Consider the following 72,089-nt stretch of genomic DNA (forward strand, 5'->3'; position numbering starts at 1 on the left):
GAGAGTTTATTATTTCCCTCACAGATCTGCAATTCCCAAAGTGCTTTAACAATCAATCCCTCTTCCCAGGGAACTATGGGAATTGTAGCTCTGGGAGGGGGGGAAAGGGTCTCCTAACACCCCTAACAAGCTACAGCTCCTATAATTCTTTGGGGGAAGCCATGACCTACCCTACCCTACCCTACCCTACCCAGACCCTGAGATAATCTTCTGAGGCCCTCCTTCGTGGGCCTCCTCCTCGAAAGATCCGGAGGGTGGCAACATGAGAATGGGCAAAAGGTCCGGAACTGTGTTGATTCCCCATATCTCTGCAGGCTGGATGTGGGGAGTTTTGTTTCAATATAAAGTATCTTGTTTTGCCCATAGTACAGACGTTTGCGGTCAACTGAGTAGAGTGATGGTGGAAAATTTAATGCAGTAGCAATGCTGCCTTTGAATGCTGTGGAAAGAGGAACTCATTCAGTAATTCAGTGGCCAAACCTCAGGAATGTTTCCTTTTAGAACCTGGCTATTACTCTGTCCTGGACACTCAGCAGAACAGCCTGAAAGTAGCAAGGGATGAATTCGTGCTCCTCTTGAGCTTATTGGAAAAATGGTTCTTGGGCACCAAACACCAATTGTAATATCAAATCACCAATTACATGTTCAAGCCACTGTCAATAATGGCATTTAATTGCATGCTGTGATATTAAATTAAATCCACATGGTAAAATATGCATTTGAGATTGATTCATTTATTACATAAATACATTAGCTGGCTACTTAAAATTGATTAGCAAGGTTTCAGTTCAGTGTAGGAAATTGCTCTGCTAATCCAAGCACTTCACTCTGTATTTTCCTGTTGTATAAAATACCTCACATAATGCTCCTAAAACAAATGTGCTTTAGTCTCTGAATAGAGCTGTACCAAAAGTTCATCCGTTTCATTTTTCAGGGCTAAAGTATTGATTGGAGGGAAGAATATTTCTTCAGTATTCCTCAGAATTTCCTCAACCTTTTCAAATTATGAGCATGTCCACCTTATTCACTGTAATTGCTTACCTGATATGCGGCTTCTGCAGCACTATTTGTTGACGGGTGGGGTGGAATAGCTCTTATTCTCTCCGGGGAGAATCATATTGACTATTGTAACCAATTAAGGATAAAGAGAAGCCAGTTTTTCTGGCTGTTGAATTCTAGGTCACATTCGCACCGTACATTTAAAGCACTTATGATACGGGGCTTCATGGTTTCCCCAAAGAATTACGAGAGCTGTGGTTTCTCAAGGGTGCTGAGAGTTGTTAGTAGTAGGCTCCTGTTCCCATCACACAACTACAGCTTGCGGAGTGGTGGTTTGCAGAAAGAATCCCTCTGCATAGGAAACTCTGCAAATTTTAGCTCTGTTAGGGGAAGAGGGGTCTCCTTAGAGCATGATAAGACTCACTGGAATAAATGGAATTCAGGCTGATCAAGACTAGCTTAAGTTCTATTGATTTCCGTGGGTCTGGTCTAATTATAAACTGAGTTTGAGTCCAAATCTCTGTTACCCAAGTACAGTGGTACCTTGGGTTACAGATGCTTCAGGTTACAGACTCTAACCCAGAAATAGTACCTCTGGTTAAGAACTGGTTAAGAACCGTGGGTCTGGTCTAATTATAAACTGAGTTTGAGTCCAAATCTCTGTTACCCAAGTACAGTGGTACCTTGGGTTACAGATGCTTCAGGTTACAGACTCTAACCCAGAAATAGTACCTCTGGTTAAGAACTTTGCTTCAGGATGACAACAGAAGTCGCACAGCAGCAGGGTGGTGGCAGCAGGAGGCCCCATTAGCTAAAGTGGTGCTTCAGGTTAAGAACAGTTTCAGGTTAAGAATGGACCTCCAGAATGAATTAAGTTCTTAACCCGAGGTACCACTGTATGTATATGCATACCCTTTGATCTAACACATCAAGATTCTTTTGGTGTGGTGTTTTACCACTATGCACACACACTACTGCATGCCATACAGTCATACCAAGCTTGCTTCTTTATCAGTGTAAACTGGTGCACACTTGCATCAACAATACACCCTAGATTTTTGATGCAACCATGGGTGCAATCACATTAAGATTGCATGTGTGTGCATGTCTGCATGCAGTGTTTCCAATTTCCTCATAATTAACATAGAGTGGATGAAATATCGGAAGGGACCAAAAGTTGCACACGCTGTACATACACAGCACTGTGTGCAACCATTATGGGAAACTGGGCAATCAAAAAATACAGGATGAAATTCAGATAAGGACAACTTTTGATGCATCCCTTGGAACACATATTGAACAGCAATTTCTCATGATGTTAATCAGTATTGATTCCAGGGCATTGTTTTTATCTGATTCCAGAGCATGTATTTACCCTTCAGGAAGGATCACAGCTCAGTGGCAAAGCATCTGCTATCCATGCAGAAGGTTCCAGATTGAATCCTCGCTGCCCTCAGGCATTCTAAAAACAGGGAGCCACTGCAGAAAAGGCCCATTTTCATGTTGCTACCCTCTGGACCTCATGTGAAGGAGGTACATGAAGAAGCAATACTGATTTAGATAGACCAATGCCCTCTGTCATTCTAAGGCAGTTCTTGGAGTGGTTTCACCATCAAACCCTCTTCCCAGAGAATTCTGGGAATTGTAGCTCTGAAAAGGAAATAGTGGCTCTGAAAAGGAAACGGGTTGCGTTTTGCCGCTTCCGCACATGTGTGTGATGTCATTTTGAGCGTCTGCACATGTGTGAGCGGCGAAACCCTGAAGTAACGCGCTCTGTTACTTCCGGGTTGCTGCGGAGCGCAACCCGAATGCACTCAACCTGAAGCACATTCAACCCGAGGTATGACTGTAACTCTCAGCACTCTTCACAGCCTAAAGTTTCCCTAATTCTTTGGGGATTATATAAAGTTGTATGATACTGCCTTAAATGTATGGTGGAGAGGGGGTAAGAGTCAAGAAACCCAGATACGTGACCTGCTTTTAATGGCTTCTCCCAAGTATATATGGGAAGTATTCAGGGTTTATTATTTTTGTGAGGGGTTGTTTAGTTTCTACCATTTTTTACTGCAAGCAAAAGAAACCAGCTTGTGGTAATGGAAGGTGTAAAAGTTTAAAATCCCTAATTTTATCTGTCAAGCCATAAGTAGCATTCCTATTGATTTAGTCCAGCCCCACAGCAGTGGATTCTCTTTGCTTCCTTTTTATGGTGTTTTGCTGGTTTCAGAGATTTGTGAAGCTCTAAAACGAGAGTTTTATTTTCTACTGTATGGTGTTGTTCTGCTGCATTATTAAAAGCCCAAGTTGAACGTGTTGTGTTTGGTGTGTGTAGCAGCACCTGCCAGAGTCCTTAAGGAGGTTTCGAAGGCTGTTCATCATTGTATATTCAGCACTGCTGACGGCACACATGTTTCCTTGCAACAGTTACTGGTGGGGAATAATACTGGAAAATAAGCATTCGCTAAGCTATCTAGCCGGGCGATACTTTGAAATCAAAACTTTTTAATGGTCCTCTCAAAAATCTCAGCAACTTTGAAAATATTGCTATTAAATGATAACCAGTCTTATCATTTCTGTTCAACCAGCAGCCTGCTCTGCACATGATGACAAAAAACTTGTCCAAGCTGGTAGAATGATTCATTTTAAACCCGGTACATACATCTTCTTAGATTTGAAGAGCTGAGGAGACAAACATCCAAGGGAAAGGTCAGATAAGCCACATGGCTGTTTTTCATATAGAGATCTTTTTGACATGGCCCTAGGTGGGGAAACAGGGAGTGAATTTGGACAATCTGATGACTGTTATTATTTATTTGTTTATTGAAAGGTTGAAATAATGGGCAACCACTGACTTGGTTTCTGAATTTTAGATATGCTGCCTGTCACTGTTCCTCAAAAGGTGGCCCTTTCTGTTGACTGCCATTTCTTTTCTATCTCCAAGTGACTTTGATGGATCCATTTCTAGCTATGTCCCCTTTTTAATGCTTTTCATTTGTGCATCTGTACACATGTATAGAATAATCAGGAGGGTGGAGGAGGGCATAGCTGGAACCAGATCTGTGATATTTCTAGACTCAGTGTTAGATTCTGATTTGAAAGATTGGGTGTACCAATCGGAAAAAAACATGGTTCAGATTGAGGTAGATGACATTAAGGCTCACTACGCATATGTAGCTCAATTGAAACCCAGTTACTCTTGCCATGGCCTGATGATTATCAGCTTGTGGAATAAGGAGGTGGACTTTTTCACTAGCAGCACTGGTCTTGCACAACGTACACAGAAAATATATGAAAAACCCCATCTGAATTGACCTTTGCCTGGCTTTTGAAGATGCACCTATTTATACATACATTCCCTTGATCTTTCATCCTGCTGCATTAACAGGATTTTCTTTCTGTGTGTATTAATTATCCATGCTGATATTTTAATGTCTATCCAATCAGTTTTTATACTTTTGTAAGCTGCTTAGAATTCTACTTTGGCCTCAAGTGGTATATAACTCAATCAATAAAAAAACTGTCAGCGAGTTTCAGCATTTGCCTTTCAGAATTGTATCACATTTTTTTATTTATATTCACAGTTCGTAATACAGCCTCTTTGCTGTCATTATTTCAAAAAGCTAGTATCCTACATGAACTTATTTGGGAATAAATGCTATTGATTTTAATAAGGCATTTACTCTCTCTCTCTCTCTCTCTCTCTCTCTCTCTCTCTCTCTCTGTGTGTGTGTGTGTATGTAAGCAATATTGTAGCCAAAATCATGCTAATTTGCTTCGAGTTTCTTTCTTTTTTTACCTAGATTTGTAGAATTTGAAGTAATTTGGATGAATAAGTTTCAGCCTGTGGGTTGAAAACTCTGTGAATACTGAATACTGAATAGTTATTCAATAAATAATCTGTAGTAATTCATACACATAACAGGTAGGGTTGCCATATTTCAAAAAGTAAAAATACAGACACTTTTTTTTGGCAAAGTTGTTGAGCTTTATTTTTAGTTTTGCCCAAAGTCGAAACTGCCGACATGGGTTGCTATACGTCTGGATTTTTTCCAGACATTTTGTCGATTTTCGTGTTTCAGTGTTTCCCGGCCAGATACTGCTTCTGATGGCCAAATCCAAGCTGTATCTGGGAAATTCCGGATGTATGGCAACCCCGTAGTAATACAGAGATTCAACTGTGGTGTTACTAATGGCATCCTTGATTAATGAGGGAAATCAATAATTCCTCAAAATAGATCCAGAAATTTGACTCTCAGCCTGAAAAGAAGGAGGCCATGAGAGCAGTTATGCATTGGATGTATGTGAAACTAGACTAGGAGGCACAAAAAACCTACCCTCATTTGCCTTCAGTCACTGTTGGTCATTTGATCAACCTCTGGTTTATTCCCACAGTTGTTCCTGCACAACAGGACAAGTCCAGTGTTCTTCCACATGGATCATTTCACATAATGTTACAGTAAGAATTCATTTTAGGCAGTGATCAGAGCCGGATGTAGGTATGATGAGACACTAAGCTATTGAAGGTAATAGGGCCCTTTATATGACCAGCTGTCCTTTGTCAACAACAAATTGTAGCTGTTTTTCGTGTTGAATATATGCTATATGGTGATTTATGGACCTAATAGATATCTAAAGCCATTTGCACATAACAAAATATGTATTTTATCAAAGTAACTGTTGAACTGAAATACAATTAAGAAAACATATATTAATAGTGAAATACAATTAAGAAGTTTATTAATGTTGAAATAATTATTAAGCTCTAACTGTATGTAGGTTTTATTTGTTTTTTATCTTATATTTTGGAAATGTACATACAGGGGTTTTTTCCCTTTAATTTTTTTGGGGGGCCCCAAGAGAGTGGGGCCCTAAGCTATAGGTTGTTTAGTTTATACATAAATCCGGCACTGGCAGTGATTGAAAATAAACCATGCACTAAAGAAACAAGAAGCTACTGGCTGCTCTTATTTGATGGTTTTTCATGTATAGGCCTTTCAGGAGCATCCTTTAAAATATATTAATTAATAATAAATAAAGAATTGATTGATTTACAGCCTAAGTGCTCATCAGTATGACAGGTGTATTTACTTGCTGAGAGAGAGAGAGAGAGAGAGAGAGAGAGAGAGAGAGAGAGAGAGAGATGTAACATCCATTAGAGATAGCCACTTCACTGTAGGAATAAATTTTACACTTTTCAAAATCATGTTTAAGTTTGTACACATTTTTATATGCATTCCAGCTAATTGCCACACATTTTTTTTTGCATGATTTAGTCATCCACTTGTGCTTTTGCAAGCAGTTCCCCCTAATGAAACACATGTTTGTACATTACTTTCATAAACAGAAGCATTTTTGTGTGTACTTTTTTCCTGATATATGCTTCTTTGTATGCATTTTCACTTGGAGAATGCCATTGTAAAACTGAAGAAATGTGATTTTCTAAGGACAACATATTGGTTCAGGAAGCGTTATTTAAGTGGGTATTTGTTTTCATTAAACGAAATAAAAATCTCCCTCATCCCTACTCATAGCTAAGTGGAGCCTTCACCATCAAAAGAGAGGCTGAGTATTTGTTAAAATAAGGTGAAGCCTGGCTGCATTCACACAGCACTTTATTCTGTTTCCCTGGCATTTCTCTATCAATTAATTTATGCAATATATATGAGTTTTTGCATGATATGAAAGCCACATCTGGAAACGTAGTAGCAAGTTTAGTGCTTATGTTATTTGCTTCCAGAAAGAAATCCATTTGCAAATAACACAGACATTAGTGCTAAACTTGCCCTATATTCTGCTATATTTCTGGAAGTGGCTTTTGCATCAAGTTCAAAGTTCAAATATAATGCAGAAATCAACAGGGCAACATTGGGAAAGGAATGAACTGCCATGTGAATGCAGCCTTTGACAAAATATGCCGCAATATTCTTTAGAATAGTCCTTATGTGCATGAATCTCATTGTCATTTCATCATTTTATGAGCTCTGTTGATGGTGATATGCAAGCTCAACTCCAGCCTGGGTGAGAAGGGGGGCAGGTTGGGGGAGGTCCCTAACCAAATCCTAGTGATAGTACAAAAGCAGTGTATATTAATCAAGACCCAAATTGTGATAGACATATATTAGGGAGAAAATGCAGGCTAGACTCAAGAGTGCTATAGAGCATATCAATTTTATAGCATAAGTTTATATAAATAAATGAAGCAGCTCTTTCTAAATTGTGGGAGACATATGGATATTTTACATAAACACACAAATTTAACGCTGCTAAGGAGGAAGAAATGGTGGTGTGCCAAGAAAATAAAGAGTATGAACTACTTACTGTACAAAAGCAACGCTGGGTTTGATGCCTTCCTTCTTTGGACACATGTTGCCCCATGGTAATTGACACCGTGCTTGTCAAAAGCGTCTTTTAACTTGCTGGTTCTCAAAGAGAAGCAACCTTCAAGAGAAGCATTCTTTGTTCTCCTGTTCAGTTGAGTTACTAAAATGCATTGTAAATGACCCACTGAATTCCAAAAAGTTACTTACAAAATAACTTAAAAGGAGCAAAGTAATCGGAACTGGGTTTTCAGAAACAAAACGGTACAGCCCTCTTAGGACAACAGTCCAGAGTGGAGGTAAGGGGGGTGGTCACACGGGCATGTTTTCAATGTATGCAGAAAATTGACACGTCTACAAGAAAGCTGAGCATAAGAGCATAAGAACAGCAGGACTGGATCATGCCAGTGGCCCATCTAGTCCAGCATCCTGTTCTAATACTGGACAACCAGATGCCTATGGGAAGTTCACAAACAGGATCTGAGGGAAAGAGAATGCTCCCTTAATGCAGTTTCAAGCAACTGGTAATCAGAAGCATACTGTTTCGGACTGTGGGTAATGGGGGGGGGGGCGGGTTATGTAGACAAGGGGGAAAGCAGTGCTATTTGTTCTAGAAAAAGATGTGCCAGAACTGACTATGAATGCCTCCCTTCAGAGGCGTAGCAAGCTCAGGTGGTACCCGGTGTGGAAATTATTTTGTCACCCCCTCCCCCCACATTGACAGCTTGGGGTAGGCTTGGGAGTCATGGGCAGGCACTGAATGTCCGCCCCCCTTCCTATGCCTCTGCGCCCCCACCCCCACAACTCCCAAGTACCCTGAGCCGTCGGGGGAAGGGGAGAGCTATGCCACTTTGCTGGGGCGCTGGCAAAGCTGTGCAGCTCGTCCTCTTGGGAGCCACAGTTTCCGTCCGGCCTCCTCCCTCACTCCCCAGCTCGCTGTAAAGCGGCAAAGCAGGAGCCGCTTACAGTGAGCCAGGGAGGGAGGCAGGCTGGGGAGGGGCGGCTCGCCATAAGCGGCTCCTGCTTTGCTGCTTTACAGCGAGCCGGGAAGGGAGGGAGGGGGAGCGTGCGACACTGCGCATGCATTGTACGTAGCGGTTTGCTGCTGGCGCCGCTCGAATGCCATACGGACGGTGGTGGGATCCTCTGCTCGCAGCTGCAACTGTGAACAGAGGATCCAGCACATGTGGCTGCAGCAGTGTGATAGCTACTTGCACTACCGCGCCAGGGCCAGAGCCGGGGCCGGGGCTGGGGCCGGGGCCGGGGCAGCAGGGCAAGCACCCCACAGGGTGCCTTCTTGTCACCCTCCCAGACATGGAACCCAGGGCAAACCGCCCCACCCCCACCCCCACCTTGTGACACCACTGCCTCCCTCATTCTCTTATAAAGGTAAGGGTAAAGGACCCCTGGACGGTTAAGTCCAGTCAAAGGCTACTATGGGGTTGTGGCACTCATCTTACTTTCAGGCCGAGGGAACCGGCGTTTGTCCACAGACAGCTTTCCGGGTCATGTGGCCAGCATAACTAAATCTTCCCGCCGCAGTGGTACCTATTTATCTGCTTGCACTGCTGTTTGGGCGCTCATCCCATCGCAGGGATTCGAACCGCTGACATTCTGATTGGCAAGCCCAAGAGGCTCAGTGGTTTAGACCACAGCACCATCTGCATCTTATAATGGCAATGGTATCTACCTGAGATGTGCCAGAACTGAGTTCCAGTGAATTCCAGCTGAAAAAAAGCCCAGGAGGGAAATATACACATGCATAATTTGAGTAGTTACATAGTTTGAGGAAGGTGCATGGTCCCCATCCAAATCTGGTGTAGTGTGGCTCTTAATCTTTGCCATGTACTCTTTAGGTAGCCTTATTTATGTCACCACTGTCAGCCTCACTCACATCTCTGTAATATTAGTGTAATAATGATGGTAATAGTGATTTATGGTATAGAATTGCTGCAAGGATTGCTGAACTAATGTATGTAAAGGGCTTTGAGTACTCAGTGGGGCACTGTATGAATGTTAAACATTATTATTAACATTTCCCCTTTTTAAATATGCAAATATATCTTAAGGTATTGAGCACCATAGCCTCTCACCTTATCACTGCTTTTAGAATGTATTCATGTTCATCGAAAGAACTAAATTACTGAGAGGAATGAATTTGGAAACCTCAGCAGTGTTCCTGCCACCATTTGTAGTCCACTGATGTGAAATTTCTCCTGCACAGGAGGGGAGTGAGGAGTCTGTTGACCCAGCTGAAAGCTGGAGGACCTCAACAGCATTCTGGTGGAAAAGGTTACGTGGAAAATGTCTAATGTTGTCAATTGCATCCAGATGAGTTTAGACCCTTGCCAGCAAGAGGTTTTTGAAAGGGGTAAAAGCAGTGACAGCTGAACTCTGGTTTTATGTGGCCATTAGCACTTGGTATAATGACATGCCTCACTCTCTCTTCATTATGAAACGGAGCATGGTTTACCACAGTAGAGTGGATATTACCAAATTAGATGAACTAAGCTCCAATCACGTTTTCAGCAAATACTGGCATATCATTAGAAGAAGCTAGATGTGGAATATGTTTATACAAGAACATTTCTTCCAGTGTGTGAGCTGCTTCTAGAGGAAAAGTCGTGCCAACATGACTGACGGGTTGTATTCAAAGTAGTGTTAAGGTGGAATACTCCATCCTTGCGTGATGGAATGTTCTCTCTCTCTCTCTCTCTCTCTCTCTCTCTCTCGTTTTAGGGTTCTCCCAACCCTCTGGACAGTGTAAGGGGCACATGGGGGGAATCAAGGGGGGTATATTAGTTGAATACCATACAATGAGATCTATTGTTACTTAGGAATATGGTGGAAGCAACTGAGGGTCAACTGATGCGTCCTATTGAAGTCAATGGGATAAAACTAGATTAACAACAAGACAGTAAACAATATTTGTTGTTGATGTTGGCATCTGTCTGTCTCAAGAGACAGTGGAGCGCACCTCTGGAGGTGAAGTCAAACTGCTGGAGAATCACAGCACCTGCTGTGGCTGCAGAAACCTGTAACTCATAACAACTGCCTCCTGCATTATTTTTGCTGTGTTAGCAGCACTGAAGTGACCTCTCTGGGGCACAAACCTTGACTGTGTGCATGGAGGTCCTGGGCTGTCCAGACAACCTCACTGATGTGATCCAAAGGAAAGCAGAATAATACATTTGACACTAGCTTAGCTGCAGCAGTTGCTTGAAGGAGGCATACAAGTCACTATTCAACCACTCCGGATTTGTGTAGGTTTACTCTTTAGCCCTTCTAAGGATGTCAGTTGAAGCATCCTAATATTTTAAATCTAAAGATGCAAATAATTCAAAGGAATGTTCTTATCATTTGGATGTGGCATTCTGTTTTCTACAACCTTGGACTCTATCAGTGCAATATCATCTTCTCTGACTTGGTCAACCTGGAGGAGATAAATGGGGAACTGGATCAAATGCAATCTGCTTAGGGTTTTCTTAAACCCTTTGAAGACCAGACCTAAAGGAGGAGGTGAGAGGAGAAACTGAAGACAGTCAGACAATCAAAATGCTTCCCAGATGATTAAAAAAAAATATGATTGCAGGCATCAAGTCAAAACTGTTGTGAGAAGGAGCAAAAACAACGTAAAGAAGACTGATGGCTACACAAGGCTAAATGAGAAACAGGCTGGGATTTTTAAAAATATGCATGTGTAAGTGAAGGAGTCCACCCTTTAATGTTAAGAACCAGGACAAGGGTTGCCATTAACATATTTTATGGGTTGAAGGTGAGTGAGATAAAAAGAGGCAGTGAGAGAGAGAATGCCCAGGTCCCGGTTAGAGATCACATCTCTTAGTGAGAATGCCATTCAGACTTGAAAAGCAAACCATCTTTCTGAAGTTTAGGGGTGGTGACTGATAGCTAAGATATTCTTTATGCCTTCAGAATACTGAATGGATATAATACAGTGTTGAGGCAAGTGCCAGCAAATATCCTCTCAGTATCTGTTAACCTTGACTTAAGACATCTTTATAACAGCAAAAAAGGGAATGTTTATCAATTGCTCATTTGCTCTTAATTTCATATTGTGTCACAACAAAGTATGAGTCTACTTGTGATGTTTTAGTTAATTTCTTTTCACGAGTAGTTCCCTTTTCTCACACATATAATATTTGATGTACAATGGGATATTTTTTCCTTCCTAGGGAAGGAAGATTCCATCTTAGGAAGCCCTACCTGTAGTCTGAAATTGTACAATCAGGTTTACCACCTCACTGAGCACTAGCACTAAGTTCAGGGAAGTGATGTAGGGAGGGCACAGAATGAAGGGGACCACCAGCTTCTGTGTAATGAAGAAAGAAAAGAAAATCTGACCAGGAAAGCACAAATTCTGAACACCTACCATATTTTAGCATCTATTACTTTATTGCATTTGTGGTAGGTGCTTCCCAAGTTACTATGAGGAAAGCCAGCAGGGTGAAAGGCAGTTAAAAAAAATATTATATTAATAAATATAATACAACAACAACAACAACAACAACAACAACAACAACAACAACAACATCATAATGAGCACTAGTGTAGTGGCAAAATCAGAAGTGCAGGATCCCTTCATGATAGTCACAACCACATCTCTTCTAAGATTATACAACAGTCTTAAAATTATATAATAATAACAATTAGGGATGTAGTGCAATGATCAATGCTGATCTCCATGTGTTGCCTTTCAGCTAGATCTACTATTTTCTGTGCATACACATGGACAAATGATTTGGAGCACTCCAATATCTTCTTTCAGAATGACTTGAGTTGTGTTTTCTGCAAAGGTCTATTGTAAGAGAACTTGCACACCTTTATATTTAAATGGAAGTACCTTTTGTTTTCCGTGTTCCTAAATGCTCAGCTTTGGAGAATACAGTGGCAACAGAGCTTCTCTCTCATGCTGATTGAGGCACTAGGACACTGGAAACAGAGACTCCAATGCAGAAATAGTAATGGGTCTTGGATCATCTGCAATGCCAAACCACAACACCACTGATGAGCAGCTAAATGATAATGAAGACAAGATGTTCTATGGTCCAAGAAAGGAAATTAAGCCAAGGGTCCCTAGTTGAACCCCCCCCCAAAAAAAACCCAGGGGTGTGGAACCCATTGCCACTAGTTAGAGATGGCAGAATATATTGCCCTGCAACATCTTGAGGGCCATAGTTTCCTCACCCCTGTCCTATTGCTCTTAACCATTGGACCACACAGACAAATCAATACTTTTCAGAAGAGGGGTCCCACCAATTGGACATGAAAGGTATTTTCTTCTTCTTCCATGTAACAATATAATGCAAATCTATCTTTCTACCTTTTTGTCTATCCATCCACCCCTGCATCTGCATGAGTCTGTGGATATCCATGGAAACACGAATGATTACAATAAAGTACTGATGCTAGAGAAAGCACTGCTTCTCACTTCTCCACTTAAAAATTACAAATCTTGCTGTTATGCAAAAGATAGTGGCAAATCTGATCCATCATTTCCTGAACAATAGCAGTGAAATTACAGTCGCGGTAGTCAGTTGAACTTGTGGTTAACTGCTTGTTACAACGGGTGATTTATGCTCTCTAATCTTGCATGCTATTTTAAACAAACCTCAGCTTCATCAGAGGATTTTGATTTTAACAGATTTGGCTGCTGAGAAGGAAGGAGTGATTTTGACTTCTGAGCTGACACTTCAAACTTTTAGGATTTTGTTATTTCCAATTACTAATGGCAGTAACCTGGCAATAAGCAGACTGCAGGCAATTGCTATCTTCCCGCATGCATTCTCTGCTTTCCTCTGCACATCTATTCCTGGATAAGTGATGGGATTTTGAGCAAAGAAACTGACCTTGCTTAAAGAAATGATGAAGAAATGTCAACTCAGAGTTGTGAAAGGATAAAATGATGAATGAGGGGGGAAATGGCTTCAAGGCACGATCCTGCAAATAAATGTTCATGATAGAGTAGAGTGCCTGCTACACCAGCATGTAAGCGTGACCAGTTAGCATTGCTTTGGAAAATATGTCTCACTGCAGCATGGATTGCTACTGCTGTTCTAGCAGTTGCAAATCAGCAGCATTTCATTGGAATCTCCCTTATACTTGTGTAGCTAGCCATCTATCTCCTTTGAGTCACTGTGGCTCAGCAGGGTCTCAACTGGATGTCTTTCACATCGCCTTCTTCTTGAGCCTTTTAACTGAGGCTGCCAGGGATTGAGCCTTGCAAACTTCTCTTTGCAAGCAATGGACTCCACTATTGAGCTTTGGCTCTTCCACTACTGCAGAGATCCACCCCCCAACATTCGCAAGTGCAACCTCCCTTAGTCTCTTGGCCTCTGTCTGTCCTGGAATACAATGGAGGAGTGCACCTTTGGGGGTGAAGTCAAACCGTTGGAGAATTGGAGAGCCTGTAGAGCCTGTGGCTGTAGAGACCGATGTGGGAGAAACACGTTTTGCTGCAGGTGGGGCAGATGAAGATGTCCGGTTGTGCTGCTGCAGATGCTCCACTGTGTTCCTTCTCTCTGTGCTCTTCCCAGTGGTCATTCATCCTCTGGCCACTGCTGTGGATACACAATCTGACTGTCTCCAGGCACTACAGTCATCTGCAAGGGATTCCCACATGGTGGAGTTGATGTTGCCAGTCTTCATGTCATGTTTGCAGACATCTTTGTAATGCAGAGTTGGTCTGCCAATGGGTCTGGTGCCTGAAGCCAGTTTCCTGTAGATCACATCCTTGGAGATGATGGAATCTTATTTTATATATTTAAAAAATATATGCTGATTTGATTTAATGGCCTTTGCCCAATAAAGGCCTGTTTTCAGCAGCCTAAATATTTAAGTGGGACATAGAAAAGAGCATGGAATGCAACAATGCACAATATACATCTTAAAGGGATGGTTTTGGCCTACATAAGGAGTTCCATTCAGCTCCCAATATAGCTCCTGTCACTCTGTTTCACTTGGCTGAGAAGAAGTCAAGGTACTATGCCATGATCTCTAACTAGACCTATGAGGTGCCTCAAGATGGTCCTTTGAAACACAGCAAAATCCCAAGCCATTTTATGGCCAAAATAACATACCCTCTTGAGTTGCTAGTATATGGGGGGATTGAAGAACTGAGAATGTAAGAGAATGTAAGAAACACAAATATTTGCCAAGGTATTGGACTATCCCAATTCAGGGAGCCTCTGTTAGGAGACTCTTTAATGAGCTCCATTTGCCAGGAATGTGGGATGATTTCATTTCATCACAATGACAGCTCTGTTGGAGCCATGATAGGGTTAACGGTGATCATGTTGATTGGATGCCCCTGAAGTAGGGTGGTCAGGGAGGTGGGGAGAGAAATTTCCAGTAATCTTCAGCAGATTGTTAAGAAACTGTGAAATGAAAGAAGAGAAATATCGGGGGTGGCCAATGTTCGTCAATCCCTCCAGAAGTGCTGCTTTGAGTATATATATTTTTCTGAAAACGTCTGGTCAGATAGATCTAACTCCCCAGGACAGTTGCACCATTTCAGACGGTGACCCGTTGTGCTGTAGACATGCCAAAGAGCCTAAGGGCAAAATGAGGTCTGTCAAAGGGGCTTAAATTTGCAATTAGGGGATTGTTTGCCTTCTTTTTCATTTCACTGCTAAATTGGGTAGGGAGAATTGTTACCGGAAACACCACTTAAAGGGTGCTTTGGTTTCTCACCTTTCGCCAGTGTGATACCAGCACACAGGAGTGCATGAGAAGCTAAGCAATGGCCTTTGCAAGCATTGTTAAGTTTGCAGGTGAAGATAAATCTCAGGTGCACCAACTGGCTGCCATCCCGCACTGGATAATATTCTGAATTGGTATATAGGCAATAAGGTTTCCTTGCACTGAAATGCAACTCAACTAATTGGAAACTGCGCATTGTATGTAGCAAAGTTAAAACCTTTATTGAACAGAATCAGGGATTGTGTGTATCCTGAAGCAAATGAACAAAGAAAGAAAGAAAGAAAGATAGCCTGTCTGATGTTGTTCACTGGTCTCATTTCAGTGGAGCTGCTATGCTTAGATAGTTGCTCCACAGGCAACATGGTAGAAGGTGCAGTGTTCCACCTGGCACCATCTCCCTGTTAGGAACACCTTTACCTGTTTCGTAACTATCTGCCATGGTAGTGGCATGTCTTCTACCATATCCAGTTGTCATATCTTTAGGACAGGACCAGATCCTTAAAAAAACAATATGAAGAAAACTGACTGGGCACTTTTTGAGAAAAGATTCCATAGGCGTGTGTCCTCTGACCATTCAGTTTGTCTTGAGAATAGAGGAAAGATGGGATCTAAAGGTGCTGGTTTTGTTCCTGACTTATTCCTCCCATAAAGTCTTTGGAGGTTGATAGGAGAACGACGTGTGAAAATGAAAGACTCCCAGATAGCCTAGCTGGGATTGCATGCATGTGAAAGCACACACACACACACACACACACACACACCAACAATTTAGCAATTTCACATATTCAATTAATTTTCCCCAAGTCCCATTTTGTGTGCAATGCTTCAGACACGCTGTTGAAATGTTTGGTACGCTATAAAAAGTTCATTTATTGCCATATATCATACATCAGAAGGCAAACACAACTCAGATTTCACTTAAGATGGCAAAGGGCTTTAAAATGCAGCAACATTTTAGCTTGACAAATTATGTACCTCTGCTAGGGAAAATGGTGGTGCAAACATTTTTTTTTCCAGGTATCTAACCACAGCTGCTTAAGAAACTCTAAAAAATGAGATTCACTGGTTTATAGAAAAATAATATAATTTGCTCTGAAATGCAATTCTAATGTAATTATTTCAAGGGCTAAACTGTGCAAAACACACACACACAAACACACACACACACACACACCAGAAACAAAAGAGAGTAAGATGCAGCAGCAGTTCTATTTAGCAGTTCTATTTGTAAAGGGGGTTTTGCAAGGGTGTTTTGAGGGAGAGGCCTGGACGAATGTCTCACAGGATACGTAGGACCAAGAGAGATCTTGTGCCATGTTTGTCTTCCCGCCTGAGAATGCAAAACTGCACCCGCAGCAGTTGCATGCTGGTTGCCTGGCTGGAAGAGAAGGCACAACAACTTGAAGGTACAGTAACTTGAGGCCCACCTATCCATACTACTGGGCAAGATGGAGCAAGCTTGCTTTCTCTTGCACTGGAGGGTAGGACCCGAACCAATGGACTCAAGTTACAAGAAAGGAGATGCCAACTAGACATCAGGAAGAACTTTCTGATGGTAAGAGCTGTTCAACAGTGGAACAGACTCCCTCAGAAGGTTGTGGACTCTCCTTCCTTGATGGTTTTTAAGCAGAGCTTGGATGGCCATCTGTCATTGATGCTTTAGTTGAGATGCCTGCATTGCAGAGGATTGGACTAGATGACCCTGAGGATGTCTTTCAACAACTCTATTATTCTATGAATCAGGGAAAAGAAACCCCATCTGATAATTCCAGAGGACTCAAACAATATATTGTGAACTTAGTAGTTTTGAAACTGCTGACTCCACAGGATTTTTCAGTGCTGCCAGTTCCTTGTTTAAGAGGAGATATACCAACATACATTGAGTATGATCTTCCGTCACATGAGGGTGAAGCACTTAGATACAGAGGGATCTTAACAGCACTCAGCGGAACTACAGTGGTACCTCAGGTTACATACGCTTCAGGTTACAGACTCCACCAACCCAGAAATTGTGCTTCAGGTTAAGAACTTTGCTTCAGGATGAGAACAGAAATTGTGCTCTGGCGGCAGGGCAGCAGCAGGAGGCCCCATTAGCTAAAGTGGTGCTTCAGGTTAAGAACAGTTTCAGGTTAAGAAGGGACCTCCGGAATGAATTAAGTACTTAACGAATTACAGTACTTAACGAATTAAGTACTCGGGTTGAGGTACCACTGTATGTTTTTTTGTCTTCTCCCACAGGAGGTAGTGATGACCACCAACATGGATGGATTTAAAGGAAGGTTAGACCAATTCATTGAGGAGAAGGCCATCAATGGCTACTACCCATTAGGGAGGCTATGTGCTGTCTCCTTGGTCAGAGGCAATAATGCTTTTGAATGCCAGTTGTTGGAAACTAGAAGAGGGGAGACTGCTGTTGTGCACAAACCCTGCTTGTGGGTTTCCCACAAGCATCAGGCTGGCCACTGTGAGAACAGGATGCTGAACTAGATCGGCCATTAGCCTGTTCCAGCAGGCTGTTCTCATGCTGTTATGTTCTTATCAAACTTTACATCTATGTAGTAGGCATTTCCAGACTGACCAGCAAACAAATATCAATCTATGAATGCAAAGCACTTTCCAGAATAGTGTTGAATCTCTCACATGCAGAACAGGATATAAAACACCTCATCAAGACTAAATTACACATGCACACACACCTTGAATAAAAAGCCCAGTGACTCAAAGTAATCCAAGGTAGACAGGTAGGAGCCAGGAGGCCAATTTAATATTATACTTACCAGCCACAGTCCCATTGCCATATATTATCAAACCATACCGATTTATAGCACAATCCTACACATTTGTACTTGGAAGCAGGTCCTACCCTCAGGATAAAGTACACAAAATAAGGATTGCTTCCATAATGTTATTGCTTTATTTAGAGCATTTATTTAGAGCCTTCTCACAACAAGGTCCTCCCATTAATAATAATAAAAATAAAATCATGAATTTTATTTATATCCCGCCCTCCCCAGCCAAAGCCGGGCTCAGGGTGGCTAACAACACTAAAATAGTGCAACATTCTAAAAACATTATAAAATTTTCTTAAAATCAAAATTCATGGCAACCATAAACTAAAGTTCTGTAAAGATTGCCAAAGGAGGGAGTCAGGCTGTGCCCTGGCCAAAGGCCTGGTGGAACAGCTCTGTCTTGCAGGCCTTGCGGAAAGATGTCAAGTCCCACAGGGCCCTTGTCTCTTGTGACAGAGCATTCCACCAGGTTGGAGCCGCAGTCGAAAAAGCCCTGGCTCTAGTTGAGGCCAGCCTAACCTCCCTGTGGCCCGGGACCTTCAAGATGTTTTTATTTGAAGACTGTAAGTTCCTCTGTGGGGCATAGCAGGAGAGGCGGTCCCATGGGTACGAGGGTCCTAAGCCGTATAGGGCTTTGAAGGTTTAAACCAGCACCTTAAACCTGATCCTGTACTCCACCGGGAGCCAGTGCAGCTGGTATAGCACTGGATGAATGTGATCTCGCAGCGAAGACCCTGTAAGGAGTCTCGCCGCAGCATTCTGCACCCACTGGAGTTTCTGGGTCAGTCTCAAGGGCAGCCCCACGTAGAGCAAGTTACAATAATCCAGTCTGGAGGTGACCGTCACGTGGATCACAGTGGCTAGGTCAGGGCAAGAGAGGTAAGGAGCCAACTGCTTAGCTTGGCGGAGATGAAAAAATGCCGCCTTTGTTATAGCTGCAATCTGCGCCTCCATGGAGAGGGAGGTATCGAAAATTACACCCAAACTCTTAACGGAGAGTGCTGGCACTAATTGCACCCCCGCAAGAGATGGGAGTTGCCCCCTCAATCCCATATCGTCCCGTCCCAGCCAGAGGACCTCTGTCTTTGAAGGATTTAACTTCAACCGGCTCCCACGTAACCATCCAGCCACAGCTTCCAAGCATCTGATCAGTGTGTCTGGGGCCGAGTCAGGATGGCCATCCATCAACAGATAGAGTTGGGTGTCATCAGCATACTGATGGCAGCCCAGCCCAAAACTCCAGACAAGCTGGGCGAGGGGGCGCATAAAGATGTTAAAAAGCATCGGGGAGAGTATCGCACCCTGGGGCACTCCACACACCAAGGAGTGACGCGATGACAATTCCCCCCCCCCCAAGCACCACCCTCTGTCCCCGACCAGAGAAAACGAGCGCAGCCATTGAAGGACTGTGCCCTGGATCCCCACGTTGGCAAGGCGGTGGTCCAGGAGTTTGTGATTGACCATGTCGAAGGCTGTTGACAGGTCTAGAAGAATCAGCAGCCCCGACCCGCCTCGATCCAGCTGCCTGCAGAGATCATCTGTTAGGGCGACCAGAGCCGTCTCGGTCCCATAATGAGCGCGGAAGCCGAACTGGAATGGATCCAGAGCCGATGTTTCATCCAGAAACCTACCAAGCTGTTCAGCAACCGCTCTCTCAATCACCTTACTCAGGAATGGAAGATTCGAAACCAGGAAGTAATTGGATAGATCTAAGGTATCTAATGATGTTTTCTTTAAGGGCGGGCGCACCACTGCCTCCTTCAGTTCCCCTGGGAATGTCCCGGTGCCAAGGGACAAATTGATGATATCCCCCAGGGGGGCCCGCACCTCGTCTGGACACGCTCTAATCAGCCAAGACGGGCACGGGTCAAGAGGACAAGTGGTGGGCTTTCCAGCTCAGAGGAGTCTGTCCACATCGGCTGGGGATATCCAGTCAAAGTGGTCCAATACTGGACCCGAGGACAGTCGAGGGGCCTCCAGTTCCTTTATTGTATCCAAATTGGCAGGGAGGTCATGGCAGAGCAACAGGACCTTCTCTGCAAAAAAGCTCGCAAATGCCTCACAGCTGTGTGTCAAATTGTTATTTATATTTGGCTGTCCTTCAAGGGATGTTAAAGACCGAATTATACTAAATAATTGCGCCGGGCGAGAGCTAGCAGATGCAATGGAGGCCGAGAAGTAGGACTTCTTAGCGGCCGTCACTGCCATCTCGTAGGTTTTCATAAAAACCATATAAGATGTTCTTGAAAGTCACAGGCACCCCACCATACTTGCTCTAGCCGTCTGAGGTCCCGCTTCATTTTCCGGAGCTCCTCGGTAAACCAGGGAGCCCGGTTTCTGCAGGGTCGCAGAGGGTGCTTAGGTGCGATCTCATTTATGGCTGCCAGGAGCTAGGTATTCCAGCCCTCAACAAGCTCAGTCAATGAGTCGCTAGGGGGAGAAAGGTACCGCAAGGCTTGACGGAATCTATCAGGGTCCACCAGCCTCTGTGGGCGAGCCCAAATCGGCTCGCCACCTAAGCAGGGTGGGGGTGGAAAGTCAATCCTGGCTTTCAGGGCGTAGTGATCAGACCATGGCACCTTCATCAAAGGAGACATGATCACATCTATACCGACGCCAAAGATCAAATCCAGCATGTGGCCTGCTTGATGTGTGGGGCCCAAAACAAACTGGGAGAGCCCTAGTGTCGCCATGGAAGACACCAGGTCCAGAGCCTGTGAGGAGGGAGTGGCATCAGCATGGATGTTGAAGTCCCCCAATACCAATAGGTTAGGGAACTCCAAGGCCCAGCCGGCCACCGCCTCCAGCAAGCCTGACAGGGTGGCTGCTGGTGCGCTAGGTGGCCGGTACACCAGCCAGACAGCCAAGCTCTCCTCGGAGCCCCACACTACGCCAACACATTCAATGTTGGGGATCGATGGTGATGGTAGAGCCCTGAAAAAACAATCTTCCCGGATTAATAATGCCACCCCTCCCCCCCGGCCCACAGTCCGCGACTGGTGGAGGACGGAGAAACCCGGGGGCGCCATCTCTCGTAAGTTAACAGTTTCCCCTTCGCGCACCCAGGTCTCCGTCACACAAGCCAGGTCGACCCCCTGCGAGGTGAAGAAATCTTGCAGGGTGGCGCTTTTGTTGCCTATACACCTGGCATTGCACAACACCAGTGACAGAGGTGAGTAATCCTTGCTCACCCTACCCTCGTCTCTCGGGATGGGGCACAGATTGGAAGGGGTACAAGCATATCCGTATCTTGATCCCCTTCGCCTATGACATCTGCCCCCACCGCCATACCTCCCTTGCCCCTCCACAGTAGGAATCCCAAGCCTCATACTCGCCTCCATTTACAAAATATAAAAGCAAGCAAGCAAACAAACAAACAAAAAAACAATTACACCAAAACAAAGCCAATCCCCACCCCACTCAACAACCGTCCCACCCCAACCCAAAATAAAACAAAACAAAACAAAAATACATGAATAAAAACCACCGTTTATGGTGGTACAACAAAGGAAAAAGTAAAAACACTTTTAAAACACTTTAAAATATATAAAAACATTTTAAACATTTGCTGCTGCAGCACCAATGTCCTTAAAGTTGTGGCGGTGGTGAGTGTGGGCCCCGCCCCCTGGCCTGGTGGAGTGGGCTTGCAGGGGGAAGAGTCCTCCCCACAAACTCACGGCGAAGCGGCAGCAGCAATGTCCCGAGGCCTCCTTGGAGCCTTGTATGCTGAGGTGGAGTATGGTGCCCGCCCCCAGGCCCAAGGTGGAGAATGGGCTTGCAGGGTGAGCGGTCCTCCCCACAAACTCACGGCAAAGCGGCAGCAGTTTACGATTCAAAATAAAAGTATGTCATATAAAATACACATAATTCAAAACAAGCTAAAGTGCATACAAGATGGCAACAGAAACAGCATAATAGGCAGAAAACAAATGTCACACTCATGGTGCTACTCACCTAAAGCTTTGGGCTAAAGTGATGTGAATTGTGTCTAAAACAGAAGCGTAGGTTTCACATGCATGTCCTTGAGAAGGGAATTCCATAACTGGCAACTGCAACAGAGAAGGACTGAACCCCAGTAACCATCTCTTGACTTCCAATGAAGAGGACACCTATAGCAGTCTCAAAAAAGATCTTAAGGAACCAGCTAGCTGAGATGGGAGGAGATGATCCATCCTTTGCTCTGATCCCAAGCCATTGGGGGCTTCATGTATTCAAAACAAGACCTTGAGTTGTTCACAGATACATGCTGCAAGTCACTTAAGCACTGAGCTCCACCTGACCCAGTTAATGGACAACATGGGCTGGTTAATAAACTGTACATCGTATTTTGCTTCTGAACCAACTGCAGACTTCAAATGCTATTTAGAGGAAGTGCTTTGCAGAATGCATTACAGCAATCCAATTAGGTCAGGACCAAAGCATGGATAACTACAGTGAGATCATCATCCTATACATCATAATCAGCACCTATCCCCTCCTCAGGCACACTGGGTGGCTCTGTCATGATGCTGGATCAGAATCCCTGTGCTTGGAAGAAGAGGCCATCTCCAAGAAAGAATGTGACCGCCTCAAAGGTTCCTGTCTCCTCAGAAGTTCCAGTATCAGAAGAGCCTGCAATGCTGGCACCTCTTTAGCTTAAAGAGGGCAGGTTATTCTCTTAAGATTTTGAGAATTGAACTTCCCATGTTCAGTGCCAGCACTCTAGCCACTGTTTTATTCTACCTACATAACCAAGTATATACTGCCATGTGGGTATTTTTCCCCATCTATGCATTTAAGGACAAAACGCATAGTAAATATATAAGGAATGAATATACCTGCCCTTACTTTGGAACTAAACCAGAAGGGGTTTCGTATGGGGAAATTCTGTAAGCAAGATATATACAGATTTAGATTTATACAAAGGCCAAGAAGAGAATTCATTATTGTGTCAAATGTGGACTTAGCCTTTAAGGAATTACTTCATAAACTTAATTAAACACATTAATCCTTTGAAAGGCAAATTAATGTTCTAAGTGTTCGGCACAACCAAGAGATTTAAACTATAAATTCTGCTAAGCAGGTGTATTCCATCTTATCTTGTTTTGATTCCTTTTTTTTTAAGGGTGAGTTTCAAAAAACCTGTTAAATAAACCAAAAGTATCAAGGAAAATCAAATGCTGAACACTTGAATGGCCACTGCTAGTGGTCTAACTCAGTATAAGGCAGCTTCCTATATTCTTACCAAAATGCAGTGCAAGAGTCCAACATCTGGACAAAGACAAAGAATGGATTGAGAAAGCACAGTTTATAAAGATGGCTCAACTCTATTGTCTCTAAAGGTCAGACTGGTGAAATAATAAGATAGAGAGGTTTCCCAGTACAACATTTTACCACAGGACATCCGAGGATGCAATCCACATTCTACTGGTGACTTAAACCTTTCTGGACTGTGTGATAAAACATAGCTCCACTTTTTCTGACTAGCTTTTCTCCTAAAATCATATTGACTTGCAGCTGCAAGTGTTAAAATATTTGGTTAATAAGTGCCTTTTTATTTTGAGGGACCTGTATCCATTTATTTTCAACATGAGAACCATCAGTTCAATGCGTGAAAGCATGTTTAACCTTCATTTGCATCTCTGTTTTGCCTCTTTTATCAGGAAGGGGTTAAGGATGATTCCTCTCACTCGTTTTGGTTCTGTTCACCCTATGGCTATTCACTCTCCAGGCATATATTCAACATGACCTGTCCTCAATGTCATGTGCTCAGTTGGCCCCATCATAAGTGTCTATATCTTTTTTGTGGAGCTTGTGTGTGTACAGCTGGAAGCAGATAGGGTCTCCATCAGTGCTTCCCCCCTAAAAAAATATGTTTAGGGGTACTCTCATTTTGACTCAAGAAAACCACCATTTTATAGTTCAAATTGGGAAAAATAAATACAGTAAATGGACAAAAGTACAAAGAGCATGCATTACCTCCACATTCCACACTGCTTCACACATTAAAAGCTTGCTTCCATCTGAGACTCAGGAAACACAGGGAAAGGAAAGGAAGCCGCCATTGGAGGTGGTAACAACAAAACTGACCAATCACCATGGAATCTACCAAGGAACTCCTACTTCACACATTAAATGCTCGCTTCAGTCCAAGACTCAAGAAACACTGCCATCAGGAAAGGAGGCCGCCATTGGGGGTAGCAACGGAACTGACGATTCACCGTGCTATTCAATGGAACTAACGATTCACCGTGCTAGAGAAGAAACTAAAAAATATATTTTTTTTAGTTTCTTCTCCTGTTAGATTCACAAAATGTTTAGTGGTACGCATACCCCTGCGTACCCCTAGAAAAAAGCACTGATCTCCATATTCAGGAAACTGGTGCAACCAGGTTTCCTGATTGCTCCAGGAGCCTATATGCAAGCAGTGCTTACCCACATACATTCTCCTTTCAAGCAGTGTGTGGAATACATGGGTATTGGGTGTAGGGCCAGCCAGACACACAGTGTTGGGAGGTGTGGTCATTCTGCCTCCACCTCCAGGGTGTGGGGAGAAATGCAACCAGTTTACACCTTAAGGTAAACCTACATAATTTGTATCTGCTGAAACAATACACAAACCAATAAACAGTCTTCCTTTAGGGGGTTGGACTAGATGACCCTTGGGTCCCTTTCAACTCTAAGATTGTATGATTCTATGATTCATAACTCACACTTCTCTGAGTTTCCAGACAAGTAGGAAAGGCACTGTGTACAAATAAGCAGATAATAGTGAAAGTGAGAATTAAAATGCATATATTTGTGAAATTAGCATAAAATGCATTGTGTTAGGGAAAACTGCTTCAATAAAATGTGGATATTAGGCAATATTGCATACCAAAAAGTATAAAAAAATCACACTAAAACGCTGTCGAAGTTCCATGACAACTTTTAAAAAGTTGTTGTTATTTACACAACCTTCACCCTAAGGTCCCAGGGCAGGTTATAACGAATTAAAACACAATATTATAAACAGTTTTGCTTTGGAAATGTTAAGAATGAAACCTAAGAGTGGGGGGAAAATGAGAACGTGAAAGAAACTGAAATCCACAGATTCACTCACCCCTACTCCTCCATGTGCTGGATTTTCTCATGGAGGGAGATCCCATAGAACATGGTCCCATAGGTAGTTTGGACCCATAGGTAGTTTTCACAGACAGACAGACAGGCAGGCATAGGTGCATGATCACTCCATCTGTGTGCAAAGTCTACATGCAATCTGTCTATATTAATACATTGAGTCATCTGAATGTGGTTTTTAATCATAAAATACTGACACCCTTTCTATAGGCTCTTTCCATATGCCAACATAACAGAAAGACAGAGGCTAAATTAACATACTGCTCCAAATATAAAATGTCTGCTTTTCAATAGTTCATTGTTTCTTACCATTCCTTGTTTCCAATGAAATAGAAATAGAAGTCTCTTTCCCCCTTATCTCTCCAGTTCCATCAGTAAAAAAAAATACAGACCCTCTCTTACATCTTAATAATTGCCAGGCAAAATTAACAAGCAGCTAATGTTTTGAATTAAGAAATGGTGGCCTGCTTTGAGGGTGGGGCCTCCAAGCCAATAGAGCTGTCTGCCCCATGTTCCCTGGAAGCAAGCGGCTGTTTATTCATTGCCTCTGATTAGAAGTCTGCTTTGCAACCAGATAAAAGAGGCTCCATATTAAATGTGAGACCCCAGCGATGTGTTTTGCTTCATGGATTTAGTGCTGAACATTACAAGGAATCGGAGATTGATTTTGCTCAGGAAATGGTGCCAGATAAAACAACGAGACAGGCCAGCTGCCTTGTTTGGAGAAGGGAGCAGTGTTATGATAAGAAGGGAGAAAAGTACCTGAGCAACATTAATAGGGGCTTACAGTGCTACTGAAGCGTGTGCGTGTGTGTCTGTAGGAGAGTATTTCAGACTCACAGGAGTTTTCCTTGTAACTACCTTCTCTCTAACCCATTGTAAGCTGGTTCCTGGCTTACTCTAGTGTGATCAATTTAGTGTGACTAAGAAATACAATCCAAGCAGTAGTAGGTGGTGTGGTAGCTCCACTCACCCAGTCTCCAGACAGTTAAGTGGCTGCTGCTTACCATCAGGGGGATTAGTGAAGTAGTGGAAAAGTTGGTGTGGTGCAAACACACTAGCAGAGCCAATGTGGTACTCCTGCCAGCGCATCTACACCACACCAACTTCTCGACCGACCCATCCTTCTCCTTGCTTAGTAAGCAAGCATCATTTACCTGCTGGGAAGCTAGTGGAGTAGCTCTTTGCCACCTGGCAAGTCACTTCTGATATTTTAACAGCATTTCTTGTTATTTCCCATGTTTCTTTTGCCACAAAAATGGGAATATTTTTAAATTCAAAATAAACATTATGAAGCATTAGTAAGCTAACATTAACCATATAAAAAGTGGATCCACAATTGTGCCCCCCCCCCAATTCATGGATGGTAAACCTCATGAGGTCATTTAGTTAAATCTACTCCTGGGCAGGGCTGAAAATCTCCAAGAAGAGCATTAAAAAGAAAAGACAAGCAAACAATTTTCTGAAATCTTAGGTATTTCAGCTGAACCCTATTCCCAACCCTCTTTTATTTATCCTATATAAGGCTATGACTGCCATTGGTTCTTAGTCCAGGAGGAAGGGATTACTGGAAAGAAAAGTACACAAATCACCCTTGGCCACCTTGCACCAATAAGGCAAGCTTAGTACTGCACACACCAACATAACAACAACTACTACTACTACTACCTAAAATGCCTTGAGAATGAGGCATAATAATGGAAGCCCCCTTTTTACAGGGAAGAAAACTCTTGGAGAAATTGAAAGACAGATTTTGCAACATTGCTATTTGTCATCCTGCCCTTAAAGGTACATGTGCTGCAGAGGGTAGAAGAAAGGAAAACAAAACCTAAAACAAAGAGGTAATTAATACAAGTAATATGTTGTGCATTTTGTTTCTTCATTGGATGTCCTTGTCATTGGATAACCTGGTGAGCTGGAGAGATCTCAAGAAACCAATTTCTTTGGATTTATCGCCTCTTGGCTCCTACTCTGGGCTGTTCCCCAGCTTTCAAGCAATGGGTGTCAACTACAGCTGACAAATTGGGTAATAATGTGGGTAATAAATGCAACAGTCACTTCCTTACTTAGGGGCAATTTACATGTCAGCTCTCTAAAGAGACTCTGCCTATTTTCCAGGACTCAGAGGCATATCAGGCAGCATTTGTTAATGGCGCCTTTGCTGAGAAGAAGCCACCCAGCGTTGAACAATTGATAAGCAATATCATTTCACCTCTGTCCCCTTTCTGACCTTTTGAGAAAAGTGGGACTTCGTAATATTTGAATCTAAGCTCATGAATTCGACCCCCCCCACTCAATATAAAAGAAAGCACATCTTCCTAATGCCTCAGTTAGCATATGACACCAGGATGTGATTCATAAATATACTGATGACAGCAGGGGGGGACAGCTCCCCTTCCCATTGAGGGCCACATTCCCTGTGGGTGGAGCCAAAATCAGCAGTAGGCGGGGTCAGAATAAAAACTGGATAGCGCTCTCTCTCTCTCTCTCTCTGTGTGTGTGTGTGTGTGTGTGTGTGCGCTCATGCAATTCCTCCTCTCTTACTGTCTTTCTCCTTCACAGCAGGCTGTGGAAGAGGGTGGGGATCTAAACAGAATGCTTCCAAGGAGATGTTGACATCAGGCCAAGGGCCTGATACAGTCCAGGGTCACATGTTGTCTACATTGGGCCAAGAAGCTGAGAAAAGAAAGGCTAGATGAAGAAAATAAGAGATATCTCTGTGTGAATATTCTATGTGTAAACATATTCTCATTAAATTCCCCTTTTCACAGCAAGTTGTAGGGTGAACCATACATTGCAGGTTCTCCCATCTATGGGGTCCTTATCACCAGAGCCAGAGGCCAGGCTTCTCGGTGTCAGAGGTGGGGTGGTGGTTTTGCCCTCTACCATTTACTTACATGACAACAAGTTATAGGCTGGGTTGGAGTGACCAGGATGTGATCTAGTAAGGAGCTCTCAGCACAGCAGCTGTGGCATTTTGCCACAACCATGAAGTATATGTACCTACCCTTCCTTTGCTCTTCCCCAACAACAGGGTGGTGCCTCCCCTCACTTATTTAACAGCTGCCCTATTGAGGGAGGTTGGTAGTGGATTACTTTCCACATCCAGCAGTGGGCCTGGAGAACAGCCATTCACATTTCTACAGTATGTTCAGCCTTAGCCATCACTGACCACTAAATTAAAATGGAGGTTATGAAGCCCACCCACAAGTGGTTAAGGGGCTGTCCCACAAGGTGGAAAGTTCAAAATGTGCTACACACTGAACTGAAAAAAAAATGGACATTTTCGTATCCCTTTTTGCAAAGTGGAAGTTGAGAAATATTTTCCAGATCCAGTATTGGGTCTAAAGAACCCACCATCCTGCCTGCTAATATTGCATCAATTTCTGCCTATAACTTTACCTCTTGCTGACTACTTTCCCTGAAAATGTGAGGCGGGGGAGGCACAGAGTCTCCATCTCTTTCGCACCCTCCCCTTGTGATCTTCTCTACTACCACCAGTCTCCTCCTCTATCAGCTATCTGAAGACATACACAGGAGAGGATCGGTGCACAAATAAATTTACTGCTTTGGCAATGTGGTTCACTTTGGACTGCTGATGGATACCAAGTTGAAAAGTGCCTCAATAGTTTTAGTTTATGATGAATCCTAACAGGATAATGCTTTGTTTTGGTCGTGATTTTGCAAAGCAAAATGAATAAATAAGTCCATCTTCTAGAAACAGTTACTACTCAAGAACTGATTTAAGACACAGGCAATAATTGCACCGAAGTGCCAAGATATAAATTATGTATATACCTGTACTTTATATTTAATTTTAGAAACATCCTGTGTGTAAAACTTGCTCAGGGTCAAATGTAGCATTGGCTAAAGCACAATTTCAAATCATCATGACCCATCCATTTTAATGCTTCAGTATATAAGTCCCTTTAGGAACGTTACAGTTAACCATTATTACAGGTTGTGTTTTACTGTTGCTGAAGGTTGTTTCAAAGGTTGTTTCCCCACTGTTGGAATTGTACTTTTTTGAAGTATACTGCTTTGCTGAAGTGTGTGTGTCACGACAGCTGAGAATTTCACAGGACAGAACACCCATAAACAACAGTCTATATTAAAGTTTATTGAAAGTTAAAGTTTTTACCCTGAGATCTGGGCTAAAACTGAGCATAGCACTATGTTGTTTTTCCCCTACCTTGTTTTTTCTATCATCATCATCATCATCAGCTTTTATCAACTGTATTTTTCTATATCAGGTACCCCCACAAGATAAAGTACCAATAAAACAATGGCCACACTCATACCATACATTTAATCTCTTTAAACAGTCAATGCTTCCTCCAAAGAATTATGGGAACTGTAGTTTGTTATGACTGCTAAGGCTTAGTATCCTTAACATACCACAGCCGCCAAAATTCTTTGGGAGAAGCCTTGACTGTATAAAGAGGTATCATAGTGCATTAAATATATGGTGTGAATGTGGCCTAAGACTTCCATAACACTAGTAAATCATGTATAGTGTAAGGCCCAAGCAAAATGTTCAACTAACAGAAAACGTTTTGGGTTTAGCATGTCGTATTAAGGGCTTTCTGTGTTCAATCAAACTTAAGAAAACTACAGCTACTGGGAAATTACAGCTCACACCCTTAACTGATTTGTTATCTAGTCACTATGGATATGGTATGGTACTCCATCCTAGGGTTAGTTCATGTTGTGTGGATGCCTAATTATCGTCTTCCAAAGCAACTACTCTATTCCGAACTTAAAAATGGAAAGCATAATGCTGGTGGTCAACAAAAGAGGTTTAAAGACTGTCTCAAGGCAATTTTTTTTAAAAATGTAGTATAAACACCAACAATAGGGAAACACTTGCCTGTGAGCGCTCCGATTGGAAAACAGCCTTTACCAAAGGTTTCATGGGCTTTGAAGACACTCGAACTCAGGACACAAGTGTGAAACGTGCTAAGAGGAAGGCATGCTTGGCAAATCCACAGCGCGATCAACTCCTGCCTGGAAACCAATGTCCCCACTGGGGAAGTAAAAGGTGGATCCAGAATTGGCCTCCATAGTCACTTGTGGACTTATTGTTAAAACCATGTTTATGGAAGACAATCTTAGTCGGCTATGAGTGATTGCCAAAGAAGAAGAAAAAGAGTTCAACCTCCACCACAGCTTTGGCGCAAGATGGCTATCAGTGATGGAGTGGTAAACCGAAGTCCTAGATTTGTCTGTTCACTTCAATAGACAGATAGAGTCTATGCAACTGAAGTTATCATTCCACGTTATAAACACCTACCAGGCAACCAATATCATCCACATAAAATAATAGATCTGGAAGAGATCAGTGCTAGTCCACTGTCAAATAATCATGTTGGGAGAGGCATTTAGATTTTTAAAAACTTTACAGATGTGTTGCACAACTAACAGGTAAAAAATATATTCTCTGCCTGAAAAACCAAGGCAAAATGTAAATGTATGAAAGTTAAATTAAATTGTAAATTAGTATAGTGGATCATGAGGCACAGCTGCTGAGGCATCAGCCTTAGCTTCAAATTCCCCAGGTTTGTGGTGCTTGAGCAAACATAAAACAGCCTTAACTCTGATCTTAAATTGGCAGAATTTTTGATAATTGAGAGAGAGAGAGGATGAAATGCAGTTTGTAAACATAGCTTCTAATCACCATAGGTATAGAGAGGAGAGATAACCAGATAACAGGAAGATTATATTAACTTGCACTAGCTTTGAGCAATTGATCACTAAAGATTGAAGTTTCATTTCATATTTTATTTAAATAAAAAATGTAAGTCTAGGATTTGTTCAAGGTCTGCCAAAACTTTCTGACGATGTTTGTTTCCCCTGCTATGAACGACTAACGCAGAATTTCTAAAATAATTTTCTCACAAGCAGCCCTATTGGCTTAAACAATCAATTACTCTTACTATAAATATCCATAGAATTATAGCCCACATGGATCAGCATGAGAACCACCTACATTTACTGATAATGAATATTCACATGCATGCTTTATATATATATATATAAACACCTAATGCAGGAGACTCAAAACCATTTTCAGAACATTTATGCATACATGCCCCTAAGATAATACCCCCCCCCACCACATTACTTGGTCAGAGAATTGCACCACAATGTTCAGAGAAGCATGGATTTCAAAGGAGAAATTGTGTTTTGGCTTGCATATTCGTTTCAAAAAATGAGAATTAGGCAGGCTCATGTTGAAATGCAAACAGAACCAAATTCAGCTCCCATCCATTCCCTCAAGCAAGTAGGCAGAAGATGACACTGCAGAATATGAAGAAAGCATCAGCCACCCACAAAAGTACAAAGGAAAGAAAACATTTTGATGGCTGATTAATATGAAAACAGATGGAGATCTTAGGAAAGAAGCAGGGCAAAGCCACAGTTTGAAGGGCTAAAAGTTCATACTCCTTCAGAATCCCAAATTCCTGTTTCTTATTACCTTATTATTATTATAATTTGTGTGTGCGCACATATGTGTGACTGTGGCTGGCCCTCTTGTAACCTCCCCGCTCAGAGTGCTCAGGAAAAGCTGTTTGCTGCAGTCAGACAGGAAACCCTTTCTCCTTTGCCCCCTCCCCAATTGAAGCCAACAATGCCTCATAAAATATCAGATCACAGATTAAAACAGACGAACTCGAAAGTTCAGAAAGCGCAAACTATGCTTGCTATTCAAAATAACGTTAACCAATTTAAGATGGCGAAAAAATATCGAGGGGGTGGTAGGGGGGACCAGGAGCTGTAGCAAAATAATATTATAACCATTTTCAGATCCCTTCCTCGCATTCCCTGTTTGATCTAAAGTGGAAAATTGTCTTTTAAATGTTTCTTAAAGACAACTGAGCCAGGCTTCATGGGCAGCTATAGCTCGCCATACAAATGAGCCATGGCATCTGCTTACATTAAAACAAATGTAGTCGAGACGTTAATTATTTGAGGCTTTATGGATTACATTTTCTCTGTTTTGTTCAGACTGTACCTTTGCAGCAGAGCTAACTCACCACTTTTTGAACTAAAGGACATTACCCTCTAAAGAGACAGGGCCTCCATGATGGTTAAGTCTGAAACTGCCCAACAGCATCACTTACCCCCTTGACTGGCCTGATCATCGCTGCATTCTACTGCCACCACCAGTGGCATAGCGTGGGGGGTGTAGGGGGGGCGGCCGCATCAGTGTGGGGCCCTCCAGATCTTATGGACTCCAAACCCCATAATCCCTGGCTACAGGGCATGCTTTAGCCTGGATAAGAAGAGACAAACAGGAGATATGATAGCTATCTTCAACAAGCTTGTTCTCTCCTGCTCCAGAGGGTAGGACTCGAACCAATGGATTCAAGTTATGGGGAAAGAGATTCCAACTAAACATCAGGAAGAACTTTCTGACAGTAAGAGTTGTTTGGCAGTGGGCTCCATCAGGGGGTTGTGGATTCTCCTTCATTGGAGGTTTTTAAACAGAGGTGAGATGGCCATCAGTCCTTGGTGCTTTAGCTGAGATTCCTGGATTGCATGGACTGGACTAGATGACCCTCAAAGTCCCTTCTATGATAACATCCAGGGGACACCACTTTGGTTACTCCTGGACTAGGGCATGACAAAGTGCTTGTTTTTAAAGGAAAGCTCTCACTCAGAAATGCATGCACCATCATTCTAGCTGCTAATAAAATGGACCTAAAGCAAGTCTCTGTGTGGGCTTCCATGGATGAATGGTTTAAAAATAATTGGCCAGGTCATATTTCTGAACTGTGAATAAATTTATTTCGGCAAAAGTGCAATTGCTTGCAAGGGGGGAAAAATCACATACAACCTCTCACTTTTGCCCTATCTCTGTTTTGCAAAGAAAGTAGTATTCTTTGTTAGCAGTCCTTAATAATGATGAAGTCAACATCCCTAGAGGAATCAATTAAAATCACAGAGGCTGTTTTCCATATGCATGAAGTTATTTCAATAGCCATTCTAGTAGCACTCTTACTTATTTTTATTTACTGCATTCACAGAGCAAGGTACTTTTATCCAAAAAAGTACCGACTGTGGCATAAACTATATTAAAATCTCATCATTGCCATATCTATATCTTTATATATCTTGGGACGAGACGTTATGAAAAGTGCATGCTAACATTGAAAAGGCCCTGTGACAAGGTCACTCTTAGGGGTTCAGCCTCTCTGGCCAGAAAAAAAAAAATCTAGCAGAACCCACTGTGTGATTGATAAAGCAGGGTTCTCCTTGTCTTCAGTCTACTTGCATACAGTACTGGCCGCAATACCTCAAGTACCGCATCTCCCCATATGAACCAATCTGAACTCTGTGATCATCATGTGGAATGCTCTCCCCAGGAAGGCTTGCCTGGTGCCTTCATTACATATCTTTAGGCACCAAGCAGAAACATTCCTCTTCTCCCAGGCCTTTGGCTAATTAAACCAGCCAAAGGGGGGGGGGGTGTTCATTTGTTTGTTACTATGTTATGTGTTTTTGTGTTGTTATAAACTACCCTGCGATCCTTGGATGAAGGGTGGTACAGAAATGTAATTAATAATAAAATAATAATAATTGCATTCAAGCAAATGTGAATAGAATCTCCCTGCAGACTTTTACATTTGATTTTCTCTAGCGTCTTCCCTGGAACAATATTCTAGAATGAATCCCTCTCTTTGGTCCTGCTTTATACACATTCATCCATCTCACTGGGGAAACCAGCCTCAAAGGTCATTGCACTGAACTCTCTGTACTTCCCTCTGAAAGAGAATGCCAAATGCACTTAGTAAAAAAGGAGAAGGGACATGCATCCTTGATGCATTTGAGAACTTGCTTATTTATTTTGGAAAATGGAATAACCCTTCCTTTAACCTCAAATGTTCTTGGGGCTTGACCCCAGACAGCTTTGCAAAATAGGCTTGGTCAGTCATGATCTTCATCTTGTTGCATGGTGGCAGGAAAATAGGAAAGCCTTCTGTCACTAATTCCCTTCTGCCCACAGGCCAAGCCTCTTCACCCAATTAATGAATACACTCAACTGTATTGGAGGTACACGGAGCTCTCAAAGGCTCCACCTCTGACTTGGCGTTGAGACATGCAACCTGCACCTGATTAACCTACGTTTCTGGGGCTGCAGAAATGAAGAAGCGGGGAAGTAAGTGACACATTTGCCAGCTTCCCTTTCCTCATTCCCTTTCCCCTTGCAAAACCTAGGAAATGATCATAGGTGTTTCAACGTAAATAATGATTGCCCTGACCAAGCAAAATCCAGAGTGCTTTGTGCATTAAGAGAACTATCTTTTATACGGACCGATTTATCAAGACAGACAAGTGGCAGCAGTTTGCAACAAATCAGCAAACATCAGAGTGCTTGACCAGCATTTTATTTTAATACTTTTTAAGAGCAGAGCAAAGTTTTCCTGAAACTCAGCTGGGGGCACCATTCCCTATTTCAGCTGGGCTGGGGGAGATTCTCAGCAAAGTTCAGAAGCTCATTCTGTCAAGAATAAATCACAAAGAGGTTTTTTAAAAATGAAAATGTATTACTAAAGCGCCTGTTGTTGATAAGGTTTTTTGTTGTTGTTTGGAAAAACATATTGTTGCACATCACCGCATACATTGAGCCGTGCTAGATTCTAGTGGTCCCAGGCACTGTGGAAACAGCCAAAAAAAAAGGAAGACGCTCACTTGATGGTCGTGGTGAAATTAAGAAGGTAGTAGAGCTGCCTCAAGTTGGTTTCCTTCCCTCCTTTCGTACTTACTCTGCAGCTTGCAGTTTCTGTCACCACAGTGTGTACTCTTCCAAATTTTAATTTTGAAGGTTATGTACCATCCTCAAGCATACATATGTAGCAAGGATGTGCTGCTAGTTTCAGCAAGGATGCTCCATCAGATGCCAGCAGAAATGCCATGTGTATCTGTTATACCCCACAACACTTGCTTAAAACTACTGCTTCCTCCCCCTCCTAGAGATTTCATTATGTAAGCATGCAGTATGAACATCATTTAAATCTTGGGCATACATTTGTGTTTGGCTTGATGGATGTCAGTTGTTATAGGTATCTTTTCTTTCTCCCTCTTTGTTCATCCATAGAATCAATAATGTGACTGAATATATGTATATGTGCATGTGTGTGTGTAGATATAGATAATCTATATCAATATAGGAGGAAGAAAAGGAGGAAATGTGGGAAATTGCAGTGAAACACAACTATGCATGAATGTTAGTGAGTGCATGAAGGAGTTAATACCAAGTTGCATGGAACAACACATGAATCAGACCTTTGGATTTAGTAAGTAAAGTATTTTAAACTTACTTAACAGTGTGTGGTCTGATAATTACAAGAGGAGTAGGGAGAGGGGGCATGCATTTTAAGGCATAAACAGGATATACAAAAGGGTTTAACCTATATTCCATGCTATACTGCTGGTTAACTCTGAGAGTGCTTTTAACTCCACTGGGATCTATCTCCTGCTGGAAAGTGTGCAAAGCCCCACATTTTGAATCTATGCACCCAGCTGATTATTTTATTAATTACCTACACGTGGGTGAGATCTATTTTCCTCTCACAGAAAATGCATATGCATGCACACACTGAATGGGGTGAAAGAAAACCCTGAATGGATAGCGAAAAAACACGTTAAAATTGGTCTTGCTTTCCAAGCTTCAAGGGAAATCTTTTCCCCACTTTCAAAATATTTATTTTCACCTCCTTCTCATTCCCACAATCCAATTTCTGGTTTTCCTCCTTTGATTTATCCAACTTGCAGCCGCCGTGTCTATAAATTCCTGTCTTCATTCATATTCAGCTAGTTTTCTGTATTAACCATGTTTCTACAGCTATGAATGCTAGAATGGAATGACTTCTGCTTGGGGGCCATGGCTATTTTGAAAGATGTCATCTCACACCTTTCTGAGACAGACAGGTTTCTTTCCATCTCAACATTTTTAGTGCATGCGGAATGTTTTGATCTGACTTTCTCGATGGGGAGCAGTCCCACTGGAGGCTGCCTGAACTCTTGGAACTTCCAGGCCACAACAAGCTCAGTCTTAATCCAACAGATTAGTAATTGATGACTGTTAGGAAACATAGGAACACTTCATAAATTTGCATCATGCTCAAGGAAGACTTTGTTGAATGCTGTAAAAACAGGTTCTTTGAATTACAAATGGCTATTCTGTTCAGTCAAAGTTATGTCAAAGTTTGCCATGGGTCTGGCCTCTATGTCTAATTCCACCCCCCCATAAAAAAACCCCAACAACCTCATTTCATATTTATCTAGCCCTTATTCGCCCATCACCAAAGCTGACTTTAAGGAGTGCTTGGTGAGGAAGTTGAGTTCCACTCACCCAGCAGTATACTGGCCGATTCAGAATAGCAGGCTCCCTTCATGATAGTCACAGCCACACATATTCTACTACTTTATAAGATTATTCGATAATAATAATTAGGGATGCATTGCAACAATCAATGCAGACTGTCATGTGTTGCTTTTCAGCTAGTTCTATGCACGTACATGGGACAATGATTTAGAGTGTTCCAATATCTTCCTTCTGAGTAACGCTGTGTTTTGTTTCCTATGAAGTTTAATTGTACATAACAGAACTTGCACACCACTGAAACTGAAGCAACTGAAGTGTTTTCAGTGCTCCTAAATGCTTAGCTTTGCACTGTGGCTAAAAAGCTCTCCTTACACACAGATTGGGTAAGGGACCCCGCTGTAGAAATAGTAACGTGTCCCCCTGTGATTCCAGAACACTACAACACTGCCCTCACCCATCCTGCCCTGGACATATCTTGCACCCACACACTGGATATTACTGCTGCAGCACTCAATGTGAGAAGGGCTGATCATTCACAAATCTTAAACAGCAGAATCTGCAGGCAAAGATTTTGCCTTCTCAGATTGTTTGTCTGTATGCCTCAGTTACATAGCCTTTGGTGCATATGTGTAAAGTTGAGTTCCAAAAGGATGGGATGCTCCTTCAGGCAGATAAAGAGGGTGCTTATGCCCACATAACATCAGTGCCAGCTGATAGGAAAATGTCTCCAGCCTTTTAAGAATGGCACAAGTATAGCTTTGTTCAAAGTTAAAATAGCCTTTGCCAATACTTCATACTCTTTCTTTGCTATATGAAATGTATAAACTTATAGCATGTATATCCAGTTTACTTTTTATTTCACTCCACAAATTCTTCTTTGGCAGATCTTATGCTATGAGCAGCATGAAGCTACTTAATGAAGCATAGTAAAAGGTTGCATACATACTATACCTTAAAAGTACACTTGAAGCATGTGTCCCCCCTCAAATGAATTCTGGGCACTGTCGTTTACCCATCACAGAGTTATAGCTGCCAACAACTCTTAACAAACCATGGTGGGGAAATGTGCTTTGAGTTTTATCTTGTGTGAAATTTTGGTGGTAACTTCTGGATCTCTTGTTTTACAATTTTCCCACATCAAAATCAACCATGGAAACTTAAGTTATTACAGCAAAGGTGTCTCTTTGTTATCCTTCTACTTGATGTGCAACTTTTCAATGAACTTTTGACATCCTGGAAGTACTTCCAAGCCTTTATAATGTTGTACCATGTGTCTCTACCAGTGTTTTTCTTCTAGAAAAAAGGTGCCGGAACTGTGTACTCTTGAGTACCCCCCCCCCCAAAAAAAACTGGTCTTTATGAACATTTAATTCAGCTCTCTATGTGCAGAACTAGGAGAGCTCTCATGCTTACTTTATGTAGCAATTAATCTCTTTCTCTTTTGATCCAGAACCTAAAAGCTTGTCCTGAATTGTAACCTACATCAATTTGTGCAGATTTCAACAGGAAGATACTGTACTTTTATATTAAATTTATGAAGAAAATAAAATTAAACTGCACAGATTTGAAAGAAAGGAGGCATCTTTGAAATGGAAAAGAAAACAACAGCCCAAACACAGTTTCCTAATGCACCTGGAGAATCAATGATAATAGACTTTGAAGCCACATGTATACCCTGATGCGTTTCTGTCCTTTCATACAAAGCAGCTTGAGTGTAAGACTTTATCATGGAAAAAATAAACGTAATCATCATATTTCCCTCATTGTTACTAAACAGTAGGCAATCACTGGGTGTAGGCAATTGTGTTGGATGCTTACAAAAGGAGGAGGCTTGCAAGGGTTGGTGAATGTCCCTGCTAAATTTTGCAGATGTTTCTTTTATTTCATGCTAATCGACTTTTGTCTTGAAATTGTTTGTTTGTTTTCGATTTACTGAGGCTGACATCCTTCGTGAAAATTCATGTGTTAATGAAATAGGACAGCTGCTAGGCAAGTGGTAATGATTTGGTGTATGTGGAGATGGGCAAATGAGTTTGTATCTAATTGTAGCTCTGATGCCTGCACTTCTGAACTGAAAACCTTTTGCTCAAATATTAAATTAAACCGTTTTACAGGCAAGAATAACATTTTTTTTTTATTTTTTTCTAAAAAAGGACTTCACAAGACTAGATTACTTCCACAGACTTCCAGAGCCAAACTTTGTGAACACCATAGCCTGTTTCATGTGCCCCTCCGCACATGAAAGAGCTGGACATCACCTGATGGTCACACCCACAACATTGTAGTGCCCAGTTGTGGTTTCCCAGGTAGGATAGAGCTGCCAAGCTACTTTCCTGGCAGGAGCAGTGAGGCAGCGGGTGGCTGGTACAGTGAAAAAAACTGACTAGAGCGCCAGATCAGCTCTGCTGATATATAAGACTGAGCTCCCTACACTGACCTTGATCCTTGATCCTAGATATACTCCTGATGTCTGTGTGATGCATCTATTTGCCATCATGGTGCCCACCAGGCATGCCTCTTTTGATTCCTCCATTCCTGGTTGTCATCACTGGCTAAATGTTTCATAGTGACACCATGCCACCTTCATTCCAATTTCTCCTACAGTGGTACCTTGGGTTAAGTACTTAATTCATTCCGGAGGTCCGTTCTTAAACTGAAACTGTTCTTAACCTGAAGCACCACTTTAGCTAATGGGGCCTCCTGCTGCTGCCGTGCCGCTGGAACACGATTTCTGTTCTCATCCTGAAGCAAAGTTCTTAACCTGAGGTACTATTTCTGGGTTAGTGGAGTCTGTAACCTTAAGTGTATGTAACCTGAAGCGTATGTAACCCGAGGTACCAACATACTTTGAAATTCACAGAGATGTCATTCTTCATTAATTTATATGGGAGTTTTCCCTCTATCATAGTCACCAATAGCTCATATTTGTACTGGAGTCATCTTCACAGGATTATTGTGAGGATAAAATGGGTGGGGGCAGGCATATTTTCTTGAGCTCCACTTATCAGTTCCCAACACTTAGTTCTGCTTCTGGGCCAATTTATAGCTTCCTTCCTTCCTTCCTTCCTTCCTTCCTTCCTTCCTTCCTTCGTGCTCCAACCACTCTCAACAAGTTTCACAGTTTTAGCTCATTCTCTCAATCTGCCCTGTTTATCCTTACTTATATATGAGGTTTGCACCTCCACTCCCAACCTTCTGGCCAATCAGAAGCCTAGTACAGTGATGTTTTGGTTTCTTTAGGATTAAATCCAACTATGCCACACTCAATGTAGGTCCACTGAAATGAAAGAAGTTAAGCCACATCTCCACCATGCATTTAAAGCACTATGATACCACTTCATACAGCCATGGCTTCCCTTAAAGTATTCTGGGAGCTTTAGTTTGTTAAGGGTGCTGAGAGTTCTTAGGAGGCCCCCATTTCTCTCACAGAGCTAAAAGTGTGAAGAGTGATTGATTGTTAAACTACAGTTCCAAGCACTCTTTGGAGCAAGCCATGACTGCTTAAAGTGGTATCATAGTGCTTTAAATGTATGGTGTGAATGTGGTCTACTAATTTCAATAGGTTTCCTCTGAATATGACAAGTTGGAGGAATCCTTTAGTCTTTATTATATATTTCAGCTTCAGTTTCTTGAGCTGGTGCTTTTGACCCATCCAGTCCCCCTGTGAACTATAGAATTTCCTAGTTAGATGAGTCACTATAGAAGAAAACAATACTGCCAATAATAGTGGAATAGTTTTCATCACATCCACTTTCAGCTCTGTAAAAACAAACAAACAAAAAACCCCTATTGTCTATCCCAACCTTATTTCCAAACCATAGTGATTATCTAAGCAACCACTCCCGCCTGCCCCAAATGCTCCATGTCAATGTAACCTTATGTACATTTTTCTTTTATATCCCTTTGCACCATTCAGATAAATAAAGTTGAGTGGTGTCCTCTTGACAGAAGTTCTTGCATGATTCAAGTTTAAAAATATATATTCCAGAGATGACAAAGAATATTTCCTGTTCAGTTGCTATAGTTCTCCTGAGCAGTTGCTTTCTGTTGCTTTTTTAATAGAAAGCCAATACTCCTGGGGATTTCCCCAGTGCAAAAGGTGATTGAACCAGACTGTTGAAAACTCTGGGGATTTGTCAAGCCTAGTCAGACGTGATTCAAGTGGTGATGTTTCCATTCCTTACTTTGGAAAGATTATTCCAAGGAGACAGAGACTGCATGTAGTATCTTCAGACACCAAAGCATTATGTGTCAAGTATTGAAATGGAGTATTCAGTTAGGTCCAGACTGCATGCATGATTTAATAACTAGATAAACGTGTTTGGAATTTTGGGGGCAACTTGAGGGCTGTGCTGGTATGATGGTGACATCCAACCCTTTCTTCTCTTGTCATTCCCATTTCTGTCCATGTATCATTCCTCCACCCCCATCCCACTGCTGTCCTCTAAATTACAAGCACTAGTCACAGTAGTTTGAAGGGAGGTTTCGGATATAAAGCTAGTCCCCAATATAAACTCTCTGAGACCCTGTGATCGGCAGCTGAGGCTTTCCTGGTGGTGTTGCCAATGGGAGCTGCTTCCTTGGCATTGACCCATGGCGGAGCCTTCTCAGTGGCAGTTCCCTGTATGTGGAATCCCCTCCCTGATGTGATACACCTGTAAACCTCATTATTGACCTCCAGGAACCATTTAAAAACATCCCTGATTACCCAGGCATTCAATGGCTGAAAGATACTGTTCTTGGCCATCCTGAAATCACTGGCTGAGAGAATGTGATTGTTTTCAAACTGTTTTTAGCATGTTTTAAATGCTATTATTTTAATGATGCATTCACTGCTCTGTTCTCCTTGGGAGGAAGAGCAGACTATACATAGAAATAGAAATAATAATAATAATCTGACACCTATTGGCTCAATTACTTTCTATGCAGATACAGAACCTTCCAGGGATGTGGGTGGCGCTGTGGTCTAAACCACTGGAACTTCTTGGGCTTACCGATCAGAAGGTTGGTGGTTCAAATCCCCACAATGGAGTGAGCTCCCATTGCTCTGTCCCAGCTCCTGCCAAGCTAACAGTTTGAAAGCACGCCAGTGCAAGTAGATAAATAGGTACCACTGCGGCAAGAAGGTAAATGGCATTTCCGTGCGCTCTGGTTTCTGTCATGGTGTTCCTTTGCACCAAATGCGGCTTAGTCATGCTGGTCACATGACCTGGAAAGCTGTCTGTGGACAAACGCTGGCTCCCTTGGCCTGAAAGCGAGATGAACGCCGCAACCCCATAGTTGCCTTTGACAGGACTTAACTGTCCAGGGGTCCTTTACCTTTTACCTTTACAGGACTTTCCATACATCCCTACCAGATGACAATGATTTGTGGCTATCATGTTTCAGAAGAAAGGGAGAAAGAACAATGGAAGCACTTAAGGTTCTTATGACAGTTCCTGAACTACTGTTTTGAAAGGCTGTGGGAGGGGGGCATTATTTGGTTAGTCAGTAAGTAGGACTTCTATTAATTAAGAGTCTTGCTATCTTTCTTTCCATTATTGAGGTCTGCACACTTCACACTTTTCACTTGGATACTTGTATGGCATTCAAAATGTCAGACCAGCCCAAGTTCTCATTCATCTCTTTGGCTGCACTTTTGACTGAGTTTTGGGCAACGGTTGAGCATCCAGCTCTTTCCCCTAGCCCATAATTCAATTCAATTTCTTTTTTTAAAAAAATAATAATCAGTGTTTATTGGATGAGCAGGATACGCATCTGACTACAACTTCCAGCATTCCTGACTATAAGCCATGCTGTCTAGGGGTGATAGGTTAAAATAGCCTGGTTCTGACATGACAATATCCTTCATGTGGTGGGAATCAGGACTGAGAAAATACTATGAAAATGACACCATGCTCAAGCCCATGGGTGCATGTAAGCATATCCCAACTTTCTGTAAGAATCACATGAATTGTACATGCAGTCCTATATGTGATTTCCTGGTTCACAGATGTCCTGTTCCCTATTTCGTTAAGTTTATTATACACCCAAATGTCTGAACTAGGGCACAGAGTTGCATACCTCAGGACCCTATTTGGGTATTCAGATGATCAGATTTCCCTAATTTGGGAATGCCGTGTTTCCACTTGGACTTGCTGGACTGTGCCTGCCAAAAGCAAAAAAGGAAAGAGGAGATAATTCATTGCAAAGTTCCTATTCATTTTACTACTTCTTCACAGTTTGAGCTGTTCTGCTTTTTATCTTTATGGTTCAGGCAACTCTCTAATTGTTCACAATAGCCTGTGGAGTAGCATTCTGAAATCTGCAATGAGACTGCTGTGAGTGTCCAAGCAGTGGGAACGTGCTCAGCAAAGCTGATAGTTAAAAGTGTGTCTTATTAACTCCAAACTCCCAGAGGTCTTGGACACAACTCAATCAAGCATCTATTATGCATTTATAGAATTTTATTAGCTGGTTCGCAGATATTGATTTTTTTTTAAGTGAACATCCCTCAATTAACTGTGACCATTCATAAAGAACTGCAGGTCAACACAGATGCTTCAGTGACAACCCCTGGTCACTGCTTGTCAGCAGTTGAAAAACAGGGAACACCTATGTGTTAAGATGTTAGACATACAAATGAGAGGATTTTAATAATAAGGCAAAGTCTGGTAAAGTAAGCTAAGATTGTGTGATAGCCTTCCAAGACCTCCATTTCAGATAGCAGTAGAACAGAGGCAGGGAACATTCGTCAGACCATGGGACATTGTCCCTTTTGGACAACCTCCTGGGAGCCACATGCTAGTGATGGCAGAGGCGAAAGTGGGAAGAGCAATTAATGCAAAATTTACCTTTGTTCAGTAGTCTAGTTTCCATTTGCTAAATATTTCAAGCTTTAGATTTCATACCACTTTAAATAGTTGCGTGTTAGGTTTAGCACATCTCTCACGCATGACACAACAAGCTGGCAGTTTAATTCCTTTAGCTTTATTTGGCAATTACAGGCTTACAGCAAACAGAGCCTCCCACAGCTCATTCTTCACTATCAGAGTCAGTTGACTAGCCTAGTCTCCAGCCCCTTCCAAGGCCAGATAAACGCCGAGCCCACCCCCGCTTTCAGCTGGTCTTCCTCTGCTGTAATCGCTTGCTCCACCTCCTACTTCTGGGAGACTCAGGTGCAGCCAATTCCTCCTCCTCTGGAGTTGAATCCAATCCCCTACTACCACCTGCCTCCTGCTCCTGCATCTCAGTTTGCTTTGAGAAGTGACAGGCAGCCTTCTGTTTTCCTCTGCCTCTTCTTCTTCCTCTGCCAATTCCTCTCGGTAGGCCATGTCTCTGATATTGTGGTTTCCCCCTAAGATTTTTACCTTTTTTGTTTGTTTGTTTGTTTTCACCCTCTATTTCCCTCAGAGAGCTACAGTTCTCAGCGTTACCTGGGAAGAGACATGGACTGAACCAATTGTTCAGCCTGGACACTGAGGTCCAGCTCCGAGGGCCTTCTGGTGGTTCCCTCACTGAGAGAAGTGAAGCTACAGGGAACCAGGCAGAGGGCCTTCTCAGCAAGTGGTGCCCACTTTGTGGAATGCCCTCCCATCAGATGTAAAGGAGATAAATAACTATACAAGTTTTGAAAGGCATCTGAAAGCAGCCCTGTGTAGGATAGTTTTTAATGTTTTGTTTATCATTATTATTATTATTATTATTATTATTATTATTATTATTATTATCTCTGTGAGGTGAATAGGGGTCTCTCAACAACTTTTAGCAGCTTTAACAAACCACACTTCCCATGATTCTTTGGTGGAAGCCATGCCTGTTTAATGTGGTATGTGCTGCTATAATTGTTCAGCTTAGATGGGACCCAACACACCCTCCTCTAGTCTCTTTCTGGAAAGGCAAGAGGCATTATGAGAGCTCTAAGATGCCTTCAGCTTAGAGAGACAACACAGAAGAGCCAGTAACTGCATGGAAATTGTGGACGAGGCCTGACCATCTCACCACCCTCCTCTATGCATTGTGTAATACATAGGTTAAAGCCTCTTGGAGGAAATATTCTCAGGGGTTAAGAAAGACCTCTGTGATTCACTCAGACCAGAGAGAGCCAACATGATGTCCTCCAGTTATTGTGGACCACAGTTCTTGACATCCCTGGTCATTGCCATGCTGCCTGGAGCTGATGGAAGTTGTAGTTCAAAACATCTGGAAGGCAAGAGGTCTGCTACCTCTGTTTTAGACAATTTAAGTCTCATGAAAGGAGCGCTTTCCACATCAACTGCTGCTCATTGTTTTGTTTTAGTTGACTTCCCTCGCCTCTCTAAAAGAGCAGCAAAACAAACTGGGAAAGTTGAGCCAAAGGCTGTAACCAATGAGTCACTGAAGGGTGGAAAACAAAGAAAGAATCCTTTTGTCTGGAAGGATATTCCACACTTGTCTGGATGTCAAGGATATTTCACCAAGAGTGTATTGTGGTCCAAGGGAGCATTAATGGCAGTGGAGGGTGGAGGAGGAGGAGGAGGAGAGAGAAAAGGGAAATGCTTTATATTTTCTCTTTTTAGCTATTTCTTTAGGATATAATGTTCTGAGGTCTGGAAAAACAAAACAAAGCACAGGCATAGAACAGTTTCAGGAGGCTAATACCTTAATGAGGCCAAAGGGTTACACTGGTTATCTCAAAATCACATATCTATATTCTCCATGGGGAAAAAACTAGTATTTGGGGAAGGTATTTTCAAACAAGCGTAAAATGCAAATTTAACATTTGGAGGCAGGTTATTCTTACCCCCCTTTGGCTACATTTCATACAGCAGCATTTGGTCCATTGTTGATATAGCACAACTGAGTTACATATCCCTATTAGACATGTCAAAACAACTATTGAACACAGGCTTGTACACAATATTTGCAGACATTTCAGAAGTGATCACCCACAACCATTTGCTTTACTGCCTCATGTCTAGAAATGGGTATGGCTTTCTCAGGGTTGGCTCAGGTAGCTTCCACAGAAACATTCAAGGCAGTAGGTCATGGTGGAGACAGTGAGGCTCTTGAGTCTACTGCCAGTGGTAAGGTGGATTCCGGATTTACCTGAAAACTTCTTTGAAATTTCTACCCATTAGTTTGTCCTCCCTCTGAAGCAACAGAGAACAAGTTTGTTTCATCTTCCTCTTGACATCCAACCTTCCAGATACTTGAAGGCAGCTATCATATCACTCACTTAACTTTCTCTTCTGTAGGCTAAGCATACCTAGCTATTTTAATCATTCCTCGCAATACTTCTGTTTCCAAACCTCTTACCATCTTGTTCTCTCCCTGAAAAAGATCTAACCTGCTCAAGCTTCAAATTAGCTTTGGATGGATGTGAGGGGGCAAGGAGTGCTGCCTTAATGACTTACCACCATATTGAATACACAGTATCTGCATATATCTACATATACAATAGATGTAGATGAGTGTTTAAAACTTAGCCAGGACCTCAACATAAAATTACTCAGCATCGCTAGCAAACTGCAACAGCTTAATGGAGGTCATTTTTCAATATAGACTTCTTTGGAAGAGGCTGCCTGTGTCAACATCCTATTCACATAGCCTTAAAAAAAAAAGGCAGCTGGAGCATTTATGGAAAAGGTTTTCTTTCCAGTACTTATGGTAAAGATGTTGCAAGAAGCCTGGAAAAGCATCAAATAATGATGAAGTGAAGACATATATGACAGATGTATGTGTGTTGTGTGGTGTGTGAAGTTCTGACCAAGCTCAAAAGTGATTAATATGGATTAAAATGAGCTGGTATTTCTAGAGGAGGCAGAGAAAGGAGGAGACAGGGTGGGGGTGAAACAAGACAAGCCTGTTCAGAAGCTGCTTCCAGTGACAAGTTGCACAAACTGAAGTGATGACTCGGTTTTAGGGCTTCATAGCGCCTGGTGGGTCCTGATTAGCTTTTGGGGTCAACTGACAGCAGAGGCAGATTTAGGGGAGCAAAACCGGTTTGTCCACACTGGTGCCAAGCCGAGAGGGTGCAGCAGAGGGCACTGCAACAACGCCACTGTGTGGTGTCACACAGGACACTGATGACATTTTAAAGCTCACAGTACTCATGCTGTGGGATCAGCTGATAATCCTCAAATTGGTACTAAAGCCTATGGGGCACCCTTGACTGATAGGTACCTGGTTTGCTTAGGAACCAAATACTCTTGGTGCAGGAGGTAAGGTGCTGGGTGAGATATATATTGCATCCGCACTGAGAGAGTGCCTTATTGTATTGGTGTGCCAATTAATCGCTAGCAAGAGAATTTCAAAGCCACCACCAAGCCTACTAAGAAGTAGCTGGAGGTAAGTAATTCCCCATTATAAATTGGCACTGCTATCTCACTATCTCACCCTCCCCTATGTCTTCCTGGGTCTGATCATTCTACCGCCTTCTAAGGCCAAATTCTCTGAGGCTTGAACTCTTTCTCAGCAGGATCCTCCTGAGCTTTCCAAGGAAAGCTGAGTTATCAGCATTGACAATTTGTAACGGAGGACTGTTTTCTGCCTTTGGCTTGTTACAAATTTTAGTACTGGACTTTATTTGTTATACAGCATTTTATAATTATAATCATAATTTCTATATGTATAAACTGCCCTGAGGTTATTTATGATGAAGGGTGGTACAGAACTGTTTTCCACCCCCCAATTTTTTTAAAAAAATATTCGCTGCACTTCCATCATCTGGGATACTTCTGTGCTGAAACCTGCCACCGCTGCCGCCGCCCCTTACAAAACAATTCTTGTTTGCCCTCCGGATGTTGTCAGACTGCAACACCCATCATCTCTGACTGCTGGCCATGTTGGTTGGGGCTGATGGGAGTTTGAGCCCAAAACATCTGGAGGGCCAAACATTCTCCAATTCTGGTCTCAACTATTCTTGACTAAATGTTATCCCTTTCCCTCCAATGTGTGCAGACTGAAAGAAGAAACTATGTTAAGAAGAAAAGTGTTCCTGAGTCCAGTTATTTTTCTTTCATTCATTTTCTTATTTACGTTTACTTGTTGCTTGTTTTTCTCTCTCTCTCTCTCTCTCAAAATTGGGTGTGGAGAGAAAAGATGTGACCATGTGCTGGATTTGTGAGAAATCTGATTATTTCTCTTGAGCCAAGCTGTGTTTTGCCTGCTTCTCATAAATTTTATATCGCAAGCACGTAAAGTGCTTTTAAAATCCCTCATTAAGGCCTAACAAACAGCAGAAAGAGCTCACTATGCCTCCAATGACCTACCACTTATCCGCAAGCCATGACAAATTTGTTCAGAGCCGAGAACAATAAATGTGTTATTAAAAGTTCATAATGCTATTGTGTTTCAGGGTCCCCACCCCACATCCTTTTACTATGCTAATGGCAGATGGCTAGCCAGTAGCAATGAGTTCTCCACAGTACCAAATTATGATGAAATTGCCTCTTTCTTTCTTTTTTACAGACAATGTGGATGCTTATGTTATGCTTAAAGAGTAGACAATATCTAGCAGTGGTACATTCACAGCAGTTATCTTATTGTAAGGCCACCTTTCATTAATGTCAATTGTGATGAGTTGCTGTGAACAGTCAGGCAGCTTCAGGATGGGAGTAACATTGCCAAACAGACAGCTACCACCATGGACAATTTGACCACATCCACCCCCCCCTTCCCTGGTTCCAGAAAAGTGGGGAAGGAATCAGTTTTCCCATTTCCAGCAGTTTTGTGACCCCCCCCCCAGTTCTTTCTTTAGAAGAAGGATGGGAAACTTGTGGTCCTCCACATGTTGCTGCGATTCAGATTTATCCGTTTGTTCTTGTTCTTATTTGGTTCACAATAAGCACATGTATTTTTGAGGTGAGCTCCCTTTCTGCTGAAAATAGACTTCCACTTGTAATTTACCATATTTTTTGCTCTATAAGACGCACCAGACCACAAGACACACCTAGTTTTTGGTAGAGGAAAACAAGAAAAAAAAATATTCTGAATCTCAGAAGCCAGAACAGCAAGAGGGATCGCTTTGCAGTGAAAGCAGCAATCCCTCTTGCTGTTCTGGCTTCTGGGATAGCTGCGCAGCCTGCATTCACTCCATAAGACGCACACACATTTCCCCTTACTTTCTAGGAGGGAAAAAGTGTGTCTTATAGAGCAAAAAATATGGTAAATCAAGACTATTATGGGCCTATGTGTCTCATTTGTGTCTGTGTGGTCTCCTCACATAGGCCCCAAGGGCAGGACATGCACCATGTAAATGTGACCTTTATAAAGCAAATCACACAAGTCTGAACACTGGCAAGGCAGAAACTTTAAATCATTTGGTTAAAAAAAAAAGTCATAATGCCTCCCTCCTTGTGACCAACCACCTTACAATTTCCCCTACACAATATAATGAAATCATAGCATCCACCTTGAGTGCGCATTCCTGGAATGAAAATGCATAATAAGAGTTTATAAATACAATAAACAAATAATACTGCAGACTCTTCTGGCGAGTTTTACATCTACTGGTGGGTGAAAATCACCCTTCCTTATTTTTGAGAAGCAATCCCATCCTGCCTAAAAGTGGGGAGAGAATTTTGGCTGTTTTTGTGAATTAGGAAGAAATTCTGGGTTTTGAGCGAAAGTGGATTTAGTTTACCTTACTTTATAGATGAGGTTCTTGAGATTCCCCCCTATTATTTTTAGGGATGAGATTAAAAACAAACAAACCTTCAGCTACCTTGTCTATAAAGTTATGTACAAACAAAAAAAATCTCATTCCTCTCCAGTCTTCTTTTCATCCTTCCTCCTCAATGATGGCCAAAAACATCCCAGGAGAAAATATCAGCCTGACTCCACTCACAATTAATGCTTACATTTCAGGACCACATTTTGGATAGAAAACAAATATTTTAGTGTGCTATTGTCCTACCTGCACCTGGATTTGAGGTTTACTGAGTAGAGAGCTGAGGTAAATATCAAAGCTGCAAAAAGGAGTTCAAATTTAGTTTAAGTGATGGGCAAAGGTTAAACATGTCAAACTATGTGGTTCCGTCTACTATTCTTACCAATGTGGAATGCGGTTAAGGAGTATCTCAGCAGGTCCCAGCAAACCTAAAGCCAAGCCAACTTAATAACTCTAGCTTGCAACAACTCCCTTCACCCCCGAGGAGACATTATTTTATATAACGAGGAAACATAAAAACTATCCAGATGGCTTTTTAGTGTATGGATCTCTTGGTGAAAACCTCAGGTGAAATGACTGGCTTATAAGATATTCACTGTACTTTTGTTTTAATTCGTTATAAAAACATGGCAGTAATGAGGTGTGATGGCACGAGTGGAAGCTTGTCCATCAGGACAAATGGAGCACTCCCCTGCCAGCTCAGTCTGACCTCACCCAGCCCAGATGTCTATGCCCCCCAAATGATCAATATCTCTCCCCACGAATCATAGCATAACCTTCTTCCTGTCCATCATACTCTACCCATAGCCTTCAAATGTACTGAGAAATCCGAGTTACTCTCTGGAGTGGTTTCTGTCAGTCTCCAGAAGTGTCTGTGCATCATAGCCAATCACAATGCACAAAGAGCAGTTTCATTTCCTGTTTCCATGGGGGGCAGGGGGTGGGTTGTTTTTGTTTTTAAAGCAACAACTCTCACATATGGACGAGGATCTATATGCAGGATGGAGGATCTCTATACAAAGAGTAATTACATTCCTGAAATATGTATCTGTGCAAGCAAGGATAGCAGGTGAAAAGCCAGAACAAATTGGCTCCATCTCCTGTATGTATGCCCACAATTGTCCTCCTGTGACCCTTTGGCTCCAGGCCTGCCATTTGGTGCCCTGCCCACCACTCCAACATCCCCAATGGGCAGGAGCTGCCACTGGGTCTCACAGTTACTGAGTTAGCACTGAGAAACATCAGGTATAATGCACATGTATACTTTCTACTCTGTGTGTGAAAAGGAGAGAATATAAAGACATAAAACTAGACAATAAAATCATAAAAAGTTAAAAACAAGTTAAACTTTTTGTGACTTGCTCTCATGGAGGTAGGGCACCTGATTCAATCTGTCAAATAAATGCTCTATCACCTGTTAATATTTGGTATTTTATACTAACTACTTCTTGCTTTTAACAATACTTAAGAGGCTCTTTGTAAGGTTGGTGCACACAACCACCTGCAAGAATAAGAGCCTTATGTTATTTTGGATCAAGTTCTGTGCCTTTTGAAAATATTCAGAAGTTCATCGTTTTGCATATGGCAGTAAGTTACATGAAAGTGAACCCAAATTTCGGAAAGGAGCATTTGACCTGTTTCAGAAGCATCTCTTAGTGATCTTGCTGGCTTAAACATTTGCTATTAATAACTTGAAGACTGCAGACAAATTAGTTCAAATTAATATATGAAAATCAGCCAGTCTCCATGGGTTTTGGAACTGAACTCGAACAACAATAGCCTTGTTTTCAGGGGTTACAGTACAAAACTGTACCATGACCCTACCTACCTCCTTGATCACTGCAGATGGTGACAGCAGTCACGAAATTAAAAGACGCCTGCTCCTTGGGAGAAAGGCGATGGCAAACCTAGACAGCATCTTAAAAAGCAGAGACATCACCTTGCCAACAAAGGTCCGTATAGTTAAAGCCATGGTTTTCCCAGTATTGATGTATGGAAGTGAGAGCTGGACCATCAAGAAGGCTGATCGCCGAAGAATTGATGCTTTTGAATTATGGTGCTGGAGGCGACTCTTGAGAGTCCCATGGACAGCAAGAAGATCAAACGTATCCATTCTTAAGGAAATCAGCCCTGAATGCTCACTGGAAGGACAGATCGTGAAGTTGAGGCTCCAATACTTTGGCCACCTCATGAGAAGAGAAGACTCCCTGGAAAAGACCCTGATGTTGGGAAAGATGGAGGGCACAAGGAGAAGGGGAAGACAGAGGACGAGATGGTTGGATAGTGTTCTCGAAGCTACAAACATGAGCCTGACCAAACTGCGGGAGGCGGTGGAAGACAGGAGTGCCTGGCGTGCTCTGGTCCATGGGGTCATGAAGAGTCGGACACGACTAAATGACTAAACAACAACAACACCTCCTTAGATTTGCTGTGTTCTGTCACCAGTAGAAGTGAGACTGTGTGAGAGAGAGACAGTGTCCTCTTAGTTGTGGCACCTAACCTATGGAAATCCCTATGTCTGGAGGCTTATTTAGTCACACCCCCTGTTGGCATTTAGATGCCAGTTGAAGCCTGCATTTTGTGTATGTTCCTTTGGCATGAATAACACTTGAAATTTGTTGAAAATGTTTTTTTCTGAGTTGGTTGGTCCAGTTATGATCTTGTGAATCTGATGCTGAAGTTTTGTGAATATTGCACTAAGTCACTCATATTATGTTGAAAAACGGCGGTGATCAATAGCACTACTGCCATTTATGAAAAAAAATACTTAGTTCAATAAACACTTATTTTTTAAATATAAGTGTTGGATTGCTTTCAAATTGAGTGACTTTTAATTAAATACATTTAAGGCTGATATGTAAAACATACAGGGTTGTATCTGCATGTGTACCTACGCTGAAAGAAATCTCTTTGATCCAGTGGATGCTTCTTTGACCGGAAAGGGAGAGGAGGTGATGTTTGAAAAATTCCTCCTTGCAGCTGCATCCCCCTCCACTATCTCTCATGCTGTTCCAAATGGCCTTCCAGCCATCTGGAATGCAATGTTTGTGAGAGAGGACTACAGAAGGAAGGGAGAAACAGCAAAAATTGTCTCTTCCACCTCCCTCCTTTTCACTCACAAAAACTTCTACTGGATCAAAGAGCCTTCTATCAGTGGAGGAGCACATTTGAGTGTAATCAGTAGGACACAGTCCAGAAGATCAGTGCATCTTCTACACTCACATGTGCAACAACATGTAGTTTCCTGCCACCAATCCCACTGCCTGCTGGCAGCCTTCCAGAAGTAAAGAGCAACATGCACTCAAGGGAAAGCTGTTTAGGCCTAATAGCTCATGCGAGGCAGTGGCTGGGCACAATTCCTGTTGTTTTCCAGTACTGAAATGCAAAGCAATCTCTCTGAAATGTCTACAATGGAAAGGATTAGAGGGATATTATCCATTTGACTTGAAAAATCACAGAAGTTAAATGCTAAGTTTCACCAAATATTCCACTCGATGCCTCTTGCATTCCAGGTAAAGGGCATACCTTAATTTTAGAATGAAGTGATAGCCAAAACATATCATTGATAGCCAAAACGTCTCAAGAGTCTTTTGTATAATAATGAATGGTCCTAAGAACATTGCCTCTGGAAATATCAGCCAAAACTGAAACATTGTTTGAAGCCTGCTTCCCAGAATTTTTAACAGCCACTTTCCTGTTCCTCTAAGCAGTTGAATTTTCATTGGCATTGATGGCATAACAAGCCAGAGAAAGCAAGGGAGGGAAGAGAAATTACCAATAAAAATACAGATCAAAGGATACCTATGTGGGTTTCCTCTAACACATATACAAAATGCGAAAATTATGATGGTGTATAACAAGGGATCCTTTAATACTCAGCTAAAGCAGACTGAATAACAGGCTTGTGGCTAAAAGACACTGAAAGCGTATTCAGAGAGCACAACTCTTTATTGAAAGAAGGCAGTAATATCTACATTTATCTAACTGCTTGAAGCAGCCATATTTCCTATTGTTGGGAACAACAGACACATTGATTTTATTTACATTTTTCATTTTCAGTAGGAAGTAGTTTGTTTGAAGAACAAGCTATATTACTTTAAAGATGTTGCACATTTAGGTCCTGACTTCCAGAAGTGCTGGTGGAAAGTAGAAGCCCCTATCCCATGCTTCCTGAAAAGCTTTTTCTGTGGGTGAGGTTGGACTCTGGTGAACAATGCTAAGAGAGGGGAGATTGCTAAAAATTGGGCAGAGAAGATGCTTCATTCTTGGGCAGACCTACTCCCCTCAGGAGGGATCCCTAGCCCACAGGAGAGCTTTTCTGTGGAGTGGGGGACTGCTACATGATGAAGGGAAAGGAATGCCATCTGATAGCAGCATTTCTGAGGCTAGCCTTCTGTCACCTTCTCCTTCAGGTTGACAATTCTTGTCTCCATCACCCAGTCAATAGGAACCTGATTCCTGGTCCCTTTTCCTTCTTGTAAGTCAGTATACCATCCCTGTACGGGAGGTCTATGAAAGAACCTGAAAGACTGCCAAGACAACACATTCCTAAATCCCCCTCATGGTCTCCATTGCCCTGAACTGCTCCATGTTGTGTCATTGTTCTTGCATGATTCAGGCATTTAATTTTCCATGGGTCTAACATTGTTCCTCTTTGACGGAATGCCCCAGAGGAAGCAATGTGAGCCGTGCCCTTTGAACCACCCTGATTTCCTGCTCCTTCCAGATGATATGTAAATAATGTGAGCCAGGCCTTAACTGCTTCTTCTCAAAACTCCATGGAAATACCAGCATTAGTTCCACAGGCAATCAATCACCTCATGCTAAACCTGCAATTATAACAGTTGAAGAAACTGCAAAGCTTCATTCTCATGGTGGCTCACAATAGGGAAATCTAGTCCAATTCTCAAAATCTTAATTAGGAAGTATTTTTGAAATTACCAGGCATTAAAAAGAAAACTGGAGACTGCCTTGGAATATATCAGAAGCTATAGGCCACTAGAGAGGCATCAGGACATTTAAGTTAAAAAGGTATAAGATGAAGCACTTAGAGAAGACTGTGAAGTTGTTGAGAAATTAGAAATGTGAGTATATAATCTCAATATAACAGCTGCTCACATTTGAACTTTTTTTTTTAAAAAAATATGTGTTAAACAGCGGTGATGGTAGGAGATACTGTACATTTCCGTGTATAAGACAATGTTTTTTTACCTTAAAACAACACTTAAAATTGGGGTTGTCTTATACATGGGTAGTGCAGAGGGGGGATGATTTCTGTCTTGAGTAGTAGATTGTCACTGGCATTATTGCGGGTGATAGGTTGCTGCAGTAATGTTCGCTTGCGATTGGACGCTGCTGGAGGATGTCCGCTTGTGATTGGGCATTGCTGCAGCAATGTCTGCTTGCGATTGGTCGCTGCTGCGGCAATGGCTGCTGGTGATTGGGCCCTACTGCGGCAATTGGGCGTGTGATTGGCAGCTGCTGGTGTCAATCGGAAATAGAATAGGAGGCTTCTGTGTTAAGTTGGATCGCTAGCGTTTGGAATTTGGGTGAGCTTTTTTCCGGCATTTCTCCCATTCTGGACAATCTCCCCCCATTTTCTTAATATTGAGTCCCCAAAATTAGGGAGCATCTTATCCATGGGGGTGTCTTATAGACGGAAAAGTACGGTATTTGGGAGTTAAACATAAAAGTAAAAAATAAAGTGGATAACAATCATCTGTGAGTTCTTAATGAAATCAAAAGTGAACTGTTGAAATTTTTAACAAAAATACTTATTTATTAAATTGGCCTTCATTTTCTAATAGCCCTGCCCTTAATAATAGGAGTCTTATAGATTGTCAGACCAATGGTCCATCCTGCTCAATATTGTCTATATTTGGGTTTCCCAAACTTGGGCCTCCAGCTGTTTTTGGACTACAACTCTCATCATCCCTAACTAGCAAGACCACGGGTCAGGGATGATGGGAACTGTAGTCCCAAATAGATACAAACCAGGTTTGGGAAACCCTGGACTAAATTGACTATGAGTAGTTGTCCAGGATTCCAGACAGTGGTCTCTCCCAGCCCTGGAAATGCCAAGAATTGGACCTGGGACCTGGGATGCTCAGCCACAGAGCTATGGCCCTTCCCCATATAGAATAATATTTTGACCCCTCCTGTGGTTTCCAGCAGCTGGTATTCAGAAGCATTACTGTCTCTGAGGCTGCTAATGATAATTATTATATATTTATTTATACCCCACCTTTTCCCTGATGGGATTCAAGGAAGCTTAAATGTATAGAATATACCCCAATCCAGAGAAAGCCTGTTGCATTTATGTCCAATTACAATAAACGGAACAACTGCAGTAAGACCAGTACTTGCTACCAGAATACCTGGGAGGTTAAGACAGGGAATGGGGAGAAGATTTATCATCATTGCTACTCCCCAGCCCTTGTCTCTTACCAGCCAATCTCCTCTAGAAGAAAAATGAGGTTACCAGCAGTGAGAAGACCCCACCTTGCCGCTAGAGGCTCACTTCCCTTTTAGGCATGGAAGAAAAGCATGTGAATGGTGGAAAAGGAAGTATGTGAATGGAAGGAAAGTGGAGGGATGGGAGTGGATGGATCAGTGTGAGTGCATGTGTCCATGGATATGTACTGAAGAGAGGAAAAGCAAACAAAGAGGAAGGAAAGGTAGGGGAGACAGGCATGTAACAGATAGAAAAGGGCTAGCCCCATTCGCTTTTAGCTTTGACTCAACTCTCACCCCTGCTTGATCCCCCTGCTGCACCCCCAAGTATGTGACTCCCAACTATTTTTCCACATGGTTATGCACCTTATTATTATTATTATTATTATTATTATTATTATTATTATTATTATTCTAAAACTTCCACCTCACTTTTAACCATGGGTAAAACATGACTGGAAACTTAACCACACATGACTGAATATAGGTTGACACAGCTTGAAATATAAAATACAAAATACAAAAAGCAATTATCATACATAACCAGTGTACATGTCATTTTCTGAAGACCTCTTTGTCTTACTGATGATACGTGTAAGGGTGGATCTATTTATTTATTTGTGTGAACCAACCAGCCTGGAAATACTTATTGAAGAATGGAATGCAAATCCATCCACACAAAAAAAGAAATGCATCTGATGCATGGATGTATCACCCAAGCTCGTACAAAATTTGAATGCAGCATCACATAATCCTGGAGGCAGCTGAATCTGTTGCACAAACACTGCATGTATCTGGATAAATGAATGCAGCAAATGCATTTGAAAGTAACACCTCGCAGGTCCCACAAGTAGTCAAATATTAAGTAAGGTACCAACTGGCCCTTGTAATACCAGCTGTGTCTCAAGAGATCCCTGAGTGCAATTATAGTCCATTTACATTGGTGCACAAATGCCTCCAAATGATCGAGGCCCATAATCTTGCCAATTTTCAGCTTTTGTTTTATCAAATGTGAAAACCTTGACGTCAGCCGGGATCAAGCACAGAGCTCTTGGTTCTCACATGAACAGCAGGATAGCTGCTCTCTGAAAAGTTGAAGGAGCACTTTAGAGTGTGAATTGGCTACTTGTACTGAAGCACTGTCCTCCTCTTTTTTATGAGGACCATTCACAAGAGCCAAGGAAGGTGTTTGCAATAAAGAGCAATGCTTACAGGAGATGTAGGAGACCTAGAAGCCAGAATACACAGAATGCAGGTGCAACATAAGAGAGACTTTCCAAGGCCATAGGAATCCTTTGATTCCCTCCCCAGCTAATATTGGTAAGTGTAGAGGGGCGGTTAACTAGAGTCTGCTAAAGTGAGAAAATCTGGAAGAAACGTGGAAGCAGATATAAATTATAGATACACTTAATATTGGCAAATAGCAAGCTGGAGAAATAATGTTCCGTAGGCAACCTTTTTTTGAATTAACCTTAACGTAGTGCGCATGCACCACCGCACACTCAAAAATATTATGCTTCCCTCATGGGACTAGGGATGGACTGAGCTGCCTAATTCTGCCCAATTTCAGTTTCATTGGTGCTCAGTCAGAGACCAGTCCCACCCCATTTTGTGCAGATGTTTTAAAAGAATGTATGAAAAGTCTATTTTTGTATTTTGCATGTCTCTGTCTTCACACTTTTTATGTAATGCACACATTTTCTATAGTTTTCTATGCATCTCTCCATACAATATGCATTTTCTGTCATTGTGAAGGGTGAGAAGAAAAGGTGTTAGATTAAAAAGAATTGGTTTTAAAATTCAAGTGTACCCCAAATGGCCTGGCTAAGCCAGCCCATAAGGCCTAGTGAGCCTAATTCAACTATTGGGCTAAAGCTCCCCCTGCCCTGCTATAGGACATAAAATGAACCAGATAATATTATCTAGGAATGCGATTCCTCTGAAATTTTAGGTCCCCACACCCCAAATCACCTTTCTCGCTGCCCCTATAGTTCTCAGTTTTGTTGCCCAAACAAGACTCTCCCCAAGGAAAATTATATTTGAATTTTGTTTTAAGCCAAATTTCAGTGGCAATGCTAGATCCACAGACATTTATTTCTACTTTCAACTATAGACTATTTGGTATTAACAAAAAGGAGTTCTCACTCAAATGCTTAATGCCAAGTGATGGAATGTATAGCCTTTTCACTGCTATAATGTTCAGGGGTGGGGGAAATCATAGGAACATTGCTTCATGTTAGGATAGTTCCATGATAGATCACCTTTCATTTCTGTAGCATTACTTCCTACTCATTAGTAGAACTATTAGATGTTCTCTAATCCATCCTATGACTGTGTCCAGCCTACAGAACAACTCTGACAGCTAACAGATCAGCAGGAGAGTCAAGATAAAATCTGGCATATGTCCACCTCTCTGAAGGGCAAATAATTATCTAATCCATGCAAACTTACAATCATTAAGGAAGTAGAACTCCTGTTATGAGAGAAGACAAAAATATCTTTGGAATGAACAGAGCCAGCCAGAGGCAAACATTAAACTTCAGACTTACCCAGACTTGACCTTGGATTAACTAATTACCTTTCAGACTTTAGCCTTTCCAGTAATAAGTTAAGGAACAGTAAGAGTAACGACCAGCCACAAGACGAGCCTTTACAAAGTGAGTGAACTTGTTCAATTGAAAGAGGAATGGACACTTTGTGTGGTCTAAAATGAATGGGGAGAGGCTTCCTGCCTCTTCCCATTCATTTTAACAATGGTTTTCCATTTACTTTTCATTCACAACAGCACCATCTGTAAATATCTTGTGAGACTTGGAAGAGCCATAAAATGGGGGGGGGGGGAATCCTAGCTTCAGAAGAGCTTAGCAAAAATTCAGCCATTTCAAAAACGCACATAAAAGATCTGATCTCAACAAGAGAGACATTGCCTCCTCTATCTTGTGCTGTTGCTGTTATTTCCTTTTGAAATCCTTTTCTACAGTGTGTGTGTGTGTATGAAACTTCTTCACAAATATTAGGGCAGTGATGTGGAAACTGTCATCTCCCCCCTCCATATTGCTGCATGAAAATTCCCATCATTCACATCAACATACTACACAAAACATAATTTTTTTTTTCATTTTCCTTATACAGTATTCTGTCCTCTGGTAGGAGACATGTCATGCTCCTTCTGGGGTAGTTTGTCCACCTTTTGCTCCCACCCTGCACTTAGCTCTCACCTGTGGCTCCTAGAGGCTGCCAACATGTGACAGCGGTCACACCCTGGAAAAGGCTTCAACTGGCCAGCTAAACCAGGTGAGGGTAGCCAATGAGTCAGGGACTTCTGCATGCAAAGACAGGCTCTGTCAGATTGAGTGGACAAGACCAATAGTGGGTCCAATGGTCAAGAAGGCAGTTTCTGCACATGCTGTAGAGGGAACTGAGTGGCAGATGGGGCTCAGAAACCTGGGAAAGTAGCTCATCTAGGAGAAGGAAAACTCTGGTCACAAAGCTCTGCTGACTTGTGAGACACCTTCAGGAGAAGAAAAGGCTAATGAGTAAACTAGAAATCTAGAGTGGAGTCCCTAAGAAATCTACAGAAATCTAGAGTGGAGTCCCTAAGACAGTTGGATGGTGCCTTGTACGCCTCTTTCCAGCAACTCTTGCAGTAAAGCTGGTGCCAAACATATTGCTCTGTTTCCCTTTGGACCACATCAGCGAGGCCAGGAAGGGGTCTTGTCATCTGGGCAGCCCAGGACCTCCATACACACCACCCAGGCTTGTGCCCCAGGGAGGTCAGTTTTACTTCCCCTCTGGAGCTGCACTCGATTGTCTCTTGAGACAGATGACTGCTAATCAACCAATACTCGCGGTCATTTCAATTTTGTTGGTTCTTCTTGCTTCTTTTTTTACTTTGAATATCTCATTTTTCTCACAAGTGAGTGAGTATAGGATTGAGGCTTAAATCCAGCATGATCTATAATTTGAAGTAAATCCAGTTTAGGAGAGCATAACTGTGAGCATTTTGCAGGCAAATTTGAGGTAGGAGAGTTTGCTTGGCAATTTCCCTCTCAACATTTACATTAGCTCTAAAACAGCCAAAGAGGATAAAAATAGTTTTAATTCTAGGAAGCTCTTAGAAGAGCAATTTCTGTCCAAATTGGCCTTTAACCAAAATTACATGAAGATTTCTCAACCACAGCAGAGAAATCCCCCCCCCAAATATTCCTTATTAATGTAATAATTTCCCATTCCGATGTCATTTACTCGTTTCCAGCAGGAGATATACTGTACAGAACTGGACAGATGAGAAAATGAAGGGACTTGAGCTGCTGCTGCTGCTGCTTCTTCTTCTTCTTCTTCTTCTTCTTCTTCTTCTTCTTCTTCTTCTTCTTCTTCTTCTACTACTACTTCTTCTTCCTTTTACCCTGAAAATAAAGGATTAAGTGTCCGTTTTCATTTTCTTTTGTTCCGGACAATCTCAGTAAATCCAGGAGGGTTGGGTTCTTGAAAGATGGAGAGATTTCACAGAAAAGGTTCAGAGCAATTGGATATGATGGGATTTACACCTCTTTGGAAATGCTTTTTGAAAACCCATTACATTTGGATAGTTTCGTCTGTCCTGGCTGAATCCTGTGCTTCTTTTATCTTGCTGCTTAATCGCTCTGATTGCTGGCTGAGTGGCTACATTTGAAAAATGCCAGGGGGTGGGGAATATTCATTCTGTCATGTTGCCAGACAGCAAACAGGCCATCTACCCAGAGACCACAAAATCCCAGTGTGAACAGGCGGTTGGATTCAAGGTGGTTTCTGTCAGGCTCATTCAAAGGACTTTAGGCCGTAACATTGTCACAGCTTAACTGCTAGAAGATTGGGTTGTGAATTGCTTGGTAGTTTGGGGAAAGAGTGGACTAAATCTACAGTTACATCATTTTGGAATAGATCAAACATCATTTAAAAGCACTGTTGTTTTTTGATCACCATAGATGTTCCATAGATGTTCCAACCAAGGCTTATCTATCTTTACCACTAATGTGATAGGTAAAGCAAGTTGGCTTTTTGTAGGACCACCCTTATTGCTTGATGTACAGTCTTTAGTTTGGTTTGGATTAATATTGATTTAATAAATATAATAGAAAAATATTTATATTGCACATTTCTAGTTTAATTAAAAGAATGTGATGGAGAATCATCTGCAATACTTTACTAAGAAAATATCCCCCCCCCCAATAATTTCAATCCATCTCCTAACAGGGAATATTGATTTATTTGTTCTTGGATCTTTGCTGATCTGGTCAACATTTCTAACTTATTTTTATCTTTCTAAGTAAGAAATGTGCATTAAAAAGGGAGAGAGAATAGAAGGTTAGGAGGATGATTGTTTTCTCCTTAATTATCTTCCTGATAAACTTTTCATTTCAAGATACAGATACAGAACAAAGCGCCGCCTTTAGAATCTCTCTCCCCCCCCAGATGTCACTTCTGCCTTTGAAATCCCAGAAATGTCCAGAAAAATCCAGATGTATAGCAGCCCTAGGAGAGAAGCAGGAAATGCACATGGAGAGGAGAGGGAACTCCACTGTGTGAACAGAAATCATGCAGTGAGTCAGGGAGGAATCCCATGTACAAGAAGCTGTTGTAAAGCAAACTTGTGTAAAATAAGATGGCATAAAGTTACACCAGAATCTAACCCATTAGTGGCACTGCTGCTGCTGCTGCTTACTGCCAGAAAGTTCTTCCTGGTGTTTAGTCAGAATCTCCTTTCTTGTAACTTGAAGCCATTGGTTTGAGTCGTACCCCCCAGAGCAGGAGAAAACAAGCTTGCTCCATCTTCCATGTGATGGCCCTTAAGATATTTGGAAATGAGTATCATATCTCTTCTGTCTCCTCTTCTTTTCTAAACATGCACAATTCCCTCAGCCATTCCTCGTAAGGCTTGGTTTCCAGACCGATCACCTTAGTTGACCTCCTTTGACAGTATCTCATATGCAACAAACTGTGGGGTCTATCACATGTCAAGATCTGTTGGGATGAGGAATATTAGCATGCAGTAGATCTCCAGCTCAACCTGCTGATTCCCGGTTCAGCCAAAGTTACGATAAGTCCCCAAACCCAAGATTTGCTGGCATAATGTCCTCCTGCCCCAAGTGGCAGAGAAGGGGGAGGGGAATGGATTTGAGCTGGATCCCATGCCTGTTCAGCTTCATCACATGATCTGGCAACTCACTATAAAACACTGTTTTAAAGGCTCCCCTGTGCTCATCATTATCTCTCCAGAGAAAAGATGCAATACTGGGATGGAAAGGAGCTGCATTGTTGGTTCCCCCGTGATCATTAACATTACTGGTAGAAACAGATTTCACACCCATGGCAAGCCTCTCTGCTCTGCTTTCTATTAACACTGCTTGATACACACTCCTCACAGCTTTCAAGCCATTACTATTCCCTCTCCAGCTCCCAGTCATGTTACATCGACTCCAGCTCATGTCAGTAGACTCGTGAATGCAGCATGCAGGATCACAGGGGGGAAATTAAAATAAAGGTTAATGTCCTTTTTTTAAAATGGTTGGCTGGTGCCAAGGAGGAAAAGGTAGCCTCTGAAGTCTGATATATTTATTAGATGGCATGTCATTGGAGAGAAGTCCCAACCACAGCTGTCAAGGTTGAGCTCATCATCAGGAAAGCAGGATTATAAGTGGCTGGAGCTGTTGGCACTGCAACAACTTACTTCTTCAGCTCAAGCTGACATGGCCAAAGTTTGAAGAAGAGTCTGATGCGCAAGAGGTGAACAACAAATCATACACTTTAGGAATCCCCAAAACTCAAGCTAATTTAAAAGAAACAGCTGGTTGGGAAACAGGTCTAAAGAGAACTCATGGAGAAGATTGCCTTTTTATTCTCTGTGTTGTTTAATCATATACAGTATAGCAATAATAACATGCAAATGGTGATGTTTTATATTATGAGATGATAATAAAGGAAAATGGTACCTCGGGTTAAGTACTTAATTCGTTCCGGAGGTCCGTACTTAACCTGAAACTGTTCTTAACCTGAAGCACCACTTTAGATAATGAGGCCTCCTGCTGCTGCTGCACCACCGCCGGAGCATGATTTCTGTTCTCATCCTGAAGCAAAGTTCTTAACCTGAAGCACTAGTTCTGGGTTAGCGGAGTCTTTAACCTGAAGCATATGTAACCCGAGGTACCACCGTACTGTGTTAGGAGTGCATTTTTCCAGCAGCTGGTATTCAGAAGCAATACTGGACACTAGCAGGGAGAAAAGGGGCACTGGCTTAGGAAGAGGGGTGTGGGGGGAGCATACCGCCCCCGGCAGCACGATCCTGGTGGGGTGCCATTGTGCCTGACCCCTGCACCCGCTGGGTGCCACGCCCCCACAGGGGATCCACACCACGCCCCCAGGATACACAACATGCCCCTGCAGGCAGTGTGCCACGCCCCTGGGGTGCGCAACAGCCCAGCCCCCGCCTGCTCTCCACCCCCTGATGGCGGAGCATGAAGCTCCACCACTGAAAAAGGGAAGGAAGGAAGAGTTGGTTAAACAATCTGACACCTGTAGCCTTTTTCTAGGCCTCCTTGAATTTTGGATTCTAGGCAAAACCATTGCATTGTCTGGAAATGGTCTGAGATGGTTCTGCACAGCAGGCTTTCATTCAGCTTCTTCCACTGTTAAGTTATTTTGGGAAGAACAGAGAGTGCAACCCAGCCAGATGGGCAGGTGGGGTATAAATAATAAAATTATTATCATTATCATTATTATTATCCCCCGCTGCATTACCAGGGAGTCAAGGGCATGTTTTCAATACAACTTGAGTTTGATTGAAGTACAGTGATCCTGAAATTTATGCAGATGTGGACTTAATATACATAAGCAGATAGAAAGTTGAAGAAGTATATTTCAGATGTTCTGCCAGCTAAAGTTCAAAATTAATTAGTGTATTTTTTCCAGCATTAGATTTCTCTCTTATTAACTGTGTGTTTGTATGTGTGTGCATGTGCACGCACGCACACAAACACCTATAGATGGATACAAATAAAAAACATTGATTTGTTTACGCCTTGGTAATAAATTGGTGGCCTGTGATTTTAAATGTCCAGTTCAAAACATGCTGGCCTGTTAAGGAATCAATACTTTTTGATTACTCCCATCACTTTCGTGCTGGTTTCGAATTTTAAATGCAGTCATTTGCTCATGTTGCAAATAGGAGGGAAAGAAATCAACAACCACCCTTGGCCAGTTTACTTATAAGCTGCTTATTTTTAAATGAAAGGGGGGGGGGGCTTCCTAGCATTTCTCTCTCGGTGTGAATGATCAACTGCTGAAACTTGAAAAGGTTTGGTCCCGGGCAGTGCTGAATGCGAGACTACCAGAAAACTATATGTAAACAGCAGTTATATGGGTCAAGAATGGGTATACTTGAAGGAATGAAGCAAGGTGCAAAAGCCTGTAGAATCCGTGTAAGGGCCTGGCCTAAGAGCTCCAGGATCTAGTGCCAGAGATATCATCATTTTAGTATTTCCTCTGAGCCTGCATATTAGCATGCTCATATTTTGCTTTAAAAATGATGGGCTTTTTATATATGCATGTATAGTTGCTCTCCACACAGCAAGGTCATTGGAGGGAAATTTGTCATTCTGCCCCTCCACCACCCAGATGCAATCAAAGCCCCATCTGCGACAGATTTCATGTTTTACACCCTGCGATGCCACCGTGTGGGAGGTCAGCATCTTGTCTGCTTTGTAGACATCATCCTATTTCACCTTAACAAATAGACTGCAAACCCTAATGAATGCATTGATTCATCTTCCTTTAACAGATTTACCTTTATATAATAGATCTAGTTCTCTGTTAGCTTTAAAACGCAGCATCCGGACTGGTCCCTTTAACAGCTTAATCAATCACTGATGTTTTCAGCTTTCGCTAAGCCTGTTTGGCTTGCCCTGTGTTTAACTTAAATCTTCCCCTTGTATATATATGTGACAGCGTGCAACCGATTCATCAGCAAACTATAGACCATATTTCACATTTAAAGTTACATCCAAATCAGTACTAAATAAGCTTAACTCAAAATATTTCGTGCCAACTGGACTGTACATGGTAGAATGGGGACAGCACGACAGAGAGATGTGCAGTTTAGATGTGAATTTATTTATGTTTATTAGAAAGTAGAGCTCACTGAGTTCAGTGGGACTCGATCCCAAGGAAGGCTGGGTAGGAATGTCCTTACACATTTATAGTGTGGCTTTATGCATCCTGTCCCATTTCTGTAGAGAGACACACATACATTGCATTATTTTTGTATTTTTTTCTGAAAGATTTTCTGGGGTTACAAGGTAGCCATATTGATTTGTAAGCTGTCAGTGGGTTCTTGTTGTCATCTTGTTGGGCTGTGTATGTAATAAAGGGGAGCCATACTGGGGTGAAGGCATCCTCTTCTATTTGTCCCTGTGTCAGTTTCAGTCTGTTGGTTAACTTTTCCAGTACAGCTGTTTTGCATACAATTCGGTACCAGTGGTTCATTATTTAAATAAATAGGTAAGTAAGTAAGTAGATATTGTATTTTTTCCATGAAAGGCATATGCACATGTACACACACACGTACATTTTTCTACACATTTTAACCTAAAATGTGCGTCTTACATGCATTTCGGTACTTTTTTCTGAGTAGAATTGCATTGTGAAGCTTGTGGATGTGAAAAAGAAAAAGAAAAAAAAACCCTGAAGAATAGCAGCTGCATTCCAATCCGCACAATTCTCTGAGAAGTGCAAATCAAGCTGGTTTGCTCAAAAGGGCGGATTAAAATAAATCCTTGAGCATCCTATTATATGGAACAAAAATCACCTAAAAATTCAAGACATCATGTTTGAAGTGTGTCATTCAAGCTGATTTGCAACCAGCTCATGAGTCGAATCATCAACGGCAGCCTCTCTAATGCACATATTCAAATAGTTATGCCAAGTGGAGAGGGAGGGAGGCTGCCTAGTCCATCTACAGCATGAAGGAATCATGAACAAAGCTGCTATGTGTAAACACCCCTCCCTCAAAAAAAGGACAATTGATGGCACCCAAATGTGTAATTATCAGGTCTGAAATAGAAATCTATGTGGCTCATAACCCTCAGATGTATTATGACTTGAGCACAATTTCCCTGAGTTCATTATCTTCATGTTCCTCACTAGAGTACAAAACAAGAAAGCAGAAAGTAATATTTTAAATATCTCCTTCCTGTGCTAATTTTCTCCTTGCAAGGAGCCTTTGAAACAACACTGGGCAATATATTGAAAATGTGGTCTTTCACCTGCTATCTCATCCTTCTGTAGGTGTTCATTTCCCGTAAGCTAGAAGAACTTGACACAGCTCCCCCCCCCCCCCCGCTTTTTTGGCATTTTCTGGAGAAAGGTAAGAGAAAAATCCTCATTGAATAACTGCATTGATTTTGTTGAGGGTGTGTGAAAGTTCCAGCCCTTTCAGGTGCTCCTTACATTTCTGCATGTAGTTGAAGGTTTTCCCCTATTATCCTCTCCCTCCTACTTCAACAGCAGCAACCACCCCAAGTGGTGGCTTGGATATGCTCAGCAGGCAGCTTCTGTTTCCCTTGAAAATGTAGACAAAAATGGCCTGCAGCATAGGTGGGGAATCTCACGTGTGTTTATAAATGTGTCCCTCCCTTGTTACTCTCTCCAGGCCACACCCCTCACAGGCCCTGATTGATGCCCTAAGTGTTTTACCTGGCTGGCATGTGACCTTGAACTCTGCTAATGCTTCTTGCTTGCTTGGAAGGAAGACAGAGATGTGTCAGGTGGTGTAGAAAGTGGCCTGCTATACAAAGGCAAAACTTTCATCTTTGGCTCTGCCTAGTCTCCAATTCTGCCCTTCATTGACCTGTGAACCTAAGAAGGTGGCCCCAAAAGAGAATGTGATCCTAGGGATGAAAAAGTTTTCCCATCCCTGCCCATGGGAGTGATGCTGTAGGATCTACTCACAGCTGAAAGACATGATATGTCCATCTTTGAAGGCCACCAACATTTTCCTACCCCATGAAGAGAGGGAATTCCACCCAGAAATAATCCAACCGACAACATTCTAGAGGGTTCAGAAAATGTTGGCCGTGGAGTCCATTCAAATACTTGGATGGATACCAACATACATTGCTTAAGCAGATATCCTATGCAGGACCAGGGAAATGCTGTCTATGTCAGTACTGTTTCTGTTTTCGGTATGCCAGAATCCAGTCTTTAGACAAGACAAGTAGCCTACCTGTGGCCTTCCAAGTGTTGTCGGACTCCAGCTCCCATCAGCCCTAGTGTCAATGATCAGTGATTATGGGAGTTGGAGTTGGAGTTGGAGTTCAACAGCATCTAGAGGTCATCAGGTAGGCTACCCCAGTTTGGATGGTTGTGAGCAAATCATCTGGAATATTTCCTAATGTGGCGTACCTTCCCTAGGTAGACGTCATCATCTAATGGTTATCACCATCTAGGGTCATCGATGGTTCTTGCAATAGAAGCCAAGTCCATAAAATGTTTGCACTTTTCAACATGTATATTTTTGATGGACAGAGGAAATGATTTTCTCCCCACTGGGTTGTAAAATGGAAACCAGCTAAAAATAAGAGGAGTTTTAATATAGTGGTGGATCATGGCACAGAGTAGAATGGAACAACTTCAGTAGAATGAACTGCTGTAATTGAAATCTATTTGCAGCTTCTTCAAGGATGCATAGCCCTTTCCTCAAGGAAAAAAAAAAAAAAAAACAGTGTTCATGCTTTTGTCCTTGAAGGAAAGCTATTGGATATCTTTATAAGATTAAAAACGTGTGTGTCTATGAGCTGGCATTCATGACACAAGGACATAGCTTACTCTCAGGTGGCAGGTTTTGCAGTGGTATTCGGTAAAATAATTGTGGTAGGGCATTTGGCAGGCAATGTTTTCCTTCTTATTAGTCCATAGGCCACAAACCTAGACAATGTCAGCTTGATCTTGGTATGCAATTTGACTAGATTAGCACCCATGGTAGAATTCGGAATAGGAGGTTTAAATCCAAGGTGCATAATTCTATTATTGGGACTTCACAAGACAGAAATCTGAACTGTTTTGCTGCATTAAAATGCCTCATCAAGTTGCAACATATCAAGGTGTTCTAGTAAAGATAAAGAAACGTTTACTAATAAAGTCTAGAGTGGTAAATGGAGGCATTTGACAGGGAGAAATAAGCACATTTTCATTTTCATTTGTATTATTGAGCCTCTTTAGTGTTATCTCCTGACAAGGAGATTTAGGGGTGGAAAATGTTTAACAAAATTTAAAAAGAAAAAGTAACTGGTGTGATTTCACCAAGCAGTTTAAGGTGCAGTGTATATTCAGAGCCATGTTAATTTCCAGTGAAAATGTTGAATCACTGAAGCTCAGTACCAGGGAAACATATGTTAATTTCTGCCTAATTTGTATCAGTTAAAGGCAGAAAAGCTTGCCAAGGAAACAAGCCATCATCTCTGCACCTTAGAATTTGATTACAAATAAACTTTGCAAATGAATGAGGGCTAGCCCCTATTAGAAATTCAGACATTAGTCTGAGACAATGAATATTTGAATTTCTATTTCTTGTAGGAAGAACAAGGAGCTAGTGTTTGGTTTGAGCATTATGTTCAATCAGAGGTGGCCACCCAGGCCTGTTTAATTAACTGTCCCCAGACCACACTCCTTCTCTGCAGGCCACACTCCTCATTGGCCCTTGCTTCACACCTTAAAAGGTTTTCCTTGGTTTGAATGTGCCTTTGAGGTCTAGCAATACCTCTTGTTTGTCAAGATGGAGCACAGGGGAATGTGTGTGGCTCTGTGTACAGGAACTGTACAAAGGGTATATGTACATTCATTACTCCACCCACATTTGTCTCTGGATTCACCCACCACTGAAATACGGCCCTCAGAAGGTTGTCGTGAAAGAAAAGCAGCCTTTGGGCTGAAAGGTTCCCCATTTCCTGTCTTAAGTAAGATACTCACCATACTGGAGCCAAATTTGGAGTGTTGCAGGTTGAGATTTCTGCATTGCAGGTATTTGGACTAAATGACCTTTGGATCCTTTCTACAGTTCTATGATTCTGTGATGTTATGATTCTAAGGTTGTGGTCAGGAGTCCACTGGTGTAGTGGGAATCTCACCGAGGGCTATTTGCTGAGCCTCCCTCAAACCTGGAGTCAGCTGTGAGTGTGGTGCAATAGATGGTGTGCTAGCCTTACGAAATCTGGGCTCAACTCTCTGCTCATCTCTGAAGCTCCTTGGGCCAGTTGCCAGTTTTCTGTCTATCCTGCCACAGGGGGTTGTTGTGAGGATGAAAGGCAGGGCAGGGGGCAACATCACATATGCAGTTGTGAGCTCCTTGCATCAGAATTGTTTATTTGGTTAGTTAAAATCCATGTTGCTCATCCTGAACAGATTTCAAGGACGGAAACAGTTTTTAGAAATATACAAAAAACAAAGTCAACATGCAATAAATATAAATAAATATAATTTAAAAACCCCAGCCTACATGGCAAGGCAGCACAAAGTTACAGCAAAATTTTAAGTTGTTGGTTTGTTTTTTTTAAAAAAAGACTTGTGCAAAGAACCATTATAATGTAATTTTTATGTTGTGAAGCGCCCTAAGTCTACGGATGAAGGGCAGCCTACAAATTAAACAAGCAAGCAAGCAAATAATAAGCCCTGTTGTGCTTAGGTCTTGCTTGTGGTCTTACCAAAGTCATCTAGTTGGCTGCAATGAGCTTACACTGTTGGACCTTTGAATTGCTGCAGCAAGGCTGTTCTTACATTCTCTCTCTCAGTGGTTGGATGCTAAGAAAGACCTCCCCAGTGGACATTCACATCCAGGAGATGCTCCTTCAAGTAGTGGGGTGCTAATTTGTTCAGGGTTTCATAAATCACAAACAATACAATGGATTTCGACCAGAAACGTCTTGGCAGGCAGTGTAATTCCTCAAGAACTAGTATCAAATAGCTTCTGCCAGCCACCCAACTCTATATTAGAGCACTAGGTGAAGTTTCATGCCATCTTCAAGGGCAGCCCCACACAGAGCACATTACATTGATCTGAATGGGGTGTTATTGCAGTGTGAATTATTGTGGCCAAGCTGCCTCTATTCAGGACTAGTTACTAGGATGAATCATAATTTGCTCACTTTAATTCTAGGATTGCCTGGAGCTACAAGCCACTGAGTCATTCAATAGGGACTGAATTGCCAGCTGACATTACAGAAATAATAGACCTGGGCGGAATTGCTGCCAATGATTAAGGATTTGCCTAGAGCTTTCCTTTCTTTCTTTTATTGTAACAAAATGAACATTACTAACAACCCAAAGGGGCAGTAGCAGGGGATAATATCATACCATATACAAAGCGAGCAAGCAAAATAAAATAATAAGCAGAAGAAATGGTAACACACAAATATAAATCAAGTCAACCATATTTCCCAAGCTGGCATGGATGGTGAATGTTGGGCATTTAAGGTCAAAACATAAGAAATAAAATCCCACCAGATGATATAAAAGCTTTCTGGTTCCTCCATACCTCTTGAGATATCCAACTGATGTGTTATTTCTTCTGTAATTGCCAAAGTTCATAAGTTCTTATATCACAAAGACAAACGTAGATTGTTTTTCAAGATTTTCCATTCTTGGGCTACTGAAATCTGAGCTGCAACTAACATCCATATCAAAAGTTCTTGAGGGTGATAAGCTTTCATATTATCCGTCCACATATTCCTTAATGACAGTTGTGGGGAGGCCTAGAAAGGTGATTTTATTATTTTAGGTATTCCTTTGTGTACTTGAGACCTGAATAATGAAACCCAGGGGCATTCTCACCAAAGATGGAAGAATGTCCCCCACACCCCTGCCAGCAATCTTGTGTTGAGTGTGATGTGACATGAGACATCTGCACAGCTGTAGGATGCCATCTGGGCCGAACTTTGAGAGAAGACTCCTTCACATATGATGAAACAGATTTAGAAGACTTAGCTGACCACACAGATTTCCATTCAGATTCATCTATTTGAACATTTAAACCCTTCTTCCAAGAACATTTAAGACCCAGCAAGGGACCAGTGGTAAACCCTAAAAGCTCTGTGTAAATAAAGGAGACCAGTCCTTTGCCTCTGTGTACAATATATTAAAAATTTGTCAGTGATCTAGTAGCTTGCACTTTAAGAGACCGATATGCTGATATATGGTGAAGTTGATACCCCTGTAACCATTTTGATTGGTTCCATCGAAGTAGGATTGCCGTTAACAATAGTCACACAATCAGAACATATTTTTCTGTTCCTGTGGCAGAATAACCATATGCAGAGATGAATCAATCACCTGGGGATGATGACCAAATGGGAATAGTGGTGAGCAGACCGAGGAAAGACATTGCCAGCTTTCCCCAATTTTAAATGTATAAGGTAAAAGGGTTACAAATAGTCTGTGGAACAGAGTAAGGCAATTTACAAAAAGGCAGAACCAATAAATCCTTATGAGGCAACACTTCCTGTTAGTGTGTCCAAATACTAGGTGAAGTTTTCACACCATCTTCAAGGGCAGCCCTATGTACTGCTGTACATTAATCTAAATGGGAGGTTATTATCGTGTGAATTATTGTGACTAGGTGGTCTCTGTCCAGGACTAGGGTGGATGATAATTCACACACTTTAGGGTTGCCTGGAGCTACAAGTCACTGAGTCATTCTATACAGATTGAGTTGCCAACTGATGTTACAGAAATAATAGACCTGGGTGGAATTGCTACCCCGATTAAGGATTTGCCTAGAGCTTTTATTAATGGAACATTCCAGGTAGTTAATAAGACCGGATAGTTGCAATTGCATGAAGATATTGTGTCCAGGATGCTTATGTGGTGGTTAGACTATCCACCTGCAAATTCAATTAAAAAAAGTAAAAACGAAAGCCTCAAACCCTGTAAAAAAATTGCATCCCAGACCAAGCTCCTAGCAATGAAGTCCAGCTTGTGCCATTCAGAAGTCACGTTGTAAATTAAGGTATAGCTGAACCAAACTTTCCCAGAAAGTATTTCCTTGGGAACATTTGTGAGATTCTTCTTTTTCTCTGACCTCCTCCACTTAGGAAAAAAAGGCCATGTTGCAGAATTTTCTCTAAAAGACTAAGAAGAGAGGAAGAAGAGTTTGGATTTCATATCCCGCTTTATCACTACTCTAAGAAGTCTCAAAGCGGCTAACATTCTCCTTTCCCTTCCTCCCCCACAACAAACACTCTTTGAGATGAGTGGCGCTGAGAGACTTCAAAGAAGTGTTACTAGCCCAAAGTCACCCAGCAGCTGCATATGGAGGAGTGGGGAATCGAACCTGGTTCACCAGACTACGAGTCTACCGCTCTTAACCACTACACTACACTGGCTCACCACACTAACAAACTACAACTGCCATCAGCTCTAGCAAGCATGACAGTGGCTGAAGAATTCCCACACCAGATGTAGAGGATAAAAAACACTGCCTTTTTTAGCAGTCATACCAAAATAAATGAATAAATAATCCCTAGGAAAACAGAAAGGTGATGAGCCCCAACCATAAGAAACTGTTGGAGTCTTTCTCCTGCTGTAGAAATTCTGTGACATGGCTTCCCCTATAATTCTGCCCACATTAAAAGATGGGAAATTGCAAGAGGACATTTGTGTACATCTCTGTATTAAACCCATACATATCGTCAACATACAGAATACATGGATTGAACAAGAAGACATAGTCATTA

This window comes from Podarcis erhardii, assembly GCF_964252035.2.
Source record: "Podarcis erhardii genome assembly, chromosome: 1".
NCBI lineage: Eukaryota > Metazoa > Chordata > Lepidosauria > Squamata > Lacertidae > Podarcis > Podarcis erhardii.